General features: G+C 39.0%; 3 protein-coding genes and 1 pseudogene across 4 annotated transcripts; 1 reads left to right on the top strand and 3 right to left on the bottom strand.

Annotated features, from left to right (window-relative positions):
* Window positions 1–4,081: 4,081 nt before the first annotated feature.
* On the bottom strand, window positions 4,082–6,512 carry LOC143614368 (putative protein phosphatase 2C 4). The gene is made up of 4 exons (XM_077087824.1): window positions 4,885–6,512; window positions 4,685–4,798; window positions 4,273–4,537; window positions 4,082–4,197 (listed from the first exon to the last, which is right to left on the bottom strand). The coding sequence occupies exons 1-4, from the start codon at window positions 6,406–6,408 to the stop codon at window positions 4,082–4,084; spliced, it is 2,019 nt and encodes a 672-aa protein (XP_076943939.1). The 5' UTR covers window positions 6,409–6,512.
* Window positions 6,513–33,607: 27,095 nt separating this feature from the next.
* On the bottom strand, window positions 33,608–40,947 carry LOC143614370 (putative GTP-binding protein OBGM, mitochondrial). 2 transcript variants are annotated; one of them, XM_077087826.1, is made up of 6 exons: window positions 40,827–40,947; window positions 40,270–40,431; window positions 35,151–35,259; window positions 34,959–35,041; window positions 34,799–34,861; window positions 33,608–34,711 (listed from the first exon to the last, which is right to left on the bottom strand). In XM_077087826.1, the coding sequence occupies exons 2-6, from the start codon at window positions 40,399–40,401 to the stop codon at window positions 33,608–33,610; spliced, it is 1,491 nt and encodes a 496-aa protein (XP_076943941.1). In that variant the 5' UTR covers window positions 40,402–40,431; window positions 40,827–40,947. The 2 variants fall into 2 exon arrangements, with proteins under 2 accessions (XP_076943941.1, XP_076943942.1); XM_077087827.1 differs by lacking the exons at window positions 40,270–40,431; window positions 40,827–40,947 and adding an exon at window positions 35,344–35,466.
* A 2,364-nt stretch (window positions 40,948–43,311) lies between these two features.
* Window positions 43,312–45,883, bottom strand: LOC143614367 (protein INVOLVED IN DE NOVO 2-like). The gene is made up of 5 exons (XM_077087823.1): window positions 45,256–45,883; window positions 45,004–45,167; window positions 44,869–44,937; window positions 44,495–44,779; window positions 43,312–43,560 (listed from the first exon to the last, which is right to left on the bottom strand). The coding sequence occupies exons 1-5, from the start codon at window positions 45,878–45,880 to the stop codon at window positions 43,312–43,314; spliced, it is 1,392 nt and encodes a 463-aa protein (XP_076943938.1). The 5' UTR covers window positions 45,881–45,883.
* A 13,875-nt stretch (window positions 45,884–59,758) lies between these two features.
* Window positions 59,759–61,211, top strand: LOC143614371 (fasciclin-like arabinogalactan protein 4 pseudogene; annotated as a pseudogene).
* The last annotated feature ends 2,942 nt before the right edge of the window (window positions 61,212–64,153 follow it).

Genomic DNA, 64,153 nt, shown 5'->3' with positions numbered 1-64,153 from the left:
TGTCCATGGCAAAATACATGCTCATTAAACGGTTTAGTATAAACCACCCGACAAGTTGATATATTATAGCTTTCAATAATTTTATGAAGTTTTAGAAAAGGTATTTTTCAATATATAAATTGTCAAGGATTTTTTAAATGGTTATTTGTTAAACAATGCTAGAAAATTGTTAACTAAAACTACTTTGAACCCCAAAATTGACCCAGCTATCAAGTTGTGAGAGAAAATGCAGGGACTATAATTGTGTATTTTGTTGTTGTTCTAATTATATTTTAACCATTGTTGACTTGAAGTCAACTGATTATTATTACAACTATTGACTAAAAGATTTCAACTTTCAATTGAATTTAATATTTAGATCTTCAAACCAACCAAATCAAACAGTTTAGTCCTACTTGTTCCTTCCCTTTTTCATATCCATATGAAATCAGCATGATTGATTTTGTTTGATTTAGCTCCCACTCTTTTGCATGTTTTTAGCACCCAGGGCATATTAAATCAAAACAAATGTTTATCAACCATGACAGTTTATTCATCTTATTTTTTTCTTAACATGAAAATATATTATCAGAAACTCATGGGACCCCGTTGATACCATTAACCAATACGATCAGGTAAATCACAATTTGTGATGAGCAAATAACTTTCAAAAGTTTATGATAAGAAATTAGTACAAGCAAAATGTAAACCGAATACCTTGTTAAGAGGAATCACGTATTTATCACACACCACCTTTTTACAGTAATTAAAATTAAAAGATGTTTTTTTTGTCCTGATTAATCTTTGTTTAAGAAGGTAGTATGATAGTTAATTTTATTATATGGAATTTGTAGTGTTCATGTGTAAAGTGTATGGAACTTTTTAGTCATTCAATATTTGTATTTTGTTAGTATTTAAATTAGAAACAAAACAAAATATCTCAACCCTGGTTCCTTCATTTTTTGATCTTCTCACGTCTACCTGTCTTTAGCAACATATAAAAACGAAACATTTAATTCTAAGTTTAATGTCGAATAATTAAGAAGATTACATATATCAGATGTCGAACTCATGATTCATACCAAACATAAAAAACATCATGGTATAAAAGGATTAAAAGCTGTAATTGTTCACTTTAGACATGAAAAGTACATTATTAAACGTTTTCATTCTTTATTATGAAAAAAAGAATTATTGTAAATAGCGTATAATTCTAAAAATACACATTCATAAAACATCTAAATACGTGAATTTTGTGGGAAAGGGTATTTGTGTCTAGGTAACTACCTCTAGTATTAATAGCAACATCCGTAAAAGTTGGGAGCACCATGTAAAAATTCAGTGACGGATCTAGAAATTTTAGCCAGTGAGTGTTAAAAACGATTAACCTAGAATAGTTCTTGTCAAACTAAACAGGTCAAACCAAAATGGGGCGGGTATAAAGGTTACATTAAACAAACTATGTGTACAAATTTAAGCAACAAATTCCATTAAACAAAATATATATTACAATTGCCCTTTACGTGATTTATAATTTATAGTCTCATTCATAACACCTGCAAGTGTTTTTTTACTTTATCATTTAAATAGTGTAAAATTTTTAACCATTAAAAGATGATATTATAACAGTCATATTAAACTCTAAATTAACTAGAATGTTTTAGAAACCTAGAACCCAAATCATCGTTCCTCAAATGACAACAAAAATCTCATGCCTTTTGAATTTCAAGAAACACGTAAACAATCAAATCAAAACGAAACCAACGAAAATTAAGATAAAATATGTAAACTATTGATGAGCGTAACACGTATTTCAAAATAAAAAAAAATCAAAATCACAAAAAAATAATATAAACGACATATACCTGATCAGATTTGAAAACTTTTTCATCTCTCACTCTCGTATAACTTGTAAATTCAAAAATTTCAATTTATGATGTAGTTAGACAATTAAACAGTTTGGACTTGTCAATTTTCAAAACAAATAAAATTTAGGCTTGGAAAGTTGAGCATAAAAGGTTGGGGTTGGGCACTGAAAATAATAACGATGGGGCACATGGGTTCGTTGTGCTTAATATATATATATTGAAGTTAATTTATAACATAAACTAGAGATTTGAGTGGGTGTCTACGCTCCTCCTGACCAAACACTAGATCCGCCCATGTAAAGGTTAAACAAATCTCAATTCTCATGTGTGCACCATGTCACTCTTGCAACCCAAGGCACAGGGGTGCTTGGCATGATTTTAATGGATGTTTGAATTTACAATAAAATTAAAATAAGTAGAAAACTACTTTTAAATTAAAAAGGTCGTACTTGCACCTAATTTAGGTTTTTCTTTAACCTATTTAACTTAAGACACAAATTATAATCTCATTCTTAAACATAAAATTACCTATTTAACAATTTCAATAATAACACTATACGTCATTTAGATTCAATGTTTGTTACAAATTTCATCCTTTTGATTGATAGATGTCATATTTATAGTTCGGTCATATACAAGGCATAGAGAAATTTTGTTTTCTAAATTGTAACCCCTTCATTTAACAACATTAGTAACAACATTGTCCTCGATCTTAACCCGACAGAAACCCGAACATTAGATCTTTAATGCATGAGTGAACTGGTTCAGTTTGGTTTTTGGCTTTGGACCAATTGTTCCAACTCTTAAACGTGTTAATGTTTGTGCATTATTTGTTGGTCAATATCAATGACACTTTAGAAAGAGTTGTGAGCCTCAACATACCACACATGCATGTTGTCAACATTAATAAAGATGAAGTGGAAATGGTCCACAAGAATCCACCTCATCATTTTGACAACGACGACCAATCATCGGATGACAAGTTGGCATCGGACCATAGCGCCATGGCTAACGTAGAGTCACCTTATATACAAACTCATTTAATGATATTAAAGGATACATTTACTGTCAACAACCGAACTAAACTTAGGTCAAAGTAAAACAATCTACTTCTAGGTCTTTTATTAGACATGTAAACATCCCTTAGCCACACGGCTTGTTTGACCAAATCAAAGTGGTGACTCATTAAGTGGCCATTTGATTTATTTCATCAAATATTTTCAAAATCTTGACAATAGAAACACGTTATCATTGATCCATCACGTTCTAGTAATTTGACTGGAACCTACGTCTTTTGATTTAATATTCTTAGACAAATACATTGTTTTTATTTGATTAATATTTATAAATTTTAAAATGGTAAATAGCCATAATGGATTTTTAGATAGAAAAAAGTTACAAGTAAAAACAATATCATATATGGAGAATATTTCATCCAAATTATAAAACCTGACTCACCGGAGGGTAATAGACCCCAAACTCCTGCTAATTCCACCGTTGATTTATAATGGTGATAAGAATTACACGTTTCATTAGTAAAAAGTATATACGATTATAAAACTTTATTATTTAGTAACTTTTTTCTTCATTATCATCATGCACTTCAAGATAATCTTGAAAAATAATTAATAGACATTAATTAGGACCAGTGTTGTAGAACTTGTTAGGTGCTAATATGTCTATAAGGTAGAGACTAGAGACTAAAATTAATCGAGATTATTTTTATATGAATTTATACGTAAATTTTCAAATATGCATATATATACCAAATTTAACATATATAATTTTCAGTTTCGATCAGTTTTGACCAAATAGCGATTAATTAGCGACTAGTCGTTGGAGTAACGACTAGCGATTAACCAAGGATTAATCGGCATCTAGACGCAACTAATAAATTTAAAAAAATTCATAACATTGGCACACCCCATGAAAGTTCCCCTTTTTTTACAAATACCGTCACATGCTATTTCTTTCAATTTTAAAATTCCGTAATTTGCCTACAATCTATGATTATTCGCATTGGTAAGGATGTATTATACGTACAACTTGTTGTAACAAAAGTAATTGATTTGAATATTTGCAATTCTGGTATGACAGTTAGATATTACATGGAACAAAGTTTTTACACATTTACAAAACATAATCACAATTTGGCCTCGGTGCACTCTATCTAGCTATTTTCATGTAACAAAACTGTTTTATTAATCGATTTATATGTTTACAGCGCGTGTCAATTACACGCACGATCTCCATATCCGCCCCTCTAGTGAGATCACAATTATTGTAACATCATCATGATAACGCCTTCGATCCCCTTGTGGTATTTCCAATAACTCGTGAAAATCCATACCTGTAAAAACATGAAATCAGATATAAATAAACGTGTTTAAACTAATGTGAAAATAATATAAGAAAGGATTATTACCAGCTTTCTTTGCTGCACGAAGCAGAACTTCTTCTACTAAATGCTGAGCTGGATCGCCTTCGGGTGACCATTGAATAAAATCCTCGACTTCAGAAACAGCTTCCTCGTTTGTGAAATACTGATAAAGACCGTCTGATGATAATATCAAGAATCGATCTCGTGGGCCCAGTCTGTGATGGTGAAGGTATGGTAGACAGTTTATGTATGGAGCATTTCCAACATAATCTATTCTAAACATTTCTAGTAATGCATTGTTCCATTTTGGCTGCAACACGTGAAAAACAAAGCATAAGATTTTAGTATCTTATTATCAAAAATCAAGTTAAGCGGAATCGTTTTTACACACATGTTTGGATTTAGGCAATAGTTTTTGCTATGATTTATTTAAAATGAACAAATGTTTTTCAATTACTTGTTTAAGAAAACCAGCACCAAAAGCTCGAGTAACCTTTAACGAGCCTTTAACACGGTCATTCATCACAGCACAGTCATCATCAGGGTGCTCACTCTTTATTCTTCGAACTTCCTGTAACAATTAGATTAATTTTAAGTTGAGAAAACGATCAGAAGGCTAATAGAAATTCGAACCGAAATTATATTATTTGATTCTACCTCTTCAATGGAGGTACTATGATCCATTGTAAGTTGACAAGCACTTAATTTAGGATCCATGGTAGCAATATCAGCATCAAAAACCTCGAGATCATACCACGTTTCTTCGTTTATCTTCTCTAGATCTTGTCTCCAGATATCCGGCTCAGGTTTCTGGGCCAATACCGTTCGACTATCACCAACATTCATCACGTAAACATCTTCTCCTTTCATTAACATAACAAGAACACATGAGCCCATCAAAGCGAGCTCAGGATTTTCAACAAGCATCCGGTCTGCAATATCCAAATACGCCTCCTCTGTTTTCATAAGCCCTCGAGACAAAGCTTTCAATACATCCGAATGATTAATCGCTTTCGACCCATTACTATTCACATATTCTCGTGAAATTCGATCAAGTTCCAATCTTTCCCGGTAAAATTCACACTTCCATCTCCTCTTATTTCTAATCTTGCTCCTTATTTTCCGTGAATTCGTGTCCAAATCCTCATTTGCACTCGGGAAACTTTCATTCTGATTAAATTGTCTCAGTAACTGGCTCCTTTTATTTTGATCACTGATATTCAATTCGTCAACTTCTAACGACTGCTTCTGAGGGTTAGAATCCGATGAATCGACTTGATCATCCCATAATAAACCTTTCAGTTCCTTATGCACATTTGCATACAAATTACCCAACAGAAAATCAGGCGCATCTGGACCGTTAAACCCATCATAAATCCCAACGAAAACCCACCCGTGCTCCTCCGACACCACCACGTGTACCCGATCTTCCCCCGCTTTCCCTTGCGCCCATTGAAGATCCCGACTCTGACTCAAACACTCACCATCACCATCACCATCACCATCACCATCATCAAACAAACTACCTTCACTACTCAATTCATTCTTTCTCTCCAAACCACCAACAACCCAATCCTGATCCTTCAAACTAGTCACATATTTACTAACCGGAGCAACCGAATTTTGCCCAAATGTCTTCGAAACCGCCTTTTTAATAACCCGAATCAAATTTGGTTTCCTTGATCTTTGTTTAAAACCAAATCCATGCGAATAGCTTCTTTGGAACTGATCATCATAACTAACAGGACCCGATTGAAAACCCCGCTCCATCGGGCCGGATAAAAACCCGCGTTCAATCGGACCCGAATACAGACCCGAACCCGAACTCAAAGGACCCGAATTGATCAAACTTCTGGGCAAAGGTTGAAGTGGGATTGAAGCAAAAGACGTAGAGCTTTCAAAAGTGGAGCTTTTATCGTTAATATTATAAGAGTAAACATCAAGGAATGATGTGGATAATGGAGTGGATGTGTTGGCGGAGACTGATGCACCGGAGATTGACCGGAACGTTGTTGCGTCGTCAGCTGAGTGGAGTTTGGAGGTGGGTGTTTGGTGGTCTGGTCGGACGTAGCAGAAAGAGTGACCCAGGTCGTCTAATGGGGTGGAGATGGTAATGGTTATGTTTTTCCGGTGGGTGGTTCCGGTGAAACAGACGGTGAGTTTGCCGGCCGAGTTGCCCATGAGTGAATGAATGGGTTTAGTTGGAAGGAAGACAAGAATAAGAATTAATTGGGTGTTAAAGGGGGTGGTGGGTTGACTTTTGGACGGAGGTTTTTAATACATGACAAAATATTCAACAACTTTAGTTTAATTCAATATTGATAAATGCTAGCAGGTTTGGTGTAAGGTAATGCAATGCATCGGCTTCGAACAATTGGGTTCGAACCATGTATTTGATAAGAATTATTTGGAAATTTTTTCGAGGTCTCAGTTCGATTTCAACAAACGAGAGCACAACTATTCTCGGTTGTGAACTTGGGTACAGTGAGTTGTATGCGGGTGTAGAGGTGAAGCTTGGAAAAAAAATTACATCAAATATAAAAATTTTCTGATAAAAACGAGTAAATTTATACCTGGAGGGAGGGGGGTGGACCTTCTAACTTTTAAGAAGCTTCTTTTCTGTACGGGTGATAAGCGTTTTGTAATTCATATTAACCCGTTGCAATAAAGCCGTCCAAAAAAAATAATGAAAGATGACATAAAGGAAAGAAAAAATTGACCCGTTTACGGTATACTACACCGTCATTGGTAAACTTTTATTAAAATATACACGGTATTTGAATTTTAAGATTAAACAGAGATATTTTAAAGCCTTGTGGTATGATAATATAATTGCATGAGTATTTAGGTGTATTATAAAATGAAAAGTTTTGAAGTGCTGAGGATTGGTTCATTAGTCAAAGTCAGCCAAAATAAAAAATATGGGTTGCCAAATACACACAAACTTTGATTGCAACCGGACTTCATTAAAAGTTTTAGTTAATGTGTTCTAACCCCAAATCAATGACCATGTTTAAAACATTTAGTGTGGAAAAATAGGTCTTACAATTCAAATCTTTGTATTAAATATATCACATATACATCATAAATGCTATCCAAAAACTGTAATTTAAAAATGCTTAACAAACCACAGATTTCACACATGTTCACAAAAGTGACCTCAAAACATTTGGGTTAGAAGTTAGAACCCTTCAAGGACTTGAGAGTTACGATCAACCGTCCACTTGTGATTTATAGAATTTACCCAGCGCGTTGCGCCGGGCAGGTCGGTAAAATCTGGATGGGGTTAAAATCAAGCGTTGTCGGTCTCGAGCGTTGAGATGATAAGTCGACGTGAATTCAGTCGGTCTCTTACGATACCCAAACTAAAACAAAAATGGCAGTTGGTCGTTTTCGTTACGTTGGTACTTGAACTAAAACAAAAGGCACTGACTTTACGCGAACTTGGTCGGTTCTTTCTTGTTCATTACGGTACCTAAACTAAAACAAAAAAACCAAATGGCATCAGAACCCTAGCATTGTCAGTCCCGGACGTTGATGCAGTGGGTTTACACGAATTCAGTATGTTTCCGTTACGTAAACAAAAATTGACGTTAGCTCGGTTCTCGTTACGTTCGCTATGCTACCAATACTAAAAATGAAAATCAAAACGGTTGGGACAAGTTTGGTGCCGCCACTTGGTTAGCGGCACCAAACTTCTCTTTTATATATATATATAATTAGCATAAAAGTTGGCACACCCCGACCAAAGGCGGCGGAACATGCCGGGATGCGACGGATTGCCCATAAGCGCATGACACTATTTAAAGCGACATATTTAACAACTTGTTTAATTTCACAACATCAAAAAGTCAAATAACAATATTCATAGATAATTATAACAAAATATAGCAAATAAATATATTGTTCGATTTGCTAATATCCTAACGGTCTTCGTTACGTTTTCTCCAAACTCCATAATCAACCTAACGTCAAACCTGTAACATTGCATAAAATAAAGTTTATCAACACAAAGGTTGGTGAGCAATTCATAGTTTTGAACAAATATGTATATAATAAGAAATACCACAACTTTTATACGAAACAATAAATAAAAGCAATAATTTGGATAAAAATGAGGTCACTAATAAGAATATATTAGCGGCATCGTATATACGAGAATACCAAGTAGATTCGGATTTCATGAGGTCGTTAATAAGAATACATTAACGGCACCGTGCTATAAGAGAATACCAGATAGCTCACGGATTTATGAATCAACCCTCCAAAAGCGGTAAACACATTAGCATATAAGCATGTAAGCATAGAACACCAAATCGAGCAATACAATAATGTTTGTGGTTTAAGACTCAAGTATAAAGCATTTAGTTTGAATAAATATGCAATATCACCCACAAAACGAAAGATGGAAAACGGGGTATGAAAGTACTCACGTTCAAGTATAAACTTGTCAGTAAAAGACGGGAAAACGAAAGGACGAGTCTAACGAGCAAAGCCTAAATAAAAGGAGAAGCCTTGAATTAGAAATGTTGTTTTAGGAAAGCTTTAAAATAAAAGATTGGAAATGTAAACAATTAAAGTTTAAGGTTTAAAATATAACCATCTAAGAAATTATAATAATAACCCTTTAAAAATGTAAGTTTGCTCGAAACCGGGTTGAAGTATCTAACCTTAATATTTACTCAACCTATGTTAAGTAATAAGGTGGGTAAAAATGCAAGAATGTAAGTCCCTTTATAATAAAGATGCTAAAACGGGTTTTAACGAGTGTTCAGGTTGTTGGTTCAGGTCTTGATAATTGGTCAACCCAAATTCAACTTTCCAAAATATTAAATGTTATGAAATAACTCATAAAAATATAATAACACTTAACCAAGTATGTAGTTCTATTGTTTTAGAACTAACAACGCACGTTAAGCGTGTGTTCGGTTTTGTCGGTCCAACTTTGTTATAAAATCAAGTTGGATTCAAATCCAAGTATTTTAATAAATTATTTAAAATCAGTTTGTAAAGTAATTATAAAGAAATATACAAGTCTTGATAGCTAAAAACACACTTGTGTGTCTTAAGCGAGTGAAAATCGGTTTAGTTCGGTTTGGTTCGGTTTCCATCTCACAATAAGTTCATAGATGGTTTTCACATGCCCAAAATAACCCAAATATCAACGAACTTGTATAATAACTTATAAATGTTGATACTTAAGTTTTACAACCAAAAAGTTAACAATAAAGTCTTTAAACGAAAGTTCGGTTTTCGGTTCGGATCTAGTTTGGGGTTAAGACCGAGGTTAGATTCTACAAACTCATAACCATAGAACTTATAAACATGATTTTAGAAACTTAAATCTAACATAAAGCATGTTTAAACAATTATTTAACAAAACTAGTAAACAAAGTTTGGTTTACGGTTTAAAGCTATTTACAGTTAAACCGAGGCTAGACTCTTCAAACCCATAACCATGGAACTTATGAAAATGACGTACAAACTAAAATGAGCAGAAGTTAAACATGGTTAGTATGTATAAACAAGTTATATAGTTATATATATATATATATATATATATATATATATATATATATCAAGGACACGAAGTCCTCCATGTAGCCTTGCCTTACGAGGCCCGAAACTTAACCGACTGAGGCCGTAAAAGTGACCACCAAAGGTAACAAGGGGTGTATATATATATATGTTGTGCCATATGCTTCAAGTATTAATTTGGACTAAGTAAACTAATTAAAATTGCAAAACTAGCTCAGTTTAACTTTGAAAGTCAAACTTGACATAAACATGAAAATAACCTTGAATGATCTTTGAATTTGAGTGAGGAATGAGTTTATGAGTAGGGATTAATATGTAAAGGGTTGGGTATTTATAGGAAGTGATTAAATGGGTTAAACAGGTGGTTTATTGGTTAAAACTCGGATTTTTTGGACAATAAAATAAACAAGAAAACATGTTTGCAGCTGCTGTCTGGTCTCCCGTCGCGCCACGCGACCATATGGTGGTTCCCCCATCGTGTAGCGCGATGGGGTGGGCTGGAGGATTTTTCAAACTTTCAAAATTGGCAAATTTGGCCCCTGTAGTTCGTTTTAAGTGATTTTAACGCGTTTTAAGGACCGAAAAAATGTTTTCAAGACCCAACTAGTGTAAAACAATATTGTAACATAAAATCCATCATTTTGATTATATCATAAGTTGCGATTTACAAAACAGGTTGGTTTACATATTAAACGATAACAAAACGAAAACAAACGAGACCCGAATTTGACGAATGTCACAAAAGTTAAGTGAGATAACACCAATAATACCCGAACAAGAAAATCCAAAACTGAAAACAACACACAATAAAGAATCAATTGGCATGTAATAGTCGGTTCCGTGTATTATACGTCTCCCCAACTTGGCTTTGTGCCATATATGACGACGTATGGGAGTAGGCTTTGGGATATTTTCCTCAGAGCCACATATAATACATACCAATGACCAATGAACGTATTTTACGTAGGTTACATGTAGATCTCCTCTTTTGATGAATTTAAACCTGCAATCAAGTTATGCACACATATAAATTGATATGGCCCGTGTAATATACAGGTGGTTAAAAAATATAATAAAGAAGTTAAATTTAATAAATACGTAATAACATATCTTATAGATTCATAGGATATAAATAATGATAAATAAAATTTCATCAATATTGTATCCGTACCTCACTAAACCACTACTAAATGAGGTCCGAAATTACCAACAATCTACGTCAATGTTAAGGCAAACATGTGACACAATAGGGTAAAGTCCAACCACTGACCCCCCCCCCCCCCTACCGCAGTGAAATTGAGCAAATGATCACTAGAGTCCGTCACACCGTTGTACTTCCCCAAGTTGATAGGCATTTTTACATTAACAGGGAACGGAGCTGTAGCAATGCGCGGGATAAATTTTGACTTCTCCGCAAATGCTGCGGGACGATAAGGCTTTGTAAAATCTTCTTTCGCATTGGTACAATACTCCATATGCCTGACAATCACACGCGGGCGACTAGTCTTCTCCCTTCCATAAATCTAACTGTCATCGCTAAAGTAACTAGCCTCATTATGACGTTATGTAGGATCTCTTCGAATTATCGAAGCATGACTCTGATCATACTCAGTTCTGCGGGAAGAATATTTCTGCACAACTGGACGACCTCTGTCTCGACTTCCTTCCCCAACTTCGTCCTCAGAATACACATCGGTCCTAACACTCTCCCGCATCCGACTGCGACGTACAGTTGAAGAAGGAGATGGAGACCTCGACAAAACATCCTCATACGTTAGAGTCTTTGCACGGACCCTTTCCTCCCGCAGTATATGTTCGTACTCAGCAATAACTTTTTCTTGTTGCAACTACAACCATTCTTCTGGAGACTGGAATTTCTCAGATCTGAGGACTTGACGATGAGATCTCGCCGGAGGAGAATTGCCATATCTGTCGTCCAGATCTGGATTATGATGAATCCTACGAGTCTCAGTTGTCACACGTCCCAGATCACCAGGAGTTGGACCCGTAGGTGCCACAAGTCCGGCAAGACGCTTTGTTACCACTGGAGTTTCCATCGGTCCTTGTTGAGATTGACTCCTACCACCCAAACAATCAGAAAAAAAAATGAAGTTCTAGCAAAAACACGAATGACACCAATGAAGAAGCACAGATCTAAACCTAGATAGGCTTATCGATGGTTCCATAGAATATGGGTCAAACAACAAGTAACTCAGCAGTATGAGCAACAGTTTAACAAGTCTGGTGACGAAAACCTGCAAAACAGAACACCATGAGCTCGTTAAGGGAAGGACAAGAGTGGGGGTCTTCCCATAACCACCATTCGATGTGAGAATAAGTACAATTTTTTGAGAGAGTACTTTAAGTGATTGATGTAATATGTGAAGTGTGAATGAATACCTCATGATGATGGAAAGGGTATTTATAGCCGGTGGTTAGGGGAATACTATTGGTACAGTTGTCCTCTTCTAGAAGATGCTTTATATAACAACTTGGACACGTGTCTGCACATGATAGGACGAGACAACTGGAATTATGCACGGTTATAACAACCTTGCCAGTTGTCCTCCCTTCATTGGCTGTTGCATCACGTACTTTTCAAAAAAGAATCTTCGCGTAAATCTTCTAGATGAAAGTTGGTTACAACTGATTTACTGACGTCACTCTTCTGTCATCTCGCGTGTGACGGGAATATCTTGCGGATGACCTCCGAGGGAGTCTTGAGTAACCCGCGGATAGTCTTTTGGAGTTTTTCTTTAATCTTCCTCTGGCTTAAGTTATGCAGGTGACTTCTGAGGAAGTCCTAAATGACCCGCGGATGATCTTTTATGGGTATTTAGATCTTTTTACTACCCTACCTATATATACTCCGTACTCAAAACACAATCAAATAAGTCTACACACAAGATTATTAATTTGTAATCATGCTCTTTTCACAAAGGAAATATAATTCGCATACTACTTATACACTTACACACTTACACGTATAATTTCATAAGCAGTTTCAGCACAAATTATACGCACACACTCAATTACAAATTAGGATTACTTGAGCTCATTTCCAATCATTACATTTTGATTACACCCTTACAAGTTATTTACTCACTATCAATTTTATATATACAATAGTTGTTGCAACTTTTATATGAGGTGACTTCTATAAATACACTAAAGAAATAGAGGGTGTTAACTTCCTATCGCCAACGACTCTTGGGTAGTCTGTGATAGCAGACGGATTTGCAACGTGTGGCATCTTCTATCTATTTTCTCTGTTGTATAGTTTTATTGTAGTTTTAGATATTATGATGATTCTTGGAGATCTGACCTTTTGAGATATATCTGAAGAAACGTGGATCTACTCACTGGTAGTGAATTGTTTTCCATTGTCGCTCACAATTTCCATAGGAAGTCCAAAACGGCAAATGATGTGGCTCCAGATAAATTGCTTCATCGCCTCAGCTGTGATTTTTGCTAGTGGCTTGGCCTCAACCCATTTTGTGAAATAGTCTATCGCCACTACCAAAAATTTCACCCGCCCTTGCGCTTGCGGCAGGGGCCCCACAATATCAATGGCCCATTTGTGGAAAGGCCATGCGGAGGTCACTGGAATCAAGTTGTTCTTTGGACGCATGGTGTTTGGCGCGTAGCTCTGACATGCCTTGCATTTTTGGATTTCTTTTAGCGCATCCAAGTACATGCCTGGCCAATAGTAGCCTGAGCTCATTGCCTTGGCAACCACCATGCGCGGACCAGCGTGTATTCCACAGATTCCTTCATGAATCTCCCTAATCACATAGCTTGCTTCTTCAGCATCCAGGCATTTCATGAGCGGTCCAAGATAAGAGCGCCGATATAATGTACCATCAAGTAGTTCATAGTTCTGCGCCTTGTGTCTTATCTTTCTCGCCTGTGCGCGATCATCCGGTAACGTCCCCTCCTTCAGGAATTCCGTTATTGGAGTTATCCAGGATGAAGGGGTTGTATGAATTACAAGGACCGATTGCGTTTGTACTGACGGGTTGCTCATCATTTCCACCCTGACATCTTTGCCAAAGTGATCAAAATTAGTTGATGCCATCTTACTCAACGCGTCAGCGGACTTGTTTTCGCTGCGCGAGATGTGTATGATTCTGAAGAAGTCAAACTGCTCAACGAACTTTTTTGCCTGCTCTAGATATAGAGGCATTGTGTTCTCCTTGGCGTCATATAGGCCGTTGACCTGAGCAGCTACCAAGTAAGAATCAACATGGGCCTCTAGCCTTTTAACTCCAAACTTGCGCGCAATGCGCAGACCAGCCAGCAGGGCTTCATACTCAGCCTCATTGTTGGTACTCTTGAAGTCCAACCTAATAGCATAAGTATATTCATGATTATCAGGGTCCACCAGTTTGAGGCCTGCGCCGGAGCCTTCGCTGTTGGAGGCTCCATCAGTGAATAGCCTCCAAACATCTTCTTCATCATTTGCTCGCGGAGGGTCTACCTCGCGCTGAGCTTCTTCAATCTTTCCCTCTGGGATTTCCGTGATGAAATCCGCCAAAACTTGACCCTTTATCGCTGGACGGGGCTTATAAGTGATCGTGTGTTCACCTAATTCCAGCGCCCACTTTGTCAGCCTTCCGGAGAGCGCGGGGCGTCGCAAGACTTGCTGGATGTTGTAACCAGTCAGAACTTCAATAGGATGACCATTGAAGTATCTATGGAGCTTGCGCGACGCGTGTGTAAGTGACAAAACTAACTTTTCCATGATGGAATAGCGCGTCTCAGGGTCTGTGAGCACCCGACTCACATAGTATATTGGCGTTTGGATCCCCTTGCGATCCACCAATAATACTGCGCCGATCGCGCGGTCTCCAGCTGACAGGTACAATGTAAGGGTTTCGCCAGGAAGTGGAGCTGTGAGCGCTGGCAACTTTATGAGACATTCCTTTATCTCAGTGAAAGCTTGCTCAGCCTCAGGCGTCCACTTGAATTGGCTCTTCTTCAAACAGTTCCTCAAGGTGTTAACGAATGGAGTAGATTTGCTGGCGTGGTTCGCTAGGAACCTGTTGATTGACACCAATCTACCATTCAGCTTCTGAACCTCTTTCATGGTGGATGGTGAAGGCATGTCAAGGATGGCTTCCACCTTTTCAGGGTTCACCTTGAAACCATCCTTAGTGACCATTACACCAAGAAATTTCCCCTCTTCTGCGCCGAAAGTACATTTGCTCGGGTTGAGCTTCATGTTAACCTCCGTTAGGCGCTGAAGAGTTTCCTCAATGTCTTTGAGCATTTGTCTCTCCTCCCTGCTCTTGATCACCAAATCATCAACGTAGACTTCTAGATTTCTTCCGATTTGTTCACTGAAAACCGAATCCATAAGTCTCTGATAGGTTGCGCCCGCATTCTTTAAACCAAAGGGCATTTTTGTGTAACAAAAAACACCCTTGTCGGTTCTGAAGGCAGTCTTGTCTTCATCCTGTGGTGCCATTTGAATCTGGTGATAGCCTTTGTAGGCATCCAGGAAACATTTGAGCTTGAATGGCGCAACGGAGTCCACCTTTGCGTCGATGTTTGGGAGGGGGTAACAGTCTTTCGGACATGCTTTGTTGAGGTCCTTGAAGTCAATACACATTCTCCATGACCCGTTGCTTTTCTTTACCATCACAGGATTGGCTACCCATGTCTGGTATCGGATCGGGCGGATGATGTTTGCGCGCAACAGGTCCTCCACTTGCTCATTCATGGCCTTCGCCTTTTCATCCCCCATGATTCTCTTTTTCTGAGCAATTGGCTCCACCGACTTGAACGTGTTAAGAGAATGTTGCGCCAAGTCTCGCGGGACCCCTGTCATATCGGAGTGTTGCCACGCGAAAACCGACGTGTATTTTGTGAGCAACTTTTTCATTCTCAATCTCGTGTCGTCTGAAATGGTAGCGCCAATTGTGATCGTTTGCTCTGGGAATTTTGGGTTTAAAATCCACTTCTCTGGCGCATTGTCAGCCATTGGAAGTTTCATTCTCCCTTCCCGCGGCGTGCTTGTCACTGCGCACAAATGATCGCGGTAAACAAATGTTACGCCTGTTGGTGTAGGGAACCCCAATGCTCCGTGCGCTGGCGACGGTACAGCATTAAATTGAGCAATCGTTCCCCTACCCAGGATCATATTGTGGCATGACGTGGTGGGCAAGACCAAGAAGTTGACAACTTCGGCTCGCTTGTGCTCATCATCCCCCATAGTTAGTTCAAACTGAATCTGGCCTAGGGGATGTATGATTTCATTTGAGACACCACAGATTGGTGCGTTCACAATTTCGAGCCGCGCTTGGTCTGCCGGGTCTAACTTTCTGAAACACTGCTCATACATAATGTCAGATTCGCTTCCAGTGTCCACCAGGACCTTTGACACTTCGTAATGAGCAATGTGTGTGGTGATGACGAGAGGACTGCTTATTGAAGGGCCTCCCCTGATTCTTGGGAAGATGACTTGCTGCTCGCGCCAATCTCCGTGGATTTGCGCGCTTCTCTTTTTTGACGTCTGCCCTTGTCGTCCCCCCTCAGCCACACAGATTCTTTTGTATTTCTTGCTGGCAGAGGCTCCTTCCGGTTGCTCATCTTCTATTCTTTGGTTTTTTACCAAGTGAGCCAGCCTGCCTGACTTTACATCCTTCTCGATCGCATCCTTTAAATGATGGCATGCGTCGGTGTTGTGGCCCGGGGACCTGTGAAATTCACAATATTTGCCACTGTTTTGCGGTCCCTTGTAGTGTAGTTGCTTGGGGGGCTTGAATTGGACATTCTCAGTACTTAACACCTGTGAAGGTGTTTTAGTGAGGGGCGTCCATATTCTTGGCAGAGGTCTGCTAGGATCTCTGCCGCCCTCCCTCTTGTCACCCTCCCCGCGATTACGAACTTCTTTTTGGGGCTGTGGTGAGGTTGGTTGCGCTTGTTTTTCCGCGGAAGAAAAACTTGTTGGCTGCAACCTGGACCATACAGAGTTCTGTTTGGCCCTCTTCTCTTTGCTGCGCGGTGATTCTGCCTGATGCGCTCTTTCTCTTGCCCTATCTTGGGCAATCTGTTTCTCATTTCTCGCGAAAACTCGCGATGCCTCCATTAACTTGGCCCACGTGGTGGGCATACCATCTTTGCTTACGAGAGCCCTGCGGAGTTGATCACTGCGCGCGCCTTGTATAAAGGCCACGCGCAGGAGCTGCTCAGTTATACCCCCGATTGCCAGGGATTCCTGATTGAAACGAGTGATGTAATCTTCAATCGTTTCATCATTCCTGCGTATGCAGTGCATGATGTCATCAGGATCGCGCGTGTGCCTGCGCTGCTGTACGAAGTGGGCTTGGAACTTTTCTAATAGTTCCTCGAACCCATCAATCTGCCCTGTCGGCAAGCTCTCGAACCATACCCGCGCTGCGCCCGTGAGGCAGCGAGCAAACATATGACACCATGTTGGCATCGTCCAGCTCTCTAGGTTTCCCGTGTTATAGAAACCTTGCAAAAAGTCATCTGGATCTGTTGTGCCATCATATTTGCCCAGACCACTTGGCATCTTTGTCTTGTGCTGGATGGGAGCCTGCGCGATACGCGCAGTAAACTTTGAGTGTTTTACCAGGATGGCTGGTCTGTAGGGCGTGGTTACGTCTACTTGCCCTCTGACCGGTGGGCTGTACGGCATGTGCAGATCCAGATCTGCTCTGGCTCCAGGCGCCATGTTCACAGGCGCGCGGAGCTGTGAGCCTCCTGCATGAGTATCCCGTGTCTTCCTCATGCTATGCACTTCTTCATCACTGAACTCAGTGTGTGCAGTGTGAACAGAATGTCCTTCTTCCGGCGCGCGCGGCCTCTTTGTAGTCTGCTTATCAAAAGCTTGCCTTTGTGTTTGGTCGGCTAGCTTCTTCTGCTTGACCATTTCGTTGTACTTTTCAATCAGACGCCGCTGCTCGTTTATGAGCCATTCATTCGGATCATTTGCTTCATCTTCTGGACCCATTGGTCCTTTCAGCTTCGCGCCGGCCATATTTTGTAACGTGAGATCGTCTGGAGGAGTTTCAGTCTGGCCGTGAGGGGTTGTGACGAAGGGACGGTTGCTGGTGGTACGCGTAGAATCACGCGGAACCCTCAGAACCTGCTGTCCGTCGTTAACACCCTCACGTTCAATATCCTCCAGAGCTTGATCAACGTTACGAACTCCAGAAACCATGGTGATTGATTTTTTTTATAGATCTGATGAGATCTGATTGCCGTTTGTAACAGTGGATGGCGCCAATGAAGAAACGTGGATCTACTCACTGGTAGCAGATCTACTTTCCTCGGGTGTGATTATACTATTTCACCGACGGTTCTTCTGGATCAGTGTTCTTCCACCTACAAAATGAACAGCGCCGTTACTTACCCCTCAGAAAGGGACAGAGGGGTCCTCTTTGGGGTAACCCTCCGGCGTGAGAATCAGTATATTTGTGGAGAAGATAATAATGTGTCAGAGAATCTCCAGAGTATTTGCTTAATTGCTCAATACCCTTTGGTTATGAGACTGTGTGATTGTATGTAACTGACTGTGAATGAATGTGATTCAATATGATTGAATGTGTGATCACTGCTTGTAACTGTCAATGATTGAGTATGAATGTGTCATCAAAGTGGAGTTGATGCTGTATTTATAGTGCTAGGGTTACCACCGGTTGGGCTCAACCTCGTTGGCTTCCTCCAATCGCACTGCGCCACGTGTCCTCTGGGACACCTGGCGCTTTCTCGTTGGTTGTAATCACGTGGTAACACATGTGTCATGCTGAGTTGTCGACCTTTCATTCGGCAGCTATCAACATCAGCATATTCTTTCTCCTTAAAAAGATTCCTTCTGGAAGGTTGTCTGATGTGCACAATCAAGGTTGCCCTAATCCTGATTTGGATAAGGACGAGGTTGATTATGTGCACGTATGATATGCGCTCACCCTGAGGATGCGCGGGGTCTTCTCTTTATTCTCACGCGCAGATATTTCATGCGCAGATGTGATATGCACGAGCATGTGATATGCGCCGCGCGCATATGTGATGCGCGAGCATATGTGTGCCTGGGCATATGATGCCTGAGCATGTTTTGTATGCGCCATGCGCATAGGTTTTGGCTTTGTGCCTTCATAATGTCTTTATCTTGTGGGTTGATCCGCCTTGCTTGGTGTTGAGGCGGGTACATACCTCTTCAATATCAATTGCTTATATAACTTTGATGTGATTACGAAGATTCAATTGTTGCTAATTGACATTATCATGAGCAAAGGCAACCTGTATTGTCGGAGACCTGAGCCTCTAATGGGTTATAATTTGAGTGGCGTTTTTGGGTGTTTATGGCTTGAATGGTGTTCAAAGTTGTGACTGGATTCATTTTGTACATTTGATTCATTTTAATTTATTTTTTCTATGTGTATGGTTTGAACCGATCTAAGCACATCTAATTGCCATTCTTGGGACTTCAGGTGGTATGGCGGTTTGGTTCGGTTTTTTTGTCAGTTGTTTACGCAAAACATGTTGCTTAACTCGCAATTATAGTATTCCCTTCTTAGGAACTTTATTTGTTTGTACTATATGGAGGCTTGGTCATACGTTAGTGGTTACAATTGGTCTGCTTATATTGTTTGTACACTATGTTAGGCTATGATGACGCTCCGTTAATTGGAATGGCAACGTATGTTGCAGTCGTAACGGAGATCTGAGCCTCAAGTAATTAAATTCACATGTTGACTTTCTTTATGGCTTCGTCGCATATTTCTTCTTTTCATTTATGTTTTAGCTAGCGCTAACATTTTCAAACATTTATAAGTATTTTTTCCTATGTCACGTACCCGGCATAATGCACGAGTTCTAAGCCCTACTTTCTTTACTAATTGGTGACATTTAAATAAGTGGATTTGATTTCAATTATCATATAAAATGCTAAGCGTATAAGTTACTTAAGAGATTTATTTTTTCATTGTATTTATGTTTGTATATTTCTTGTTGTAGTTTATCAAAATAATAATTTAAGTATAACTTGTCTTATTCAAGAAATTACCTTTAGGTTATGTGTAGTGGAGGGGCTACAAATGTGGGCGAATTGTGACACGTGGCACCTAGTCAGCAAAGGATGAGAATTTGTTTTTGGGGTGTAATGGTGTAGGGGCTACAAGTTGGGCCCACAATATCTTTTTTTATTATTTTCATTTTATAATTAAACTAATTAAATAAAAACCAATTTATTTAAATAATTAAATAAAAATGTATTAAATTAAAAAATAAATACAAAAAAATACATAAAACTAAAAAAAAACACGCCAATAATAAAAATAAATTATAATAAAAAAACACACCACAACAAAATACATATAAAAATATAAATAAAAAAACTAATATATTCGTCTTCGTTCCCGTCCTCGTCTTCGTCCTCCTCCTCGTCTTCCTCCTCCTCAACGGGACGATTATCTCACACGTGTTGAACCAAATCCGCCTTCAGTTGGTTATGTATATCACTTGATGTGAGCTGGTGAATGTTATACGTACGTTGGTCTTAGGTTGGTTCAGGGAACTGTTCTGGAACGCAACCTGGTATATAGTGTTGACATATTGCGTTTCCCTCGTCTTCTAAAATCATATTATGCAATATGATACACGTATACATGGCATCGCTCATTTTTGCCAACGTCCATACACGACATGAGTTTTTCACATAATGCCAACGTTTTTTAGAACCCCGAAACACCTCTCGATATCCTTTCTCGCGGACTTTGCTTCTTCTTAAAATAATCTCTTTTTTCTTCGATAGGGTCTTGAAACGTCTTGGCGATGATCGAGTACTCTGGATATTTCCCATCTCCCAAATAGTGTGACGATAGAAGGTATCGTTGGCATAAAACGATAAGACCGGTATGCTACGGCTGATGTAATACCTAGCACGGGTGACGCGTTGAGAAATTTTATGTCGTTGTTGGACCCGACTGAGCCGAAGTAGGCTGACCAAATCCAGAGGCCGTGTGAACAAATGGCTTGAAGATTAACCGTTGGCACTCCATGGTCACCACGAGTGTATTGACCTCGCCATGCGGTTGGACCGTTGGCCCACTCCCAATGCATGCAATCTATACTCCCGATCATGCCTGGAAAAGAATGTTTGCTTTCGTGTACATCGTATATGCGAGTCAGGTCGTTTGAAGTAAGAATCCTCATATAACGACGAGAGTATAATTGTATTATTCCTATACATATAAATTATTAAAAAAATTCTATATTAAAAACAATAGTTAATACAAACAATTTAAATTTTACCGATGCAAAAATTCTCCAGCGCATCTCTCGTTGTTTTTTCAGCCATCTTTAAATGCTCGTTATTGATATCGGTCGTGTTGCCGTATGCGAGGATGCGTAGAGCCAAAGTACACTTTTGGATGGCGGAGAATCCTAAATATCCTCTTGCGTCGGGTTTCTGTTGAAAATACTCATACTCTCGCTCCATATCTCCAACGATGCACAAAAATAAACGCTTGGACATCCGAAAACGACGTCGAAACATAGCGTCGTTATATGTAGGTGTGTCGTTGAAGTAGTCCTTCATCAAACGATCGGTCGCTTGCTTACGATCCCGAAGGATATATGACCGTCTACGTGGTGCCGTAGACGGAGCAGAGCCGGACACCATGCTATTGGCGACGGCCCAAACCGCGTTCGTGACCTCTAAATGATCTTCCGCTACTCGTCGATGAATCTGATGAATTCTTCGACTCTCGTTGATTAATTGATCCCAAATCTCGGTAGAATTCGTGGAATCCGGGGAACTCATTGAGTTTGAAGAAGTATGAAATGATGAAAATAATTGGTATTTTTATATTTGAGTTTGTGTATGATATGGTGAAAATGGTTTAATTGGTTTGATATTTATATTAAGTTTTTAATTTATTTTTTTTATTTATCCGTTACCCAACGGTAACATTATTATTAAATTATTATTTTCATATATACTCGGTGACAATAATACCCTGCCCCTTTTCGCCCACTTATCGCGGTAGGGGGGGTGTTTGCACCCAACATCGCCTCAAATCGCCGGAGCCCAAGCCTCACTACACATTGTCTTAGTTGCGAACCCTCAGCCATTCTCCTTTTGGTAATATAAGTTCAAAATTTAAATTAAAATGAACATTTAACAGAATAATAAAATTGTCAATTTAGCAAATGAAAAGTCAAAATTTATAAACATCAGATGTTTCAAAACCGTGTTATGACTTTTCTTCGATGACTCGAGAACGCCGAATAGAAATGGTGAACCTTTTTAATTATAATATTTTAACTATTTAGGCTAGGTTATAAAGGTGAACTTTTTGTTCCCTTTAATTTAATTATATATATAAAAAACTAAACTTTTAGAGTTAAATAAGGTTTTAGCACTTGAAGTTTAACTCAAATAATCATTTTATTCTAAAAGTTTAAATTTGCCTTTTTTTATTATTCTATTATTATTAAAGCTAGAATATTAACACCATCTATTTATTCTGTTAACTTTTGTAAAACGCTTGGCCATTCCTAAACAAACACAAAGGGTACATAGGTGAGCAACACGTGTTGAACGTTGACCTAACGCTAGTGCGTATTTTACTCATTTCAAAAATGATGGTTAAGTTTATAAATATGCGTGTTAATTAGGGCTGTGTAACGGTTTACAATCGAATCGAATCGAACCGAACCGGATCCAAATGGAACTGAACCAAATCCATTAAATGCTAAATATAAGAACCGGAGTTGGACCACATTTTAATGGTTCGGGTTCGGTTCGGAACCAAGTTAAACGGTTCTTGTGTAAGCGGTTCTTGCCAGAATTGGTTTTCAGTTAAACTTCTAAATATAAACTATTAGAAGGTGCAAGAAATAAGCGACAATCCATAAAATAAAACATTATCATTAGGGTTGTCAATTTATGACACGGACTTGTTAACACCACAAGAAAAGACACGTTTTTTAACATGTTCATGTTTGAGCTTAACAGGTTTCGTGACTTAAACATGTCGACCTGTTTAAGACATGTTTAATTTTGTGTCCTAATATATTAAATACTTGTTAATATGTTAGTAACCTGTATAGATTTTTATTTAAAAAAAATATACGTACACTCATAAATCTTAAACTTAAAGACATACTTACAAACGACATTTCACTAGCGCCCGTCCGAACTCGATATTATATTGTTTATGGATATTATGATTTCCTTCTATGCTTTTTGTTTCAAGTATGTTATGCATTTGTCGTCTTTTGTTTCTAGTATGTTATTGATTTATATACTTTTTTGTTTTAATTATGTTATGAATTATCTATTAATTAAGACGTTATGATCGTTTTGAAAGTTTTGGTTTTGTTACACATGTATTATTCATTGTGTCTTTATACATGTCTCTTGATAGGTCTTAATAGGTTAACTTGTTACTAAACAAGTTCGTGTTTGGAAAAAATGACACGATTAGTTATTGTGTCGTGCTCGTGTTTAGCACAACTGGTCATCGTGTCTATCGTGTTGTGTCTTATCGTATCGTGTTCGACATGTTATGACAACCCTAATTATCATATCAACATATTATATTTTACTGGAGGGGGTTGAAAATATATTAGAATAGCTCAAATTATTACAGAAAACAATTATATCTTAAAACACATTTAGGGCAGTGGAAAATGATTATCGTAAAGAGATTGTATATAATCGGGAAAATGAGAACGCGGATGGTCGCTCGTACCTAGAAGTTGGAAAGCCTACTAAATAAATAGGATTATAAATATAATTTTCAAAGTTTAAACCTAACCCGGTTCTAGCGGTTCTATAACTGAAACCGTCGGTTCTAACCGGAAATGAATCAGAAACCGTTTTTACCCAAATTTAAGAACCGGAACCAGACCCAATATACAATAATACGGTTTGGATCTAGCGGTTCGGTTTTGTTTCCCGGTTCTTTGGTTGGGAATTGCGAATTGGTCACCCCTAGTGTTAATGATATGTATTTACTTGACCTTTGTTAATGGTTTTATGTTACATGCTTATGTGGTATAAAATAAACGGGTCAAATAATGAACGAGCCTCATAATTGGATCAATTATGATTTTGGGTAAACCTGTTTATGTGGTATAAAATAAACGGGTCAGTTGATATAAACTTTTACTCAACTTTAAAATATTAATGCGTACTTTGAATTGCACACATTGTAAATGTAAATAAACATATGCTTCTGCTTATGTTTTAAAACTAGAAAATTTGAGAATAAATATAACATGAAATAGTCTATGATTATGTGACATACTTTCCCGGGTCAACGAACATGGTCATCACATTAACACGGTAAGGCATTAATCAACTACGTCTCAAAAGTATGGGGCCATGCATAGGTACCTAACGTGTACCTATTTCATGAGTCTAGATCATCCACGAGTTATCTAGAGTGTGACCACTTTATTATGTGAAGAGTTTGTGACCACTATATTATCTGTCTTGTTAGTGTCCACAAATCATTAGACAGGGAACTCTTTCAATCTTAGTCATCTTCATTAGTATATAGGCGATTAATATTGTCACCTTTACTTAATTGGGTTAGCACAACTCTTCCTTAGAATAATTCACCGAAGGCGGTAACAAAGCAAAACTATTTTCCTCCAAACCTAAGAGGTACGTTTAACCATTAGTTAAAAACCATATAGATTGATTTTGATATATGCCTTTTACCATAGACAAGAATCAAAAGCACAAGAGAAAGATCTCTTGTGATTTCTTTGTTATCCAACAACAATTCAAAAACATGAGGCTATAAACATTCATTAAGCATTTAATTAATCGCTCATTCAATATCTTATGGTGGTCCTTGACAATTGAATTGATCGGCTTTATCGTCACTATGACCAAAAAATACCTTATAAAGAACAAATATTATAAAAATTGCTAAAGTGTGATTAAGAATCTCTAGTGCTTGCTTATATATAGTTTCTCCATCAATACTTTCCAGAAATTACGGTTAACTGCGGTTAGGGTAACCAATTACTTTGTTTTAATTAGTGAAAGTTAACGGCAAATCATTGATCAATGGCTTGTTTCTTCCTTTTTTTGAGAGAAAGAATATATATTTCAAACACAAAATACCATTTTTTGTATGATTTAGATAACATATATTATCATCTAATATTTGTAAAAGCCTAGGGTGACAAATAGAACCGGCACACGACAGAAAAAGCTGAAACCCAAACATTCTTTGGTATGGTGACATGTGATGTGTACTTCGTACGAGAAATTTGTTAAGTTGTAAAGGCCAATTTTCTAGTTTGGGCTTTGGTTTAAAGAACATAACAAAATTAATGACTTAAAGGACGTACATTTGCGGCTCAGCCCTTATTCTCTTTTATTTGAGCTAGCCTAAGTTTTTTTGTTCTCTAAGCTGTAAATTCTATATGCATAGTCATTCTCTTTTACTTGACTACTTGTAATGGAAGGCATAGCAATAATAAATGTTGGTTGCAGCCTATGAACGTGGATTACTCACCATAACCGAACCACATAAATCCTTGTGTTCTCATGTTACTATTCTTCTATAGTTATTCAGGTGTATGTGTGTGAAAGTCAAGATCCTAACAAAAATTAATTTTCAAAAATTTTGATGCATTTGAGATGTATAATATTAGGAGATAGGCTGGATTACCAAATTTGTTTACCTGCATTAGACCTGAATTTATTTATATATCATATAGTCTTTAAACAGTTAATTATAGCAAGTTAAAAGTTTTTAAAAACTTGAAATAAATTAATTAGAAAACTTCCAGAAGTGTAGTCGAATTGAATATATGATATTTCTAGTCGAGATTTGTTGGAGAATCAATTAAATTTACAACTTTTATTAGAAGTCGTGACTTGAAAACTTGTATACGGAAAATCGGATGTCAACGTCGTGATGGGTTTTGTTGTACGTGATACAAAGAATTATATCAAGAATATTATATATATATTATATTGTGATAATATATAATGAATTCGGAATGAAGGCACTGCTCCTTTTTCTTAAACTCAACCTCTCAACTTCTTATTCTTATTTTTATAATGAAAACATAAAAGGTATTTATAAACATAACAAACACAATTTGACTAAAACTAGAAAACTAAAAAGATAAACATAAACATTCAAATAAATAAAACTTAAATAATAAAATATTTGAATTTTGATCTCCTCCTTATCCTCCCCATGAGATCAACCTAGCCACCCCTCGGTTTATCTTTAACGAATTGGGATTATAATTATCATTCACCCCCTTAATCTTGATTCGTTCCTTTCAGATCTTCAATCCCGAGCAATTTCCTCATCTCTTCAAACTTTAACTTCGGTAGTGCTTTTGTAAGAATATCCGCATTTTGTTTCTCTCCACTAATGTGCTCAACTTGAACTTCATCACGTTCAATACATTCACGAATGAAGTGAAATCTAATATTAATATGCTTACTTCTTCCATGAAACACCGGATTCTTCATCAGATCAATAGCGGATCTATTATCCACATGTAAAGTCACCACCTTTTCTTCATGCCCGGTCAACTCGCTTAACAATCCCCTTAACCATATAGCTTGACAAGCCACAGTTGTGGCTGCCATGTACTCAGATTCACATGATGACAAGGCTACGGTTTGTTGTTTTTGTGAGAGCCATGAAATCAATGCACCACCATAATAAAACGCCATTCCGGTGGTACCTCGTCCATCCGTTTGATCCATACCGTAACTACTATCACAAAAACCAACCAACTCTCTACTACCGCATCCATACGTTAAACCATATCCACTCGTGCCTTGTACGTATCTTAATATATACTTTAGAATCTGCACATAAGATTGTTTCGGTTCTTGCATGAACCTACTAGCAACTCCAACTGAGTAACTCAAATCGGGCCTCGTGTGTGTCAAATACCTTAAGCTACTGATTATCCTTCGATATTCGGTTGCATCAACGGGTTCTCCATCTTCATCTTTCGTCACTTGCAACCGATGTTCCATAGGAAATCGAGTCTGGTTGCACTCGCTTAAACCTACACTCATTAAAATTTTATTAGCATAAGCTTCTTGTTTCAACTTTATCTCATGCTTCTTTTGGGTTACTTCAATGCCCAAATAATAAGATAACATTCCGAGATCTTGCATCTCGAACTCATTCTTCATTTGACTTTTGAATTTCTCAATCTCGGCTTGACTCGAACCAGTCACGATAAGATCATCGACATATACACCAACAATGAGAATGTCGGTTCTTGTATTCCGCTTATACACCGCAGGTTCTCTTGGACATCGAATAAAATCCAAACCTTTTAACGTTTTGTCGAGTTTTTCGTTCCAAGCTCGTGGTACTTGGCGAAGACCGTATAAAGCCTTTCGTAACTTATAAACCATACCGTGTTTCCCGGGAACTTCAAAACCGCCTGGTTGCTTCACGTACACTTCTTCCTTCAACTTGCCATTTAAGAACGCCGATTTAACGTCCAAATGGTAAACGAACCAACCATAATTCGCTGCAATTGCTAAAATCAAGCGTACGGTTTCCATTCTCGCCACTGGGGCAAAAACCTCATCAAAATCTACCACGTGCTCTTGCACGTACCCCTTCGCGACTAATCTTGCTTTGTACTTTGTTATTGACCCGTCTGCATCACGTTTGGTTTTAAACACCCACTTCAAACCAATCGCCTTATGACCCGCTGGTAGGTAACATAAGTCCCACGTATTGTTTTATTCGATTGAGACTAATTCGGATCTCATTGCTTCTCGCCATTTCTTTAAACTCTTTGCCTCTTCAAAGGTAGCTGGCTCTTCATCTAGGAGAAGACATTCTCCTTCACTCAACATTACATAATCTTCAAATCTTTTCGGTGGGACTGATTGACGACCAGTTCTTCGCAGCTCAGGTTCGAGATTTTCTTCCGGTTGGTCTTCAAATTCAGGCACGTTAAGGTTTGTTGGGTCTCGTTTTCAACTGGAATTTCTTGTTGAACTTCTTCTTGGACATGCTCGATTATAAATTCAACCCATTCAGGTCCGGTTCCGACTTGAAACGAGTCGGTATGTCGAGACCAGTCAAACTTTTGACTTTCTTCGAAACAGACATCCCGGCTCACATAAATACGGTTTTGAGCCGGGTCGTACAACCTATAAGCTTTTGATCCCGGTTCGGTTCCAAGATGTACAACCTCCATACTCCGATCATATAACTTTTGAAGGTTGATGGTGGGTATCTTCATGTACGTTAAACACCCAAACACTCGTAAGTGTGTTATGTTGGGCTTTCGGCCCATCAAGGCTTCGTAGGGGGTTACCGTCTTCAATGCTTTAGTTGGTACCCGATTCAACACGTAAACCGAGTGTCTCACCGTTTCTCCCCATAAATTTTGTGGAAGGTTCATAGCTTTCATCATACTTCTTGTTGCATTTAGGACCGTTCGGTTTTGCCTTTCGACTACACCGTTTTGTTGAGGAGAGTAAGGAGCCGTAAACATTCTTTTTATTCCTTCTTGATCACAATATTCGGTGAAAAGTTTGTTGAGAAACTCGCCACCTCGATCACTTCTTAGAGCTTTAACTTTTAACGAATGCTCTAATTCCACTTCCTGTTTAAACTTTTTGAAAATACCCAAAGCATCATTCTTATTTTTAATGGTATAAACCCACATGTATCTTGTATGATCATCTACAAGAAGCATAAAATACCAGTTTCCTCCTAAGGTAGGAGGCGAGATTGGTCCACATAAATCGGTGTGAACCAACTCGAATGGTCTCGTGGCACGGAACATGGTGGCTTTAGGAAACGGGTTTCTACTATGTTTGCCTAGCATACATGCATTGCAAACATGCTCACCATGTAAAGTTTCAATATCACCACGTACCATATTTTTAGACTTCATATTAGTTAATGTTTCAAAACTACACATGACCAAGTCTAGCGTGCCTAGCCATTCTTGGTCTTTAACGGAAGCTAAAAGACATACCGGAGTTCCGATTCTAAGCTCGATCTTATAAAGACGGTTTGGACTTCTCGAGACTCTCATTAGCAAGCGATCTCCTTCCTCGTATAACCACAAGTGGTCGTTTGCTATCCAAACCTTACCCTTCTTCGGTTAACTGAACGATGCTCAATATGTTGCTACATAAGTCGGGTATGTAATAAACATCATTCATAACCCGCTGCTCACCATTCTTGCAATCGAAAATAATGGAACCTCTCCCTTTGATATTCACTTTGGACCCGTCTCCAAATTTCACCAAACCTCTCACTCGATAATCAATTTGGGCAAAGTGGCTTCACATCCGGTCATGTGATTAGATGCCCCATTATCTAAATACCAAATTGAATCGCTTACCGAGTCGTTTGCGTAACGGATTGGATGAACCTTCTCTTCGTTTAACATAACTTGATCTTTATCAACTTCAACTGAGGCCATCATAAGAGTTGGCGGCTTAGCCTCGGCTTAGTTAAGATTCGCTTCTTGAGTCGGTGGACTTGGACATTCCCACGCAAAGTGGCCCAAAACATTGCAATTATAACACCGAACACCGCTTTTATCTTTATCATGATTTTGATTATTATGATTATTACCTTGATTGCGATCTCTCCCTTGGTTGTTCGTGTTCGGTTGGTTACCGTCTCTTCGGCTATCATTGCTTTGATTAAACCGGCCCCGTCCTCTACTCGAACCTCGACCACGACCTCTTCCACGGCCCCGTTGGTCATAACCCAAGGAGCCACGACCCCGAGCAGAATGTTTCCGGTCATGATTGGTGTCCTTTTTTCCTTGATTATCGGTTTTGGCATACAATAATTTTCCCATCTCGGCCGATGCTTCCTTACCTTTGATTCTCTCTTCAAAAGCTTTTAACCTTGTTATACAATCTTCAAACACCATAGTGTTAAGATCGGCCCACTGTTCGATAGTTGCTACAATAGCAATAAAACGGTTCGGAACGCTATCGAGCAGTTTTTTTACGAGTTCATGTTCTTCCATCGGACTACCCAAACTATCAAATTGTGAGGCGTATTCCGTTACCTTCCCGGCAAAGTCTTCAACGGATTCTTTTTCTCCCATCTTCAATTGATTAAAATCTCGCTTTAACGAACGTAAGCGAGCTTGTTGCACTCAATCAGCACCGAGAAATCTAACCCGTAGTGATTCCCAAATCTCTTGAGCATCACGGGTTCTTGCAACTTGCATCAACACGTTTTCCGGTAAAGCTTGAAAAATAATAGCCCTAGCCACCTTGTTCTTTCTCTCGTCTAGGGCTTCTCCGGACACCACCTCCCATAATCCTTGAGCATCAAGGATCGATTCCATGATTACAACCCACGTGTTGTAGTTTGTTTTTGTTAACTTCGGACACTGCAACGAAGTTGAACTTGGTTCCCTTGCTTGCACAACTTGGTTCGCACCCGGTACCGCGTCTCCCATAATCACCGTCTTCTTTGTTGATTGATCGGAAAACGTGAGCCGTACTCCATACGGCTAAATTGTTTCCCGTCGGTCGGATGTGGTTATTCGCCCCACACCGATCTTGAACTTCCCAAAGATCGTAGATCGCCTACGCTCTTGATACCAATTGTTGGAGAATCAATTAAATTTACAACTTTTATTAGAAGTCGTGACTTGAAAACTTGAATGCGGAAAATCGGATGTCAACGTCGTGATGGGTTTTGTTGTACGTGATACAAAGAATTATATCAAGAATATTATATATATTATATTGTGATAATATATAATGAATTCGGAAGGAAGACACTGCTCATTTTTCTTAAACTCAACCTCTCAACTTGTTATTCTTATTATTATAATGAAAACATAAAACGTATTTATAAACCTAACACAATTTGACTAAAACTAGAAAACTAAAAAGATAAACATAAACATTCAAATAAATAAAACTTAAATAATAAAATATTTGAATTTTGATCTCCTCCTTATTCTCCTCATGAGATCAACTTAGCCATCCCTCGGTTTATCTTTAATAAATCGAGATTATAATTATCATGATTTAGTTATTGGATTTTAGGTATGGACATTCAGAGCATATGCGGTTCTTGGTTCAAGTGATGTATGCAACTTTTTATCCACGTTGTATGAAAGGTTCGTAGAAAGTTAAGTGAATCACTGTTTGGTTTGATCTAAATGAGGGTGGGTTTAAAGTCTTTAAATGGTAGGGCATTGACCTGCCACTTGGGTAACATATAATATTTTGGCTGTCTAGTATCAGTTTGGCAAAGCGTGTTGCTTATTTTATATGGTGGCTTAAAAAAAAAGGTTTTTAGTACAAATTAATAAGGACATATTGGACCTTTTTTGCCGACATAATGATCCGGGCATTTCAATCAGTGGATTTCAAGAAGATCAAAGGACTTTAATTCCTGGTGGTCAGTTTGTGGTCTTTTTTTTTTTTAGATCAAAATAATTTTTAATGAACAATCATTCTTTTATATATAACAAAAACCGAACTACATCTGGATAATGGGTAAGCGAGCAACAAGCTGCGCCGCTATCCCCTTTTGAATCGCAAAGCCTATTCTACTAAATATAAATCCTTGGTTCCTGGGGCTCTGCGAGTCACTGTGGACCACCTTCTGCATCCGCTCCAAGAAGCGAACCGCCTCGGGAGCTAGGGATCCAAAAGTGTCGAAGGCAAATGGAATGAACACGTGCTGATTCTCCACATGCACTTTCTAGTTATTATGGGTTTTTTGTCTTCTGTTTGTTTGTACTTAGGTTGGTAATTGGCTTTGGGTGTCATCTTAGTTGTTCTCTAGTTATTATGGGTATGTTGTCTTCTGTTTGTTTGTATTTTGGCCTTCTGCCTGCTGTTGAATTGTTAATACATGCTCCTGTTAAAGTGGAGAATGAGACGAGGAATCGAACAAAGTAAACATATATTTGGAGCCATCGGGGTGGCTTGATTGTATAAAAAGATAAGTTGAAGCTCACTAGCTCAGGCCTATGATTTTCGGGTTTATCTTTGATTAATTTTTATGTTTTGACAATAAGATGTTATAAACAAAAAAAAAATTAATATACTTGGCATGATTTTTTCATGAAATTTCACTCCAACTAAATATACGTAATTGTATGTCTTTCAGAAATCGTAAGCAAAAAATGTGTCTTATCAGTTATCACAACCCCCACTTTAAATCAACTTCAGATTCATTCTAAAAAGATTAAGCAAACTCTGCTTGGTATCCAAAAAATCACTCTGTAGTCTGTATTGGTCTCGTCCCATTTTACTATTAACACGAAAATGAAGCCAAACTCTTACAGAAATGTCCAACTGTATTTTAAAAACTCCAACATGATATAACAAATGCAAGTGAAAGAACCACTAAGCCACCTTCTCCACATTCTATTTGCACAACACAACCCCACCAAACTTATTCTCTACTGCCAACTTTGTCTCCTTGGACATCCATCTTCAAAAATCAATACAACCATCATACTAGATCTAGGGAAGCTTGACTTGCTATTTCTGATTGTAACTTTCGTATAAAAGGTAGCACTTAAGTAATGTTTTTTGTATGTGTATCTTTATATATAGTATATTTTGTTTTGATATGATTATTTGCTTTGAACACCTTTATAGTATATTTATGTTTTGATATGGTTATAACTTATAAGCGTCCCTTGGTTGATAAACTCATAAAAGAGATAGTTACATGGATAATTTTGATTATATTTGTAAAAAAACTAGACTATTCAACTTTCAATATGTTTCTAATTTTCTTATGATTGTACATAGGTCATACTATAGTATGAGTTCTTGGTCAAATTCGCACGGACTTCACAATCAGATGTACGATGCCAAATGCTTTTGTACGGAAATTCCATACGATCGTATGGGCATACGATCATGTAATAGGTGTCTGAATTCTTGTAGAGAGTGTACTAATATCATCCCTAATTTTACAAATATTTAAATGGGAAATAATACGTTGATAAAGTAGGAGAAAAACATAAAGTACATTGAGCATGTGTTAACTTGTATTTTATATTGTTATAAACCATCTATCTTTATATAAAACTTAAGAAAATTTAGATAAGCTCGTATTTAGTGAAAATAAAAGAAAATCATTTATATTTCAAATTAGGCATGAAAGCATGGCATTTGTTCTCTTACATCATCAATATTCTTCACTTTGAACAAAGGAGGACACGAATTTGCTTTTTGTTGCTTTAAAAGAGACCTTCCAAAAAAGTTGTACTACTCCTACATAAGCACACAATCTTAACCATTTTTCTTAATTTTATAATTGACACCTATTTCAAAAACCCAATGTGTACTCGCAAGTTAGTTAACATTATTAAACATTCCTATGGTAAAAAACAAGTAGAAGTAGAACAACCACGAGTAGATGGCAGCACTTGACCAACTTAGGTCTAATGCTAATAATTTTACAATACGTTCGTAATTGTGTTGCAGTAAACGACACGTAACACTCAACTTTATACACCATATTGATAGTTTTATATTATTATAGTTTGCATAGTACTTTGATTCCACGAACAAAAAATGGGGTATACCCTAGTAAATAACAGCCAGAAAACATCAACTACACCAGAACCCAGTAAAACGGATGTGTTGGGTCGAGTCAACTAGCGTGTTAAAACGGGTTCAGAACATAACAGGTCGTCTTAAAACGTATTCGTGTCAAAACGAGTTCTGGTTGAACTAAAACCCCACGTTAGCGGACTTCCCGAGGAATATCGAATGAATAAAATGAGCAATTCAATCGAGTCAAGAAGTCGCAGCATTTTCAATGCCAAACACCAAACCAATGTCCCCAATTTTGAAATAAACACAATTCTCATCCTAATCAACATGAATGTCACCCAATGTCAACCTATTAGAATCCTCACCATTCACCAGCATCCTAAGACCATCTTTTAACTCACCCATGCCTTCTTCCAAAACCGCACAAACCGGGAAAATGTTTACACCAGACACCCTTCTTCTTAACTCATCATACACCTCCTCAGCTCCCGCTTCATCAATTTTATTAGCCACAATCAAAGCGGGTCGACCCGACAAACCCTCATTATAAAACTCAAGCTCCAAAATCAAATCTCTCAATTGTTCCCATGGTGGAACCCCTTTTCTACCATCTAATGCAGCAGCCAAGTCCAGAACATAAGCAAGAACTCTAGTCCGTTCTATATGGCGAAGAAAAGCATGCCCGAGCCCACGGTTTTCGTGGGCCCCTTTTATAAGTCCGGGAATATCAGCAACCGTGACTGATACATCATCATAAGTTAAGTTACCTAAATTAGGCCTTAATGTTGTGAAAGCGTAATGACCTATTCTCGGTTGTGCTTTAGATAATGCTCCTAAGAGTGTACTCTTACCCACGTTTGGCATTCCCACTAGACCTACGTCGGCTATGCTTTTGAGTTCTAAGATGAGAACCGACTCTGAACCAGGAGAACCAGTTGTGAGTGAAGACGTGTCGTCATTTTCGTCTTCTTGTACATCGGTGCCGTCAGCCTTTCTATGACAAGATTTTTTATTAGATGCTGAGAGAGAGACGTTACCTAAACCACCTTCACCTCCATGAGCCACAATTATCCTTTGGCCCGGTTCAGTCAACTCAGCAACATCATACTCAATACGCTCTTCTTCTTCTTGTTCGGATTCTTCCGTTTTGTCTGATTCAGACTCACAAATGGCAGTCACTTGAGCTTCACATGAACTTACTTTTTCTTCATTTGACAAGTCAAAGTGTTCCAAGTCAAGAACAGGCTTGCTTTTTTTACTCGCATTTGAAGAAACTTTAGGTATGTTCATTTCCTTGTGATTATTCTCGGGGGTTGTAGGAATTTCCCAGGGGTTCAAAGGCGCAGAGGATCCTTTTCCAACCATAGAAGGCATCTCACCCTCAACGAGATGAAGTACGGTACCAACAGGTACTAAAACAACCTAGTAACAAAAAGTCAATGATCAATGATATCAATACTAGTTATATCAAAATAGTTTTTTTGGACACTTTTTAAACTGGAAAATAACCTTGTCATCTCCTCGGCTTCCTATCTTATTTTTTGAAGCTCCATGGCCGCCTCTCTTTGCATTCTATAAAACACCATATTCATTACTTCAAACTACAGATAATTTGTGTAAAATCATGTTTTATTGAAGAAGAAAAAAAGGAAGGGAACAGATAACAAACAATATGATGTTGCAAGCTGCTCAAATCCCAAATTGTCGGGGAACATTCTAGAATCACATCACCGCCTCTTCCTCCATTTCCGCCTATATACCACAGATTAAGAAAGGTTTAGGTTTCATGAACATAAATACTAAGTGCCTGATATTAATATAAAAACAGTCAATAATATAAGTATACAAAATAATTACTTACCGTCAGCTTTCCCATGACGCACGTGTCGACTGCGGCGGAAGCTAAAGCAACCATTACCACCATCTCCACCTTTAGCACACAGCCTACGCCGGTCTATCATTCTACGTTCCTTCATTAATAGTACAAGGATTATTTGAATGCAACTAAAAACCTACTGCAGTTGTTTAAAAGGAAAATAGGAATAGAGGGAAACCAGTAGGGGTGCAAGCTTTGGTTTTTTGAAAGGGGCGTCTGAAAATCGACAAGTTTGGAGAATCCATGGTGATCTTTGGAAAGCCTCTAAATAAATAACAGGGTTCTTACGACGTAACCACATCTTTTGATTACGGTTGATTTCTGAGAAAGAAAAACATGAGTGCTTGATGTCGAATTCTGGTAATTTATGGAATTAAAAGGTAAAATGGGCTAAAAAGGAAAGTCTTATTCCATAGGTAACAATAACAAGTTTGCAGAATTAGCAAAGGGTAAAAAAAGCATATATGAAAACACAATTTCAATCAGACAAATCGTCGAACAGGTGGAGGGCATCCCTGGGTCAGATAACTAGAATAAAACAATCTCTTTCAAAAAGATTTTTACAAAGCAAACTACTTTCAATAATCATTTTGAATTGATTAAATAAATCATACAAGAAGCAAAAAATACCTACAAGGAGCAGTGACTAGTGAGCAGGCAAAGGGCGGTGCGGTGATGACACCAGTCTGCAGCGACGGACGACGGTGTGGTTCGGTTTTTGACTTTTGACACAGGTTGAGTGGCTTAGAGGTGCACAAAAAACCCGAACCCGGAACCGGACCCGAAATAAATACCCGGAACCGGTTTTTCTAAAACCCGGGTTTTTAATACCCGAACCCGTGCCCGACCCTACCCGTAGGGTACGGATAGGGAATGCATTTTGGCACTAAAACCCGAACCCGAACCAGACCCGATTTGCACCCGGTAATACCCGAAAACCCGATTTGTACCCGGTAATACCCGAACCCGGAACCGGGGTTTTCCAATACCCGAAACCGGGTATTTAAAATACCCGATGTATACCCGAAAAATACCTTAAAAATACCCGAATAATACCCCTAAAAAGTGTAAACTTTTAAAAAAATCCAATTGATACCAAAAAAATACCAGAAAAAAAACCCAAAAAAACCCGTAAATAGGGTTTTTTCAATACCCTATAATAGGGTATTCAAATACCCGGTTCTATACCCGACCCGAACCCGATGCATAGGGTATGGTTTTTAGAGACAATACCCTACCCGAACCCGACCCGATTATTACCAATACCCGGTCATACTCTTACCCGGTCATACCCGAACCCGTTTCTATACCCGAACCCGGGTATTTAAAAAACCCGATTTGTGCACCTCTAGAGTGGCTGGCTTATTTGCACAAGTCAAGTTTTTTACTTTGCAAATTGCAACCGGAGAGATTTGTTTGGGCTTTGGCCCAAACCGATTTTAGTTTTGAGTCAATTAATCGTGGTCAAAGACTCAAAACCGGTTTTTGTTGAAACTAGTTTTTATGGGAGTAAGGATAAGTGACGTATCAAGAAATATTTTCACGGGGTCAGAATTTTTCGTTATATAAATTTGTTGGTTTGGTACGACTGTTTAAGTTGGGTACAATCGAGTCGTGTTATATAGAAAAAAAGATAATGAAACAAGATATCATATAACCATAAAAAATACATGAAACTTCATTGAAAATGGATAATTAAAATACAATATATTTAGAGTTGTTATCTATGTTCTTCAGTTTTTAAATCTAACTAAGGTGGTGTTTGTGGTTCCTTTTGAAACCTAATTTTGCATTTTATTTACCTTTGGAAAAAGTTATAAGGTGTTTGGTAGTGAAACGTTAAGTGGGAAAAACAAGATTTTTGGGAGTGAAGGTTTCAAAAGTTCCAAAAGTCACAACTTTTGACAAAAGTAAAAGGAGGTTTCACAAAGGAATCCCAAACACCCCCTAAAACACCATTTAGTTTGACATTGACAATCAAGTTTTCTTAATAAAATAAATACAACTATTGTTTAAATTCTCATCACCCATTTGATTATACAAATTAGACTTCACGTACTAAATCGCCAAAAACATCCTTTAACCCTTATGGTTGCGACGGGTAATAACTTCAATAAACAATACACAAATGCAAATGACGTTGGCAATCAAAGCAATGCATTAAGCCAAAATATATTTTTTTAAAGATCTCTTAACCCGTTGCTCACCCGACACATTACTTGCATCATCATAACCTTTTTTTAATTAAGTTAATTGTAGTTTGGGTTGAGATTTTGGGACCTAGGCTTAAATATCAAGTATAAATTTATTCGGCATTTGGACTTAAGTTAGTATTAAAATTGGTTCTATTAAACTTACGTTTATTTGGATAAATTATTTATATATAATTATAATTATAAATATGTAAAATTATTTTTGTTAGGCTCGGTATTGAAATTTCATGGGAGACGTTTTTGAAATTCCATTGGGGTCGTTCAGTCGTTCTCAAATTTCCATAGGGGTTAGTATCAAAATTTTGTAGGGTTCGGTTAGGAATTTAACACATATATACTACTATTTTTTTTGTTGTTCACAAGGGTCAGTTGCCCCCCCCCCCCCCCCCTTCATATAATATGTCTGCCAATAGTAAGGATTGGTTCAAGGGTTTGAAACGCGGGTCGGTTTTGGTATGACCAATTTCAAGTCGTTGGTAGTATTACAGGTTTACAAACTGACTACAACATGCTAATTCTAGGGTTGTAAACAAGCCAAATCCAAGCTCGGCTCGTTTTGACTTACAAGAAATCATGCCCAAACTTCGAGACCAACTTGTTTATATTCTATTAATTAGTTTTGTGGGTTTATAATTTATAAATAATTATATTTATTTCTTATAATTGAATATGGGTTGTAACTTATGGTAACTTTCATTTTATCGTATTAGTTATGGCTTATTATTTTTTAATCATGTTTAGTCAGTTGTGTCAATAGTTGTGATAAATGCGTCCTGCCATTGAAATGCTTAAATTTAATCATGTTAAATGTGTTGTGTTGTGTTGTATTGTCCAACCCGCTTAACAATATATTAGTGGTAAGTGTTTTAGAAGTGTTTAGTACGGCATAATAGTCGTGGCAAACACAAAGCTCTACTCTATAGAAAAGATAGATCATAACAATCTCATAAAGTAAGATACTTGTCTTTTTTGCTTAAGGAAAAAGGAAGAGATAGGTCATTCATGCTAAAAAATTAAACATGGATCAAAATTTAATAGACTTGAAGATTTACGTTTGTGACAATGATCTAGATAGATAAAGATGAATAAGATTACGATGAACCAAGCGGTAGTAAGATGCCTCAACTCACGTTTTATGATACGGGCATGTATGGATGTTTCTAAATTCTAATGTCACCAAGGATGTGAATTTATTGTGTTGAAGACTCTTGATGCAATCGTTATGGCAGTCATAGAGGATAGTCTCATATAGATTATGAAACTTTAACACGATACGAAAATGCAACATAAAATTCATTGTTCAGTTTTATATCAATCCCACAAACACGTTTAGCTACACAAAACATGTTCGGGTCTACCTTTACAGGCTCGCAAATTAACTTGTTTAATAAATTTAGTTGTGCATTTACTTTTTTCAAGTTAACCTGATTGCCAATGTAGAGTCAGCCCACATGGTAAAGGCATGTGCCTCTTGGAGGGTAGGTTTCAAGTTAAAAAATTGGCGATGGGGATTTTATGGCAGCCCTCGAAAACGTTTTTAGTGCTAAAAAAGAAGTTAGATTTTTAAACAGGGAAAGAAGTTTGTAAAATGTTTAATCTTATCACCTACACATGGTTTATTCAACAATTTCTCTTAACATCAAACTGTCAATAAGAATTATGATCTAACGATAATGCTCCTAAAAGTGTACTTTTACCCGCATTTGGCATTCCCACTAGACCTACGTCGGCTATGCTGAGTTCTAAGATGAGAACCGACTCTGAACCGGGAGAACCAGTTGTGAGAGAAGACGTGTCGTCACTTTCGTCTTCTTGTGTGTCGTCAGCCTTTCTATGACTAGATTTTTTATAAGATGCTGAGAGAGAGACGTTACCTAAACCACCTTCACCTCCATGAGCCACAATTATCCTTTGACCTGGTTCAGTCAACTCAGCAACAGTATACTCAATACGCTCTTCTTCTTCTTCTTGTTCAGATTCTTCCGTTTTGTCTGATTCAAACTCACCATTGGCAGTCACTAGAGCTTCACATGAACTTACCTTTTCTTCATTTGACAAGTCAAAGTGTTCCAAGTCAAGAACAGGCTTGCTTTTTTTACTCGCATTTGAAGAAACTTTAGGTATGTTCATTTCCTTGTGATTATTCTCAGGGGTTGCAGGAATTTCCCACGGGTTTAATGGCTCAGAGGATCCTTTCCCAACCATAGAAGGCATCTCACCCTCAACGAGATGAAGTACGGTACCAACAGGTACTAAAACAACCTAGTAACAAAAGGTCAGTGATCAATGATATTAACACTAGTTATGTCAAAATGTTTTTTTTGGACACTTTTAAACTGGAAAATAACCTTGTCGTCTCCTCGGCTTCCTATCTTATTTTTTGAAGCTCCATGGCCGCCTCTCTTTGCATTCTGTAAAATACCACATTCACTACTTCAAACCACAGATAGTCTGTGTAAAATCATGTTTTATTGAAGAAGAAGAAAAAGAAGAGAACAGAGAACAAACAATATGATGTTGCAAGCTGCTCAAATCCCAAATTGTCGGGGAACATTCTAGAATCACATCACCGCCTCTTCCTCCATTTCCGCCTGTATACCACATATTAATAAATGTTTAGGTTTCACAAACATAAACTCAAACCCTGATACTAATGTAAATTATAAAAGCAGTCAATAATATAACTATAGAAAATAATTACTCACCGTCCGCTTTCCCATGAAGCACGTGTCGACTGCGGCGAAGCTAAAGCAACCATTACCACCATCTCCACCTTTAGCACACAGCCTACGCCGGTCTATCATTCTACGTTCCTTCATTAATAGTACAAGGATTATTTGAATGCGAACCAACTGCTGTTGTTTAAAAGGAAAATAGGGATAGAAAGAAACCTGTAGGGGTGCAAGCTTTGGTTTTTTGAAAGGGGCGTCTGAAAATCGACAAGTTTGGAGAATCCATGGTGATTTTGAGTATCTTTGGAAAGCCTCTAAATAAATAACAGGGTTCTTACGACGTAACCACATCTTTTAATTACGAGCTAACTCGCTTGATTTCTGAAAAAGAAAAACATATAGGACTAAAAATGAGTGCTTGATGTCGAATTCTGGTCATTTATGGATTTAAAAGGTAAAATGAGCTAAAAAAACAATTTTATTCCATAGCTAATTGGAATCATTATATACATAGCTAACAATAACAAGTTTGCAGATATAGCAAAGGCTAAAAAAAAGGCATATATGAAAACATAATTTCAGTCAGACAAATCGTCGAACAGGTGGAGGGCATCCCTGGTTCCAGGAATTGCCTTAAGCAAGACTGGGTCGGATCAATATGAATCGGATAACTAGAATACAACACTCTCTTTCAAAAAGATTTTCACAAAGCAAACTACTTTGAATAATCATTTCGAATTGATTAAATTAATCATAAAAGAAGCAAAAAAAAATACCTACAAGGAGCAGTGACTAGTGACCAGTCTGCATCGACGGACGACGGTGTGGTTCGGTTTGGACACAGGTTCAGCGGCTGGCTTATTTGCACAAGTGATGCTCCGAAGGTTTTACGAGTTTGCAAATTGCAACTGGAATTTGGGTTCAACATAAAATGAAAACAGGAAAAATGAAAGAGAGAATTGTCTGGGCTGCAAACCCCGGGTATTGTTTAAGAAAACAAAAACAACATTTTTAATGGACAAGGTTGACATACCTTATGATCATACGATACATTCCAAAAGCAATTTGCGTCGATAACGTAAAGCAATTTGTGTTGATAACGTGTTGTAAAACAACGGCCTAATAGCAACATAGCCTATAAAAGAGATAACACAAAGAGAATGAAAGAACTCCTTTATTGAGTACATCATATCAAGTACATGAACCTTCTATTTATAGGGTTATCTATTCTATATATAATACATGAGACATGGGCAAATTAAGACACCTCATATTTTTAAGTAATTTACAATTTTTATTGCTCAAGGTACATCTTACATAGCATCCAAGACAAGGGCAAACTTGTCCATTGAAAAATATGTCTTGAAATAGTTACAACATTACCCCCTCGACTTTTGTAAATTTAAGAAAATAATTACTACTTTGAACATTTATCTTTACCCATAGATTCATTTTAATTTTAAATGAAAATAACTTCCCACCAACGATTTGCCAACGGCCATAATTTTTTCATACGTTAATATTTTTTATAAATAATTGCACCATAAAAATGAGTATTTTATTGTCTTTAATTTGGGTATGATATTGCTATAACTTTTCAAATAAAAATATTACGTATGGGTGTTCACAATTCGGTTTTTAATGGTTTTCCAAGTAATATTGTGAGCTAAACCGTTGGTTCGATTTTTTTGTTATTAAGAACCGAAACTAAACCTTTGAAACTTTAAACTGAATCGTTACTAATGGTTTGATTACACGCATTGAGTTTCAATAATAAGTCGACCTTCCGGTCCGGTTTTATATGACCAATTTTTTGTATAAACCGTAAACCAAACGTTTGCTATGGTTTGAACATTCGGAAACCAGCTGACCAAAGGTGATGATTGGTTCAAACGTTGTTCGTTAATTGTTACATGATTACCCGCCGCATCGCGCGGGCACCCGTCTAGTAATATTAATACATACATAAATGATAACAGGGGGTTAAGAATATAGATAGTCACCTATAAAACTTGCATATTCATGTTGGTGGCTATTATCTAGATACGATCAAGATGTAGTAAGTGGTGGTAAGTTGCCTCACGTTTGATGATTTGTGCGTTCCTGGATGTTTTAATGTCTCCAACTCTCCAAGGATGTGAGTGCGATTGTAGAGGAAGTCACAGAGCAAAGTCTCAATCAGGGTATCAAATTCTAATATGGTACGAACATACAACACGAACATCTAACAAAATTCACTAGTCAATTTCATATCAACCCCCCAAACACATTTAGCTAAATAAAACATGTTCGGGTCACCAATTGACTCATTTATGAGATTTAGTTTCACATTTACTTTTTTTCAAATATGATCTGTGTTATAACGTAACCTGATTTGAGAATCTATGGCAGCCTCATCCAAATAGTTAACGTCTTTTTATATTAGAAAGTTGACTGAACAGTACATAGAATTAGTTGGTTCATTGAGAAAAAAATTGTTACCATTGCCAAAAATGTCTACTTTTTAACAGGAAAAAAGTTGGTAAAATATTACTTAGTTTATTCAACAATTTCTTTAACATCTAATTGTGACAAAAAAATTATGATCTAAAGATATACGGCTTTGTTTGTTGATTAGCTTAGCGTGGTTCGTCAAATAAATAATAGGTTTTGTTTGTAGAAAAAACAATAAAACTTAAGAACCGGAAAACAAACAATTAAAGGAAAATGAACTCAAGAACTAGCACAAATTTCATATATTTTAGATTCACCAAAGGATGAATGCTAACATCCAAAAGATGTTTTAGACAAAAAGAAAGCTATCACTTAAACAACACTCCAAAATGAAGTGTTTGCTGATACTTAATAATACAAGTTCAGGTTTAAACAACTACTACTCACCAACGTTATCCGGCAATCTAGTTTAACCTCTGTTTGTGTTGTTTATAGGTTTTCCATTGACCAAGAACAACTTCAATGGCTTCTTTCATGGTTGCCGGTCTTTCCTCCATCTTGTTCCAAAGTTCTAGCACTGGATATCTGCCGCTTGGGTTGTACTCGTTTCTTTCTTTTAGAGCTGTAACGACAGCATCATACACGTCTTTCTCATATTCATCTTTCAGGCTCTTAATCTTCTCATCTTCTTCGTCCAGAATCTCCTGCACAATGCATGTTTACCAAAAGATTACAAACAAATGCAACTTCATAAATTATGTGAAAACAAAAATATGAGCTGACTTAGGAGAAATCTAATCTAGAAAACAAAAGCTATTGATTTTTATATTAAATATAAGTTTTATAAAAACAAGAAAAAAAGAAAGAGTATACTGTTATTACCATGATTGTCCCTTTGACATTGATGACCTTAAAAGGGTGCCAGTTAGGATCCCTGAGATGATCCTCCCACAAAGATGCCAATTTTATGGCATACTCGGAGACCTCCTTTTTCTTAGCAGCATCAAAACAAGGCTTTCCATCAAGCTCCCCCATTCTCTTCACACCAACACGTCTGCTAGTAATTTCAGTAAACCCCTATTGTTCAAACAAACATGAATAAAACTTAATTTCAGTAACTATGTTTGGCATGGGATCCTCCCACACCACCATGGATCCTCATACACCATTTTTTGTCCTATACGGTTCGTATAGGGCTATACAGTCGTATAGGACCTGAATCGTGTCAGAGGTTGTCTGCCATCGTTTATTGTGCCTCGTATAGGCCTATACGGTCGTATAGGCACTTTTTTTTAAAAAAAATGATAACCATATATACAATATATGTGATTTATACGGGTCGTATTTGGCTCGTTTATACACTTTTTTTTTTAAAATGATGACCATATATACAATATATGTGATTTATACGGGTCGTATTTGGTTCATTTATCTTAATGGGTTTAAATATTGAGCTCAAGCTTAGCTCGTCAAAAGCTCAAGACTGTCTAGGCATATTTGTTGCTTACATATAATAAAATTGATGTTTTTTTAACATCTAGTCAACATACATTAAAATAAAAATGCACCCCAAAATTTGAGGTTTTTTTTAAATCGTTTTCCGACAGCGATTAAGGCAGTCTGAATGTTTCTGCAAATGTTTTCTATACGGTCGTATAGCCCTATACAACCGTATAGCTTTTATTTTCTATACGGTCGTATAGCCCTATACGACCGTATAGCTTTTATGGTTTTGTCTGAATGCAATACGAGACATTTAATGCCTATACGGTCGTATAGGCTGCAAAAAGCTGTTTTTTTTGTCCCCTTGTCAGGCATGTGTACCCTATACGGCCGTATAAGCCTATACGAGCCGTATAGGCATGTGGGGGTGGTGTGGGAGGATCACATCCCCTATGTTTTGTATCAGTAACTGGCACACATTTTATCCATTTAGATCAATGACTTAATTCTGGTCGGCATTGTTAACGATATAACAAATTATATAAATATTGAAAGGAAACAAACTCACTTCAATTAGCTCTTTACGAGTTTCCACTAATTTATGATTCTTAAGTTCTATGTGAAGCATTAACGTCTGATTAGATGTTTCCAAATCCTCAATTTGCTCATCTTTTTCTTTGAGATGTCTTTTTATTGTTTCCATTTTGTTCTTTTTTTCAAGATGTTCATCGCTCTTTTGTTTCATCACTTCCAAGGCTCTCTTCATTTGCTTGATTGTTAGCTCCAGCAAATGCTTTTCGTCAAGCTTCTTTTGAAGCTCAATGCTTTTCTGGAGAAGATCTTCTTTTTCTCTCTGTCATGTTTTTTATTAAATCACATAGAATTAAAAAAAAAACTAGTAATAAAAACACATGATTTAATACAAAAAGTTTGGTAGCAAACCCTATGATCCTCAGCTAGCTTCAATGCTCTTTCATCTGCCTTTTTCTGTTCCAAAATTGCCAACTCAATCTGCCAAATAACATTTCATTACATTAAAAGATAATCTTGCACTAGCACAAAAAATAATCCGTCTACCATTTTCTTCCCATTGTCAGTACTCCTCTTTTTAGTTTCATTAATAATAGCTTCACTTGGTTTTAGTTCCTTTTCATGCTCTACTAGCAGCCACTGGGTCCGTTCATGCTCGGTGGTAACCACATTAAGCTGCTCTTGTGCCTCATTGTGCATCGTTTCTATATCTAAACAAAAACACACAAAATCAAATTAATATACAAATAGTTATTACACATATAACTGAACTTCAATAAACGATCTTGAAAATTATACCTCTATCAAAGTTCTCACTCATCAATTCTTTCCCTTTCATAATAGTTTCCAACTGAACATCTATTTTGCTTATTTTACCATTCAGTTCTTCGGTTCTTTTGTCCATTTCGTCTATCATAGTTCGCAACCCCAAAACTACCGATTCATCCTCCTTTTGAACATCAGCAACAGTCTTCAAAACACAATTTTTTCTAAGATAATTCCCAACATCACCATTGGAGTTATAATCTTCATCAGTTGCAATCCAACCATACAACTTATCATCTTTGGTATTCTCCGTATCAAACCAATCTTTCCTTCCATGTTTGTTTACCTGAAATGCCTTCATAAACTTCATGACATGAAAAAATCCTTCCCGTGACTTCCCAAATTCAACAACAGCAAGCCCGAAGTGATCCTGCAAGCTCAAAAGAAGATGAACTTTGATTGGACCGTAACCTTCATTAACCCAATCATCTTTTAGTTTGTCACCACCATCATTTTGATAATCAACATGAATGTTAGCAACCACAGCCATCCAAGGCCAAACTAATACATCTTCATCAGCCTTTTGCTTTGGAGTTAAGTTTACACTTGTCGAATCAAAACACTCGATGTTATCTGCAACTTTAACTTGCTGACTCATCGTGCGCCTATCTTACGTACAATAGACCTGAAGAAACACTAATCGACCCCGGGCAGATTACGGATAATCTGGGGGTTAAATAGATGTTTCCCACGAGGGGTTATGTCCGGCAAAGATGGTTCTTCTGGTGACCTGCAAAACAGACACCGTGAGCTCGTCACTGAGAAGGGGGGGGGGTACCTCCTTGTGACCACTCTCCGGCGTGAGAATCAGACTAGATTGCTCTTGAATATAAGTGTATATTAAGAGATTGCTAGAGAAGATATGATGTGATAAGGTAATGTAATGTGTCCATACCATTCCAAGGTGTTGGAGTATTTATAGCCGAAGGTAGGTTTCCAAGAAGGTACAGCCGGCTGAATAGTATTCCTGTTCTGCCAACTGTGGGCTACGCACATGCCATGCTGGCAGTTGGTGGGTAGGCAGCGGCTGATAGGGACCAGGCCGGCTGTGTACTATTCCTTTTCCACTAACTGCAGGCTATGCACGTGCTACGACAGGTTGGTGAGTAGGCAGTGGCTAATAGTGACAGGGGTTGGTGAGTAGGCAGCGGCTGATAGTGACCAGGCCGGCTGTGTACTATTCCTTTGTCACAGTGAGCTGTCGCTGCTTTGGTCAGACCTTTTGTCCATACCTCGTCAGGTACAGTACAAAAGGTCCTCCAGTAGCGTACGGACTGGCTCATTTGGGCGGGAGTGTTCCCGGCTTTGGGCGGGAGTGTTCCCGGCTTGCTCACTCCTTCTTCAGGTGACATTACTGAATTATTTAAGAGTTAAGTGTCTTGTGCGTGTAGCCTTGCTGCGCAGGTAGCCTTCCCTGATGGCTTGTATCCGCAGCTGCGGGAACAGGCGGGGTACTTCACCATTGGGAGGCTTTTCCTGCGGGAACAGCTTGCGTACTGCGCATAAGGACGTCACGTCTCTGAGCATGGTGGGTCCTGCGGATCCAGTTGGTTCCTGCGCAGACGTCCCTCTTCAAGGTGAGTCTTGCGAGTTTAGCCTTTGCGCAGACGTCCCTGTTGAAGGTGAGTCTTGCGGGTTCAACTGCGCAGACGTCCCTCTTTGAGGTGAGTCTTGCGGGTCCAACTGGGCTCTGTTGGGACCTACCTCTTCAAGTCCCCCCAGTCCAATGTTCTTCTCATGAATTGTTAATAAGTGAGGTGAACTTTTGGACTTAAGCAAAGGGTTTTGAAAAGGGTTTAGTTTTAAGGTTTTCCATGGGGATTCTTCCCGCGGAAGTCCTAATGTCACGTGCAGAAATTCCCGACTTTTCTGCTTGATCTTTGGGTATGATGCGGGTAGGTCTGTAACCTCATCGCAAGTCAGGAGCGTTGAGTTCCACTTGTGTAGATTCTCCATGAGGTTTTGGTAGTTTTGAACATAGTGATCAATTATGTTAAAACAACCAATTCCATCTTGGAGCTTCAAACAATCTAGTTCTCGACGTTCCCGCTATGCGGGGATGTTATTCCCGTTTCCGCAAGCATGGCCCAGAAGATCCTTCTTGGTTTCAATTCCCTGCGGAGTGCTAGGTATGTGAAGGGTTTCGCCTTGACACTGTACCCGCACTCGTCTTATAGTTACTTTACTTCCAAGGTATTCCTGGCTTCAATTCCCTGCGGGTGCTAAGTAAGTGAAGGGTTTTGCCTTGACACTGTACCCGCACCCGTCTTATAATTACTTGGTTACCGAGGTATTCTTGGCTTCAATTCCCTGCAGGTGCTAAGTATGTGAAGGGTTTTGCCTTAACACTGTACTCGCACTTGTCTTATAGTTACTTGGTTGCCAAGGTAAGGGGTATAGTCCCGCTTACTTTTGAATCTTTTTGAAATTCGAAGAGTTGGTGAAAGGATAAGAACAGTCCAAACTGTTGAAACGTCGTCCGACGGTTTCTTCTGACAGTGTCAGGACGTGCAGGAAGTTATGGCGACGTGACAGTATATGGTCATTCCAGACGCTTTTTCAGGCGCGTGGGCGCGAGTTTTCGGGTGAGTGGCCGCGAAGTTTACGGCACGCGTCCTGTCAACAGCTGTTGCCAGCTTGCTTTTTCCACGTGTCATAGTTTCATTGCACCAGCGTTTTCCTCTCTCTTCCGCATTAAATTCATCGCATTTATTGCGATGAGTATATAAAGGGAGGAGAGGATACATCTCAACTCACAGTTTCACCTCTCTCTTCTTCTAAACGATTTCCGGCGAATACTCTAACTTTTCTATCGAGCATTCTCCTGAAATCGTTCTTCTTTACATCCAAAACATGTCTTCTGTTAATGATCTTGAGGCTACCGCCGAGGAGTCTGACGTGTATGCCGAGAATCCGTCGTCTACTTCTGATAAGGACGATAAGAGTACTGCTGGTGAGTGCCAGTGTGCTCTTACCGTCGATCTGTATCAGTACATTGTTAGGAAGTTCATGCTCGAGCCTTTCGAGCCTGAGTTTCCTAAGCCTCATCAGACGGTGTACGATGCCCCCAAGGGAAAGATAGGGGTGTATGCCGCCTTCTTCGTGTATGAGAATCTCAGGTTCCCATTGACGAAGTTTGTGTACCGTGTTCTGGAGAGACACGGTGTACATCTGACGGAAGTACACCCAATGGCGATCGCCAAGATTCGCCATTTTGAATGGGTGTGCCTCATTCTGGGCGTGGAGCCCCATGACGACCGCCTGATGACCTTCTATTCCTGGAGGTGCATCCAGGGGTGGTATACCTTGGTCACCCGGATCAAGGGTTTGAAGATTTGTGCTACCGAGCGCAGTCTTCGGTCTTGGAAGCGGGAGTTCTTTTACATCTCTGCCCGTGTCGTCCCTATTGCGATGACATTCAAGAATGGAAGAGCACTCCCCAGCCTTCACGCCTCCAACTACAAGGAGGCGGAATGGTTTGCCAAGATTTCCCGGATCCAATCTTCGGTTTACCGCTTTGCGGAGTCCGGGATGGTGATGCTCGGGATGAGCCGGGTGTGGAAAGATGCTGGGGCGGAGACGCCACAGATCCCCATTATCCTCGAATACGGTTTGAACTCTATCCCTTAAGGTATGCTTCATATTCTTTGCTGATTTAAAGTTTTATTCTAACAGTTTTTCTTTTGTTTTCAAAGGGAAACGACCTACAATCGCTCCTGCATCCGCGGGAAGCTGGTGGTCCCGCTCGGATGGGTACCCGTGCTCTTGATGAGAACGAGTTGCCCATCTTGGAGCAAACGGCGGATCGGTTTGTGGAGGTCTACCCGCCGGGCCACCCGATCATGAGCGCCACGCGGCTAGGTAAGGAGTTATTTAACCCTCGCCCTGTGAATGCTCAAACCTCTGCTGGAATTCCTCTAATCTTGTCATCTTCTGATGAGGAATCCGCAGATGGTCCTTTCTAGGTGAGGAAGAAGAAGGCTGCTGGCGCGAAGGGCAAGGCGAAGGTTGCCTCTACTGCCGATCCGGTGAATCGGTCTGACTCAGAGACCGAAAGCGAGGAGGTGGCGGGGAACCCTGGTGGTGGTGAGACAACAGTCTCGGAGGTTGAGACAGCTGCCACTGCCGCGCGACCAAGTTCTACGACGGTGACCAGCGTGAAGAGGCCGGCTCCGTCGGGTTCATCCCCGCCGGTCAGAACCTTCAAGTTGAAGAGAACTCGTAAGTATAAATTAATCTTACCCGCAATTTCTTTCCGCCATTGTTTTTAATATCTTGTCTTCATGCAGGAGTGGATGCTACCGCATTCCAAGGTGATGCGGGGAGGAGCAGCTCTGGACCCATGACGGTAGGTTTGGTCAACCTACCCGAGGCGATGACCTAGGCGGCTGCGCCTGCTTCAAGTGTTGGTTCAGTTGCTCACTCGGTTGAGGCAACTGTTCCAACTGTGACGTCGTCTCCGCCGGCTGTCAGTGCCATATTCACTGATTCCTTCACTGAGCCGGCGGTGAGTTTTTCTGCGGGCTCTTCCGCAGCGGCAACCACGGTTGTGAGTTCACTTCCGGTGAGTTCACCTCCGTTGGTTCCTACGACGGCGGCTTCAACCGCGCCTCCGGCACCGGGGACCACCTCGCCCCCGGCCGGTTCAGCAGGTATGTTTGGGGTTGGGGCGTCTAGCCAATCTCTGCCTCCTTCCCATCTGCCTGACCTCTTGGATGGATATCCGTTAGGTTCGGGTGATGGGTTTGGCGGCTACAGGCCTGTCGTCGACCCTACAGGTGCGTAGGGTTATTTTGGCCTGTTATGTTTTTTTTATCATCTTTTCCTAACTGCGTTTTGTTTTTGCAGTGTCGGATTCGAATGAGGTGTTTGTTGCGCGGTGGAACATCCGCCGGGGAACCACCCTTCGGACGGCTGTGGATTGCGTCGAGTGGGCGCGCCACGCCGCCCCCAGTGGTGCACTGGGAGAAGCTATGTCGAGCTACCAAGAGGGTAGGCTGACAAACGAGCTTCGAATTCTCCTTGCCCGGATGCAGCCGCGCGTCGAGCTGCTTTGTCGTGAAAACGACAAGTTAAAGGCGGCTCGTATCCAAGAAGTAGCTCAGGCGCGGGCTATCCGGGAGGAGAACAGGAGACTCTCCGCCGTCGCTGCGGAGAAGGAGAAGGCCTTCAAGGCCCTTGAGGTTGAAGTTCAGGCCCGTATCGAGGCCCGCTCCAAGGCTACCCAAGCTGTTAATGAACAGCTTCGGTTGGCTAAAGAAACTGCACTGAACGCAACTGAGAGGGCCACCAAGGCTGAAGCTGTTGCTGAGTCTCTACGCACTGAGAATGAGGAGCTCAAAGCCAAATTAGAGAGGCTCCAGCTGGCTCATGATGCCTTGGCCATGGAAGATGCCAAGAAGCTCCAAGAGATCTTGGACCAGAGGGGGGTGCTTGACCACACTGAGCGTAAGCTAAGGGGCGTCGAAGAGGCTGCAGCCAAAGATGTGTTGCTTGCCAACCTTACAAAGAACGAAGCCGAACGCGCCCGTAATGAAGCTCAAGCTGCCCTCCAGGAGGCTCTGGTTACCAAGGAATGACTTATACGAGAAGCGTTGTCGCAGGTATGCATAGCTTCATAATATCTTTACGCTTTTCTTTGTACTTAGAAAAGGTTTTGATACTTGTATTTTTGTTTTGTAGGTTGTGCATCGGGTCTTCACGGACACATCATATGACGATGCCATGAGCGCAGCCCTCAACGCTTCTCATGAGGATGGGGAAAAGGCTGGCTTCCTGCTTGGTCTAGGGTTCGTTGAGAAGGGCATCCCGCCTTCCAACTTCCCTTTATATGATGTGGATACTGAAGCTGTATATGACCAAGCAGTGAACCAGTATGCCGCCTTCCCGCACCCGGTGGTGGAGAAGGTGAACGAAGTTGCTGCTGCTGATGATGGGCTAACCATTCTCAAGACCTTCCTTGAACTGCCACAGCCAAGTGATGGTGCGGGTACAAGTGGGTTTGGAGGGAGTGGTCCTGAAGCTTGAACCTTTAGATCCTTCCCACTGTTAGGATATGTTTATATCTTTGTATAGATTTATATTCTTGTAGGCGGGTAGATACCCGGCCATTCTTGTAACAGTTGAATTTTTATAGAATATAAATCTTTTGTGCGGGTAGGACCGCCACTTTCACTGTATGACTTGCTTTATAAACGTTATATGACTTGCTCATGCATATGATAGCTTAATTTGGCACTAGTTTTGCCGCATAAACAATATATGATTCGCTTGTGCATATTTTAGTTTAACTCAGCAATTTCTGAAGTACTTTGAATAAGTTAACCTTTCAACGTGGTAGATAATAGGTTAAAGTTTTGCTTCCTCTTTCGTGATTGTGCGGGTAAGACCGTCACTTTCACTTAGTAGGATGGCTAAACTTTACCTATATCCGACCTGCGTGAAGGTTTTCCTCATCATTTCCTTAGAAATTTTGTAAGTGTTTTGAATAACTTATCCGTTCGACGCGCGGTTGTCAATAGGTTAGTTCGGTTTCCTCTATCATGATTTGTGCGGTTAGGACCGGCACTTTCATTTAGTGGGATGACCCAACTTTACCTATAACTGACATGCGTGAAGGTTGGCCGTTTTTTGTGTTTATGCGGGTTTTGCCGCCTTCCACACGCAACGATTTCTTCACACTTATGCGGTGAAGACCGGCATCAGTGTGGAATGAATTAACCGTTCGACGCACGGTTGTCAATAGGTTAGTTCGGTTTCCTCTATCATGATTTGTGCGGTTAGGACCGGCACTTTCATTTAGTGGGATGACCCAACTTTACCTATAACTGACCTGCGTGAAGGTTGGCCGTTTTTTGTGTTTATGCGGGTTTTGCCGCCTTCCACATGCAACGACTTGCTTTCCCACTTATGTACGCGGTGAAGACCGGCATATCAGTGTGGAAAGTTCATAAGTATAAATGTAAGACCAACGTCAATGTGATAAGGAGAATCATTTCCATTAGAAGTGGCTCTGGGCCTTTTCTTTTACAAGTTTGGAATTGATCTACATGCAGACTGTGTAATTGAGCTCCTTTCCATGTTCTTGGGAGTGTCATCGAGCCTTTCGAGCCGATATGCACTTGGTTCGGAATCTCGTTGTTTACGCAGTATGTAGTCTCCGACATTGAAGCTGCAGTTTTATTCGTGTTTTCCCCAACTGGGGTTCTACACGCATTAGCCTGCTCAGCGTTCATTACGCCACGAGGTGCGTGAGCGTCCCATCTCTGACAAATGCTTCGACGATGTCCTTCAAGTCTACGCATTCCTCGGTGTTGTGGCCTCTTGTCCTGTGGAAGTCATAGAATTTGCTCTGATCAGCGTTGTAACGCTCTCAGATTATTGGAGCCTTTGGCCATGGGAGTCTCTCGGTGTCGAATATCTCGGTGACGCTTTTGGTGAGTGGCGTCCATCTGGAGTTCCGGTTCGACGACTGCATGTTATCCTTTCCGCCTAACCGAGGGTGCGAGCCGGATGAGGTGTCAAAGTTTACCCTTGACTGCCAAATACCTAGCTTCCTCTTTTTGTTTAGTCGGGCGGTAAGGACATTGTTTTCTCTTGTTTTCTGGATGTAGAGGTTTGTGCTCTGGGGAAGATCTCTACCCAGTTGCCTTTCCGTTTCCGCGAAGCGTTTAGCTGCTGTCATGATGGCATCCCACGTGGATGGCATGCCATCTTTACCCGTTAAGGTGCGGATGAGCTCTGGGTCCTTCGCGCCCTGGATGAAAGCAGCGCGAACAAGATCTTCGCTAATACTGCCCAGACTTAACTTCTTTGAATTGAAGCGCGTGATGAAGTCTAGTAAAGACTCATCTTCCTCTCGGATGCAGTTGAGGATTGTCCATTGTTCTTCAGTGTACTTCCTTTGTTGACTGAAGTGTTGGCTGAACTTCTGTTGGAAGTCTGTCCAATCGTAGATGTGGTGGACCGGTAAACGGTCGAACCATGCTCTGGCTGCTCCAACCAGCGTCATCTGGAACATATAACACCACGTGGGTTCCGTCCAGTTGCTGACGGTTGCCCCCGCTATGAATCTGTTCAAATGATCGTCTGGGTCAGATATACCATCATAAGTGCCGATGTTGGGCATCTGCTTGGCACTCTTCGGGGCGATTGCTTCCGCAATGTCCCTTGCAAACTTGGACGTTCCCGCATTTGCAACAGTTGGTCTAAAAGCTTTGGAGAAGTCACGTGGGTCTCTACCCGCGTTTTTTGGTTTGAAAGTTTCTCCAAAATTCCTTCTCGGTTGGAAGTCCGTTTCCTTACGCTTCCCTTTCGCCCTATGGCGAGGGTTTGCGTCGGTGTCGGATTCCTCCGAATCATCGTCCAAGTACTCGCACTCATTGCTCATGTTGAGCTGTTGAGTGCTTCCGAATTCGTCAGCCTGTTGAAGTGAACGTAAGCGTTCATCCAACTCAGCTTGGAATTCCTTTTGACGTGTTTCCGCCCACGCTTTAACTTGATCAAGTGTTTGGTGGGGGAACCTCGTCTGTCGTCTTTCCGCCTGGGTATCAATGAATCCCAGGGGATGATTGTTTACTGCACTTGCCCCGACTCGAGTGACCGGGGTAGTGTTTGTAAAATTTACTGCACTTGCCCCGGCTTGGGTAACCGGGGTAGTGTTCGTAAAACGTGTGTATTCGCCGGTGTTCCCCCCAGTAGCTGGGGTTGTGGTTACCGGGGTTTCTTGGTTACTCCCTGGCCTGGGGACCGGAGTAACGTTAACCATCTTTCCAGAAGTTTTGAAAAAACCGAAAAAGAATAAGTTCTAGCTTTTATGCACGGATGGCGCTAATGAAGAAACACTAATCGACCCCGGGCAGATTACGGATAATCTGGGGGTTAAATAGATGTTTCCCACGAGGGGTTATGTCCGGCAAAGATGGTTCTTCTGGTGACCTGCAAAACAGACACCGTGAGCTCGTCACTGAGAAGGGGGGGGGGTACCTCCTTGTGACCACCCTCCGGCGTGAGAATCAAACTAGATTGCTCTTGAATATAAGTGTATATTAAGAGATTGCTAGAGAAGATAAGATGTGATAAGGTAATGTAATGTGTCCATACCATTCCAAGGTGTTGAAGTATTTATAGCCGAAGGTAGGTTTCCAAGAAGGTACAGCCGGCTGAATAGTATTCCTGTTCTGCCAACTGTGGGCTACGCACATGCCATGCTGGCAGTTGGTGGGTAGGCAGCGGCTGATAGGGACCAGGCCGGCTGTGTACTATTCCTTTTCCACCAACTGCAGGCTATGCACGTGCTACGACAGGTTGGTGAGTAGGCAACGGCTAATAGTGACAGGGGTTGGTGAGTAGGCAGCGGCTGATAGTGACCAGGCCGGCTGTGTACTATTCGTTTGTCACAGTGAGCTGTCGCTGCTTTGGTCAGACCTTTTGTCCATACCTCGTCAGGTACAGTACCAAAGGTCCTCCAGTAGCGTACGGACTGGCTCATTTGGGCGGGAGTGTTCCCGGCTTTGGGCGGGAGTGTTCCCGGCTTGCTCACTCCTTCTTCAGGTAACATTACTGAATTATTTAAGAGTTAAGTGCCTTGTGCGTGTAGCCTTGCTGCGCAGGTAGCCTTCCCTGATGGCTTGTATCCGCAGCTGCGGGAACAGGCGAGGTACTTCACCATTGGGAGGCTTTTCCTGCGGGAACAGCTTGCGTACTGCGCGTAAGGACGTCACGTCTCTGAGCATGGTGGGTCCTGCGGATCCAGTTGGTTTCTGCGCAGACGTCCCTCTTCAAGGTGAGTCTTGCGAGTTTAGCCTTTGCGCAGACGTCCCTGTTGAAGGTGAGTCTTGCGGGTTCAACTGCGCAGACGTCCCTCTTTAAGGTGAGTCTTGCGGGTCCAACTGGGCTCTGCTGGGACCTACCTCTTCAAGACCAAACACAACAACTGAGTAAGATGAATATGAAATCAATATTTCAACTTGTTTCACTCGCAATACAAAGATATCACCAGCAGGAAAACACAAAATGTGCAATTGAGTGCGGTTTGCTATGGAAATAAGCGAATGTTATGCATTAAAATCAAACGTATCAACTAAATCACAAAATTATCTATTATTAAATTCACTCGTCGAATCAAAACAATCAATGGTATCCGTATCTTTAAGTTGCTGACTCATCGTACACCTATCCTAAGTACAATAGCTAGATGAAACACAACAACTGAGCAAGATTAAAATGAAATCACCTTTATCAGAACATCATATATATACAAAGAGTTTGAAAACATTAAGAAATCACCAGCAGGAAAACATTAAGCATGCAGTTAGATGCAGTTTGCTTTATAAATAAACGAATACAACGTATCAAAAACTAACTAATGTAATCACAAAATTACCTATCATTTCATATCCAAAATGCTGCTATATATAAGCTATAAGGAAAACTATAAACTACAACTGTTACTAATGACGTTAGATCTATATTTACAAGTGCAACAATCAGACTTGCATAGCTGATGAGGTTCGACTTTTTATTTTTTTGAACGACCAACAAAACTTTATTAATTAAAAACTTGTATACCTGAGGAGAAGCAAATGGTTAGAGTTTTTGGTCTAGCAGAAACGACTGCAACGCCAGAGTGTTTGTGAAGCCGATTTATTGTAGAGTGAGACGTAATGTGAAGAGGCAGAAGGAAGATGTATGATGTGAAACTGAAAACTCTCAAAATAACCCTTAAAATATGTACTGAGAAGACGCATTGGGAAAATAAACGATGATATTTTTTAACCAGTCAAAATGTGACACGTGTAAAGGTACTGACACACCAGACGAGATTTTTAAAAATCTCGTCTGGTCCGACCATATTTTTAAGTTAATTAACTTTTTAAAAAACCGTCTCTTCAGACGGTTTTTTTATGTTTCTCGTCTGGTCCGTTCAAATCATTATTAATCATAACTTCATCTTCTTCATCTTCATCTCTCCGCCGCCACCACCTCCACGACCACCGCCACCACCACAGCCAACCTCTTTTTCCTCGTATATATATAACCCTTCTTCAAATAATCACAAACCTCACCCATACATTATAAAAATAATAATAATAATTGAAATCAAACATCAAACATGAATTCCATGTTCAGTTCCTTCGATGCTTTATCCGCTGAATTTGTGGGTAAATCTTTTAATTACTTCAACAGAAAGTCTTCTGCTACTGCTAGTACCGTTGTTGTTGAACAGAAGAAGGTGAAGCCGGAGACCACCGGTCACCGGAGCAACGGTGGAAATTCTGCACGGTGGGCACCGGAGTTTGATGGGCTTAATTGCTTTGAATCGCTGGTGTTTAATTAAGGTTTTATCATCGCATCCAGATCCTGTTAAGGATCGAAAGAAATTTTGTTTACGTAATTATCTGGTGGATTTATTGGTTGTTTAATTGATATACTTTGTAAAGAATTTTGAATATATATAATATTATTGTGGTTATTTGAAGAAGGGTTATATATATACGAGGAAAAAGAGGCTGGCCGTGGTGGTGGTGGCGGCGGAGAGAAGAAGATGAAGATGAAGATGAAGATGAAGATGAAGATGAAGTTAGGATTAATAATGATTTGAACGGATTAGATGATAAACATAAAAAAAACTGTGTGAAAAGACTGTTTCGTAAAGAGTTAATTAACTTAAATATATGGTCGGATCACACTAGATTTTTAAAAATCTCGTCTAGTGTGTCAGTACCTTTACACGTGTCACGTTTTGACTGGTTAAAAAATATCGTCGTTTATTTTCCCAATGCGTCTTCTCAGTACATATTTTAAGGGTTGTTTTAGGAATCTTGATATAGTTAAGATTATTTTTTTTTCTCTCTCCTCATTTGGATCATTTTGGGAATTTTCCCTTTCCAATACCATTGCTGACGTGGATTTTATGTTTTTCTTAACGTGGATTTTATGTTTAATAGTGTGAAAAAGTGGTATATTAAAGGCGAATGTTCATGTGTATTTTGATTTTAACCTAAGAACGTAGAAAATAATGATAATTTATAAAAAAATGTGAACTAAGAAACAATACCAATTTATATAAACAATGATTTATAATAACAAAGAAAAAAAACCTAAAAAATACTACAAAATAATCAAAATCAAGAAAAAAATAATAACAACAAATACCAACAAAAACTTATAGCAACAAAAGAAAAAATATAATAATAACAACAAAATATAAATCAGCAAGTACTTGTAACGTCTCATAATCGAAAGCTAGAAAATACGAACAAAAAATAACAACAAAAACCTATAAAAATAAACCTAATAATAACAACAAATTGGTTCTCACTGTTTTCATGTTAAGAATAAAATGTTGATTACCATTTACTACTCGTTTTCACATTAAAGTCAAATCGCTCTATTTTTATAAATCAATTGAACCAACTTGTTGATTCATCATTTTGCAATCTAAATCATATTTGGTCTATACGACTTTACACAAGCTTCATAGTAACTAAATTTAGACCACCGACCACAAACTCTTCGTGGTTCGACACCCTTCTTACCCTAACTAGTTTAAGGTATCTAAGACACACATTTTCTCTATCTTTGACCGGTCCGACGACGACCGATCAGACATATGCGATTCTAATTATTTTATTATTATTTAATACTCAGCTGCAACTGTTAATCATGTGTGTATACCAATTTATGCCTAACGTGTTATATGCTTATTTGGTTGAATCTTCGTAATAGCCATCGCCATTTCTTTTGGCATTGCGCTTATCGACAACTTATTTACTAGTTTATTTGGTTGGACCGTTGTAATAGTCATCGCCTAATTCATCTGGCATCGCTCTTATCGACAACTTATTTATTTGCTCATTGATTAAATTGTTTATCTCACTTGACACATTTTGCAATTTTATTTATTATTATATATTCACAAAATCTAGTGTTTTACTCACTCAACCTAGTGTTGACTAAATTATTGTATTTTTAAGGCATATACAGGTCATCGTGTAATATGATTTCCAAATTTGTTTGAAGAAGCTTATGATTGCATGCTAGAGAGAAGAAACAAGAACTTGAATTATATTTTGTTTTTATTTATGTTATTTATGGAGTATGCACATTGAAATTTGAAAATTGTTGGATTATTTAAATTGGAATAATAGATATTATAATTTTTTGCATGCTAGTACCTTGAGAGCTGTGAGCAATCAGCTCATGCTAGGGATAAGATCGGGACCGTACCCGTACCTGTACCTTAAATCAGTAAATCTTGGTACCCATACCCGTACCCAAATTATATGGTACGGGTATGGGTACAGGTACGTTGGGTACGGTACTCGCTTTGGTACCTCTCTGTTCTTTTTTTTTTAAATATCCACCAAATTAGGTAACGGGTACGATATCGACAATTAATTATCTATGATGCTAAAACCGTAATACCATAACGAGAACCATAATACCACCACCAAAACATAATACCAAAACTAAAAATGAAACAAATCAACCACAATATCAAAATCCATTCTCTTTTCCTTTTCTTTGTTATTGCTTCCTTAATTTTTATAGAAAAACAAGAGAGAAAACTAATGCATGTTATTTAATGATATACACAATTACACATACATGAAATAAAATATATACGAATACACAATATATGAAAACACACATATATTGAGAATGAAGTTATTCAACTAATATATATATACTACGTTTTGAAAATCACGCTTGAAAGTTAAGTTATGAATGCTGGAAACCTAATAAAAAACCCTATATATTCTAAATGGGTACTGGTACCCGTAATACCCGTACTTGTACCTATACCTGAAAGTACCCGTACCTATAATCAGTAAATCTAGGTACCCATACCCATACCCAATAGACATGTATGTGTACAGGTACGGGTACTGAACAGGTACGGGTACGGGTATTCGGGAAAAAATGCCCTAGCTCATGCCCCGACATTTCCGCCATAGGTTGGGGTGTGACAGGTATCATGGACTTTTACACCCATTTAACGGAACAAGTTAGCGACCATCAGTAAAGTAACTGTCACATCATCTGAAATAAACAGAGTTAATGATTTGTTAGTCTGAGATTGTTATTAGTAATAAAATTGTAAGTTGGGATTGGCCGTAGTTAAATTGTTAGTTGAGATTATTATTGACAAATAGCTAATAGTAATATGCTTCGGGTTCCATATTAACACCCCTAAATTTCTTTAAACATGGTGCAAAGACAAAGGTCTAAAATATAACCAATATTTAAGTCAAGGGACTAAACAAAACAATACATAAAAGCATATGCACTTGATGTCCGTTTTGTTTAGTTTTACTTCCGAATGTATATGCTTTCCACATCCCATCATCATCATCATCATCATCACCATCACCATCACCATCACCATCACCATCACCATCATCATTCACATCCACCATCATCATCACTCTCACCACCACCACTCCAGTCCACCCTCTTCCACCGTAATAAGCATGACCATTTCCCATTTTACCCTCACCATCACCCTCTACTTATTCGTCCACACCACCACCACCGCCGTCAACATCACCCACCTCCTCTCCCCATACCCAGATCTCTCCGACTTCTCCGCCCTCCTCTCCACCACCACCGTCGCCACCGACATCTCCCACCGCACCTCCCTCACCCTCCTCGCCGTCCCCAACGCCATCCTCAGATCCTCCCACCCCTCCCCGTCATCATTCACCATCGCTGACGTCATCCGCTACCACGTCTTACTCCAATACCTATCCCCCACCGACCTCCATCGCTTCCCACCATCCGGCAAACTCATCACCACTCTCTTCCAAACCACCGGCCGAGCCACCAACAACTTCGGCTACGTCAACGTCACCCACGACGCCCAAACCAACACCACCACCGTCAGATCCCCGGCGGCATACTCCCAGCCACCCAACACCGCATCCGTAATCTCACTTATCAAAACCCTTCCGTACAACGTCAGCATATACACAGTCAGCTCCCTAATCGTACCATTCGGACTCGATCTACTAGCGTCCGAGAGTCGTCCGCCGTTAGGGTTAAACATTACTAAAGCTTTAATTGACGGCCATAATTTCAACGTTGTGGGTTCAATACTCGCTGCATCTGGGGTTGTTGACGAGTTCGAATCCTACGAACGTGGTGCCGGGATTACACTCTTCGTACCCACGGACGACGCGTTCGCTGATCTACCGGCAACGGCTAACTTTCAATCTTTGTCCGCGGATAAAAAAGCCGACGTTTTAAAGTTTCACGTCCTGCATTCGTATTACCCGCTCGGGTCGCTTCAATCGATTGTGAACCCGGTTCAACCAACGCTAGCTACCGAGGAGAAAGGCGCCGGAAGCTTTACTTTAAACATTTCTAGGGTTAACGGCTCGGTCGCTATTAACTCCGGCATTGTTCAAGCTTCGGTGACACAAACCGTGTTCGATCAGAACCCGGTGGCAATTTTTGGGGTTTCTAAGGTTTTGTTACCGAAAGAAATATTTGGGAAGAATGCGATTCTTGCTAGCTCTCCGCCCAGTGCGCTGTCACCGATTACGTCACCGCCTGTGGATCTTCCACCCGAATTGTATGGGCCGTCAACGCCACCGGCGGCTAGAGATGAATTGCACTCACTGGCAACGGTACGGGGTGTTAATTTCGGTGTTTTGTGTATAGGATTGTTATTGTTGTATGTATGTGTATGAGCTTGTATCGATTTTGGCGTAACTTATATATGATTTAGTCTATAAATTCTTGATGGAAAAAGGTTTAAAAGGAAGCATTTGCGAAAACACAACCATTTTCCGCCCCTCATTTTGTGTTGCCTTTGGTTTTTCTTTCTTTGTTTCAACATTTAGGTTCATGTTGTAAAGAGTTAGTTATCTCTTTTTTCTGCAAGTTATTAAATAAAGTTGAAGTTGAAATCTCCTAGATTGAAACCTGCATTTTTAAGACAGTTTTTTTTGGGTGAAACTTGAGTGGTGTTTCTTGAATTGTTGCTAGAAAGTTTGACATTGTACAAAGTACAAATAAGAAGTTATATCTTGCAAATCTTGAAACTTTGAGTGTGTTTTGCTATGTTTGAATCGAATCAAGATGATTAGTCTAGCATAATTCGATCCGATAGGTAATCTATATGATTATATACGTTTGGAAGTATATGGCTACGACGAATCACATGTTTTTTGCTCCAACAGTAGCGTTGTTGTACAATGCTTCAGGCGTGGGACCAGATAAACCCGAAAACCAAAACAGTCGGAATATGTTTTCAGGTGCGGTACCAGAAATTGAATTAGTTTTAAATCTTTTGCGGGTATGAGGCACATATGGTATTAGGTATACCCCCGGCCTGATCACCTGAAACATACATATCCGTTTATCCGGACCTAATGCATAAACATTTTCTTTTGGTCTTAATTAATCTTCCGATCCACTAATTTTTAGTATTTATTTTCTATTTTTAGTTAATTATTCATATGCTTTATGTGGTTTGCGCGAATTGCTCATATGCTCCCTACATTTCTACACTTACACGTACGCTTCTCAATGGGTATTGTAATTCTAAACAAGCCAACTGATGTATCTGATACCCGTGAACATACATGTTATTCAAATGACGGTTATGTGATCCGGTTTTAGAATTGTATGAGATTGAGATTATGGTGCTTCTTAGGTTTAGTTGGATAACAAAGTGACATGATGGTTTTGGTAGCAGGGTAGAAGGGGAATTAAGAGGGAGATGAAGGGGTAAAAAGGTCAGTGTGAAACTTAAAAGTACAAATGACTTGTTTGGTAGTGGCAATAATAATGTAGGTGTGATGACAGTGTGGCTGGAACTGGAACTGGAACTGGAATTGGTTTGGACGGCTGCGATTGGAAAGACATTTATTCCGAGATAGATTGCTCTGGTAGACTGCCACCACACTCAGAGTCTTGTACGAGTCATAGATCTGCTGCCGTAACTTCACCATTTCATGACTTCATATATGGCCCAATCTTATTGGGCTCATTTTAAATGGCTCTGTCTAGGCCCATTTTAGAGCTGCAAAAAACAAAAATCCACAGTGAAGATGACAACTTAGAGGTGGGAAAAGAAAACCGGTTTACGAACCAGATCGAGCCGTTTCTGAAACTGATTTGAAATCAATTTGAATGAATTGGATCGGTTTGTAATTGGTTTGAGAACTCCCTCGTTGAACCCTGGTTTTTCCTGGTGTAGGCAAAAACTGAACCGGTTTAGGAAAAACTGATTTTGACTATCTTTGACCAAAACTAAGCTTGTTTGGGACCAAATCTGCACCCTTTTTAAATTCCTTCCCAGTTTTAAAGATCACCCCTAAATAATCTATCCATCATGTTAAAAACAATATTAAAATTTGGTCAACTTTCAAATAAATTAGGCCCAACAAATATTAATAATAGACTAATTATATTTGTGTAAACGAGTGGTAGACTGGTAGCACTTATTTATTATTAGCTATTCAAGTGTTGAGATCGTCTCATTAAGATCTTGATTTGAGCCAAACTTATACATACATGAGCCTAAACTTTATCGAGTTTGAATAGGATCTTGAGTTTAAACAAACTTATTATTTACATAAATATAAATATAATATTATGTATATGATATAGTATATAATAGGTGTATAAGTAACTTGCCACATATATGGTTAAGATTAGAAAAACAAAATAACTTAATATAAGTTTAATTATTTTATAAAAAAATTACATAAGTACATAATAAGTAACTAATAAACCAATCTTTGGACAACGAGCCTTTGACAACGAGCTTGAAGCTAGTCAAACTTAATCTATGATGTGTTTAGAACGAACACATCACACATACATGATAACGCAGAGGAGACGCATAATCCGGCTAATATAAGTTCAGATGCTCCAATAGCTATAATGTGATTTGTAACAAATCATTAGAAATGATATCAAATCCAACATATAAACTAAAATGAGATGAACATCAAACGATTACCTAGTATAGGTGAGAGACTTGTCTCACGGATTCACATTGAGAACAATTTTAAAGCACATCATCAGCCTTTTATTCGAATGCCAATGACCCAAATGCCTAAACATGAAAACAATACAATAACCCAAAACCCAAAATTTTTAATATCGTAATGGCTAAGACCTCAACCTTTTTAGCAATTGTATTTACAACCTCTATTTCCAACCAACGATGAAAATTTTCAGCTTCTATCCCGAGCTTCTATTTCCAGCCAAGTAAAAGTCAAAGCAATATATATATAAAAAAAACTAAATACAAAAACTAAAATCAAATATAATAACAATAGCAATCAATAACTTGCTAACCTTAACTTTTAGTTAAATAAATAAAAAGAAAACACTTAAAAGAAATTGCCTACATGGACTACTATTACAAGATATTTGCAAATTAACAAAAAAAAATAATTTTTAATAGCATGAGCTTAAATTTTACATAAATTTTTTTTTATCATTTATTAAAAAAATTCCAATATTAGTATAACAAAATTATCAATAATTACATCAATAATTACATGAAATAAATAATACAATTTTATACATAAAATAACATAATTATTCAATTTGTTGAGGATTGGGTGTTCTTCTCTTGATGTTCTTCAAAACATGATAAATATGACATGTAATAAACACGAGAAAGCCACTTCAATGCATGTAATAAACAGCTTGGCATACTTGGTTATATGCAATGTGGCACATTGTATGTTTTCCCAAAAACGGTTGTTTAGAAAATTACAGCTTAGCACTGCATTAGTTTATGTTTGTAGTCAAATAGGTTATCTTTACTTTTCATAGTCAAGATTGGCATGTTTATATTTTATTTTTGAAGGCCATTAACATAATTTTGTCCCAATTTCAT

This window comes from Bidens hawaiensis, unplaced genomic scaffold, assembly GCF_021521415.1.
Source record: "Bidens hawaiensis isolate Kalapana, Puna unplaced genomic scaffold, B.hawaiensis_p1.1 tig00039896_1, whole genome shotgun sequence".
Lineage (NCBI taxonomy): Eukaryota > Viridiplantae > Streptophyta > Magnoliopsida > Asterales > Asteraceae > Bidens > Bidens hawaiensis.
This window is presented reverse-complemented; position numbering and strand designations above follow the sequence as displayed.

What these genes read in the sequence shown, in the direction of transcription:
- LOC143614368 (XM_077087824.1), bottom strand. Translation starts at nt 6,408, where the DNA reads ATGGGCAACTCGGCCGGCAAACTCACCGTCTGTTTCACCGGAACCACC. An exon ending in ATAGTACCTCCATTGAAGAG is followed by an intron (nt 4,799 to 4,884) that starts GTAGAATCAAAT and finishes TAATTGTTACAG; the next exon opens with GAAGTTCGAAGAATAAAGAG. An exon ending in TCGTGCAGCAAAGAAAGCTG is followed by an intron (nt 4,198 to 4,272) that starts GTAATAATCCTT and finishes ATGTTTTTACAG; the next exon opens with GTATGGATTTTCACGAGTTA.
- LOC143614370 (XM_077087826.1), bottom strand. Translation starts at nt 40,401, where the DNA reads ATGTGGTTACGTCGTAAGAACCCTGTTATTTATTTAGAGGCTTTCCAA. An exon ending in GCGTCATGGGAAAGCTGACG is followed by an intron (nt 35,042 to 35,150) that starts GTAAGTAATTAT and finishes TGTGGTATATAG; the next exon opens with GCGGAAATGGAGGAAGAGGC. An exon ending in GAAGCCGAGGAGATGACAAG is followed by an intron (nt 34,712 to 34,798) that starts GTTATTTTCCAG and finishes TTTTGTTACTAG; the next exon opens with GTTGTTTTAGTACCTGTTGG.
- LOC143614367 (XM_077087823.1), bottom strand. Translation starts at nt 45,880, where the DNA reads ATGAGTCAGCAAGTTAAAGTTGCAGATAACATCGAGTGTTTTGATTCG. An exon ending in GAGTGAGAACTTTGATAGAG is followed by an intron (nt 45,168 to 45,255) that starts GTATAATTTTCA and finishes GTTTTTGTTTAG; the next exon opens with ATATAGAAACGATGCACAAT. An exon ending in CTGACAATGGGAAGAAAATG is followed by an intron (nt 44,938 to 45,003) that starts GTAGACGGATTA and finishes GTTATTTGGCAG; the next exon opens with ATTGAGTTGGCAATTTTGGA.